Raw genomic sequence first — 72089 nt, 5'->3', positions numbered from 1 at the left:
TTGCGTGATACATTTCATTCCATTGCTGTAATCTGTAACACCTGAGGGTATAATTACATTAATCCTCAGGGGGGTACACGCTTACTTTGTGTACCATGTGTGTGGCAACCACAAGGAACCCTAGCTAATATGGTATTTGCTTATACAACTTTACACATCGGTACCATATTTCTCTAACACAGAATTACACAGCTATCTGATTATTTGACAGAGAAACAAACATTCTTTTTACTACATCAGTGACACATGTTTACGCAATACACAGTTGGGTAACTTCACACTTATGAAACTGTATTTTGTCTGTACTTTGAGAAACGCTCATATTTTTCGGAATCATTGTGATACTATGAGAGCTTTGAATGACGTATTTCGTAAGGGAGCATGATTTTAAAGTACGTTTGAGGTAGATGACACTATTGAAATGAGCAGAGAATTTTTTTAGGCTCAGAAATTATTGGAGGAAGTTACGACGATTTTGAGATTTGACTGAGGTGTTATGATGTTATTATTACGACGACGATGTGTATTATGTTGTTGAGGAATGTTTATTATGCTACGTATTTCTCACGATGAAATATTGAAGAAGTGTCGACGAATATGTATATGTATAATGAGGTAAGGAATAATGAGTAGTGTTTAGGGACTCTGATTTATGAAAAGGATGTTGGAAACCAAGAAACGTACTTTAAGAGTTGTGAAATGTGTGACTGTATCACAATGCTGACGAATATTTTTTTTTTGGACACTTATATTTATAGGATTTTGTTTCTACAGATTTGCAACGCTAATTCTGGACCTGTGAAATATTTTTAAATGAGACTGCAACGGTAGCAGAATCTCCTGTCGTAAATATTTCCGTACGAAAGTTAAGTGACCACCTGCACGTAATGCGTCGCGGGCACCCAGCTGTGTCAGACGCCTGGAGAAAAAGCCATTATTGCGAGCCCTTTTCAGCGGCACAGGTAGAAAAAAAAAAAAGGGGACGTGGGACGTGTCAAACACCTGGAGAACAAGCCATTAGGGTGTGCCTTTCATCGCTAATGCGACACCCTCGTTACTTGAAAACATATGATTACTCGCACTTCGTGCTAATTACTGAAATGCTTATGAATTGATGGGAAATATTCGTACATCTGCACACCTGATTATGACAAGCGTCTTTCTATGAGAGTTGAGAGAATTTCTACTAACTTATGAAATGTCACATGACTACTGAATGATATTTTTATGCTTTGCTTTTCATAGTTGCTTATTTCATTTGATATCTGGTTTCCAGCTGTGTTGCAGCATTGCTTTTATAAAATGAAATGCATTTGCTAATGTGAACACTTTCTGTCAACAGATCTATTAAATAATTATTTTATGATCCACATTCTTTAAAAAAGGAGCACTTGGAATGGAGAGAACAATAAGAAGGGACTAATACCAGTAACTGCATCTATAATTTTCTTTTCAAGTACTTGGTAATTTCTTTTGTAGAATAAGTTGTGATGCATCACTCTAATGTTAAGATGTGACATAGGTATTAGACATGGCCATTTTAGTGTAATATTTTTTCTGCTTGCGCTATGTCATGTTCAGGTATAAGTTGCTGCTGTTTGCCAGGCATAGTGTTATGAATTTGACTTTTGCTCATTTATGCTGCTAGCTTTGCCAATCTGTATTTTTTTGTCATTGCTGCTTGTGTTAATTGTTTTGTGCTGCTGCATTGCCTCGTCCCTTAGTTTAGCATCTGAGCTCAGTAGATTTAAGTTAGCTTAAGAGGGGGTAGACTATGTAAGAAACTGACTATGGAGAATAGGTAAAGAAATGCATTGAGAAAACAGGTTTAGGTAGGATTTTCTTGGAAATAAATGTTGAGGTAAGAAATGTATGAACATATAAATACAGAAAGCATGCTTAGATAGAATTTTTTGGGTGGAAACAAAGGATGAAATAAGAGGAAAGATATATGAAGTTTTGGGTTGGACTGCAGTACCACATGTTACACTGAAAATGAACCCTGTCCTTTCCCTTTTGTGTTATCCCACTATATGTTTGTGTACCCTTGTGTATTTGTTTTCTTCCTGTCTCTGTGTACAGTTTCATAGAATTTTTTTCTCTTTTAATATTAAGCTACATTCACTATGGTGAGGAATACTGTTATCCTCAAATACAATTGGCATTAATAATGTGTTATTTACTTTGTAAAGATGTTTAGACATTGTTTATTGTTTTGTTTTAATGCTCATGTGTAAAGTTGATGTTTCAATAATTATTCTGATCTATGTATGTACTTATGTCATAATTCCTGTAACATTGATGTATATGTTTATTTCTATTCTTTTCTAAAGCCTGTTTTACTACAAATGTTATCTGTATTATTATGTTTTAATAATGTATTTTGTACCTTTGTTATTGTATTCTTACGTCATAAAATTGTAATTGTCACCAGTTCATGATATTATTAACTTGTTAGTTACATTTCACTGCACACGTTTCTGTTGGTCATAGTATATGGACAATACGTGAGAAGTTGGGACTGTTAGTGTTTGCACGTGTGTTACTAATTCAGCAAGGGACTGGATAACAGCATTGCTTGTTCTAAGGACAATTTTAAAAACTTTGTGAGTGCACAAGTGGTGGTTTATGGACTTGCTATATTCTCCGCAAGACTCTTCGATGGTGAATGTGCACCTGCACAATCGCAACAGATGGCTGCTGGTCATCTCTACAAGGACTACAGTGGGTCTGCACCTCTGGTGGCCCACCAATACCATTATCTCTACAAGGACTACAGTGGGTCTGCACCTCTGGTGGCCCACCAATACCATTATCTCTACAAGGACTACAGTGGGTCTGCATCTATGATGACCCACCAATACCATTATCTCTACAAGGACTACAGTGGGTCTGCACCTCTGGTGGCCCACCAATACCACAATCTCTGCCAGGACTAGAGTGGGTCTGCTCTGTGATGACCTACCTACCAATATTCATCAAAACTTCGACTGACTCTGCAGTGGGTTTGCTCTGTTGTGGCCCATTACCTGTCAGCATGTCGAGAGTCAGCACTGTCTTTCCATTGGAAGGACAACACTACTTCTTCAAGACTGCATGGAAATCCACTACTTCCATGTGCATTTCCTTTTACTGCTCAGACTTTGAGACAAACACTGCTATTCTCCTGTTATGTACGATTAGGACTGTCTTTAGGGACTGTGAGAAAATTTGAGCTTTTGACCAACGTTGTATCAATAAGTGTGTGCATTTTATATCTTTGTTACTGTAATTGTGAAAAATTTTTGTCAAATCTGTATTGGCCAGTGCCCAACACCATTTGTAAAAATTTTTTGTGGGGAGCATGGGGGCTATGTAAGTAGGCTGTTTATGTTTTCTTTATGTAAGTAGGCTGTTTATGTTTTCTCTATGTAAGTAGGCTGTTTATAGGCTGTTTATGTTTTCTCTATGTAAGTAGGCTGTTTATGTTTTCTTATTGGCAACGTTACGTAGCGCTCAATATGAAAATCACTGGCTGTGCTGTGTGCAGTCTGTGGCTAGTTTGCATTGTTGTCTGCCATTGTAGTGTTAGGCAGCTGGCTGTGAACAGCGTGTAGCGTTGCGCAGTTGGAGGTGAGCCGCCAGCAGTGGTGGATGTGGGGAGAGAGATGGCGGAGGTTTCTAATTTGTCATGAACTGATATATATATTATGACTTGTGATGATATCAAGGTAAATACATTGTTTGTTCTCTATTAATATCTTTCATTTGCTAACTATCCCTATCAGTAGTTAGTGCCTTCCATAGTTTGAATCTTTTATTTAGCTGGCAGTAGTGGCGCTCGCTGTATTGCAGTAGCTTGAGCAGCGAAGATTTTTGTGAGGTAAGTGATTTGTGAAAGGTATAGTTTAATGTTTGTCAGGGCCATTCTTTAGTAGGGAATTTTGAAAGTCAGATTGCGTTGCGCTAAAAATATTGTGTGTCAGTTTAAGCACAGTCCTGTATAATTGTTGAAAGGGGACGTTTCATCAACGACGCTCTGAGCGTGTTTTTTAGGGAATTAACTAGTTTGAACCTGGGACCTGTTGCTGGTAAGGAGACGCCAGACCACACATGACATGTAGAATTCAGAAGAGTTCAGTGAGACTAGCGATGATATAACCAAATACTTAATGATTTCAGCGTCAGCTCCACTGCACTCCCAGTAAAAGAATCTTAATACTAACTAAATTTAGTGGAAGGGGTTCAAGGCTTTCCTATTATTAGTTAGCTGGTAAAATAACGTCGAAAAAGCAGTTAAGTTTACCATTGGAAATTTTATTCTATTCACAAAACATCGTTTATAAATTGCACTATTGATAAAAGGAAATGTTTTGATACGGGATGGTAAAAACCAACTGCGTTCAACAAAAATGTGAACGAATATTCCCTGAATGGGTTTCCAAGTTCTACAATGGATCGAAGGATGACCTATGCCATATCACATCTATAATCTAGGTTTAAATTCAGTTTCACAAGAGAGAAAACTATCAAAATGGTCTACAGTGATCCTCAATTATCTTTAATTACTTATCTAACTTGTCGTAAATTACAGTGGCTGATGTGGCTTCTCAGTAACTATATAACAGAAAAATCATCGCGTTTCAGATTTTTACTTCAAGTGGCAAATGTGAACACCACGAGCTTTAATTGACGATCGACACTAGTATTACGCAAAAAGGGGATGTAACAGATGAGACTTCTGCAGTTCTGAGTGGAGCCTTATGCGCTCAAAAATGCGGCTTCGCGTGCGTTCATTACCTTGTCGGTGTTTGTCAGGGGGCGGCGGTCAGCACAACTCCGCTCACCTCGCTGTCTCGGAAGCAACTCTCCTCCTAACTTCTCCTTACTACAATTTACCGAAGTTGGCTTAAAAAAAACTATCTGGATGTGTTTTCATCTGACCAATCAGGGTCTCAATGTTAACCTTAAGCTCCGCCTACAAAAATTCTGTCTATCCAATGAGAAACGTTATACTTTTCGTGGTGGGGCAATGTTTTTAAAGTTTGCAACGTAACAGAGACGCGAAAAAGTCTCACGCTAAAACTTGCAGCTGGTGTGGTCCTTTTAACGTTATCGTAAGATCTATACTGTTCTTTTGGAGGGCTCTATCTTTTAACATGGGCTGGGGGGTGGTCTTGACGCAACAGGGACGCGAAAAAGTCTCACGCTAAAACTTGCGGGTGGTGTAGCCCTTTTTGTGTTATCGTAAGATCTATACTGTTCTTCTGGAGTGCTCTAGCTTTTAACATGGGCTGGTGGGTGGTCCTAACGTAACAGAGACGCGGATGTGTCTCACGCTAAAACTTGCGGGTGGTGTGGTCCTAGCGGTTAGCTAGCGACGTGGGTGTCCATCCGTCCCTTATCGTAGGGCCTTCCATCTTAACACGGTTCTGCTCTCGGCTTCTGTTCTCGTTTCTCCCCTCGGAACTGCGTCTGTCCCACGGTGGGAAGGTATGACATGCATTTAGGCATTCTTGTGTTAGTCTGTGGTATTCCATTTGCTCACTCGTTACTCGTATTACTTTGGTTAATTTAATGTCACGATTTATTCGGAGCTATGTGTCATACTACTGGATTTGCTTATCATGTCAGGGTTTTCATGGAAGGTGTTGGATTTGACTGACACCTTACACATATAACAAAATTTTTAAAGGAGAAGGGAATTTCTTCTTCACTCACTTGCCCGTTGCTGTATAAACATCATGAAAGAGACTACCAGAGTTGCCTCACTGAGAACAATCTGATTTTATGTTATTGCTGACGTCTGAATTACTACAACTGTTTAAAGAGAAGCATAATTCATTATTTTTCTGGGAAATCGAATAAACGCGTTCTTGAGCTACTCAATATTTCAAGGTTAGCTACAAAGAAAAAGTGTGTCATTGGTCTGAAATCTAAGTAGGTCAAGAACTGTAATAACCAGCTCTCACTTACTTAGTCGAGGTTGACTATGTGCTGCACCAGCGAACTGACGTTTTGTTCCGGGAAAATTTTGAAAGCTTGGGGTGGGAACACGTACGCTTTCGCATTTGAAATTGTGTAATACGGTTTCCTACAGCGAGCTTATATAATGAGCATTTTTTTCGTGTGCAGGGACCTCCTTACACCGTACATAAAATTTTCTTGTTTAAGACCCCATCGATATCTAAATAACTGCAGACGGAATGGGCAAGTATGGGGGAAGGAATCAGTCATGGCCTTTTTCTAAGAAGTTCTTAACTGATTTCGGGAAATAGCAGGAAACCTAAACAAGCAACGTCAGACTAATATTTGATATCCCCCTCTCCTCTCTCTGTCCTTAGGCATAGAAGGAAAGTGGCGTAACACATGTGCCAGCTTACTTGGTTTTTTTTTTCACATTACCAAGTGACCAGTATGACGAATAAGGATACGAAGGAATTAAAGACATCATGTGCTAGTGGCTACTGATTTACATCGATGGGAAAAGTTGAAAATTTGTGCCGTTCCAGGTCTCCTGCTTACTAAGCAAATACGCCGGCCACTACGCCATCCGGACACAGTGGTCAATACAACTGCACAAACTACCTTAGCACGCCTCCCGTCAGACCGAAATTCTCTACTTATACAACACACTACCGACGTAGTGCCCCCGCTCCTTAGCATCATTACTCGAGGCATCTCGCTGATTCCCATAACAGTTCGAGCTCGTTGTGCGTTGACAATGAATGGATCGTTGGCCGTATAGCCCTAATTATGTAAGTGGTGTCTGTTTTTTCGGACATGTCCGGAAGAATAGACACCGTATATACTCATAAGCCAAAACATTATCACCATCTGGTTAATAGCTCGTTTATCCGTCTTGGGTACGAAATACATCACTGATTCTGCATATCACTGATCCGACATTATGTTGGTAGGTTTGTGAAGGTACGTGGCAGTAGATGTCTACGCACAGGTCATGTAATTCGCGTTAATAGCGGACCGCTGATTGGCGTACGCAGTAGTGGCGCTCGACAGCAATCCAGAATTTACATCAGGCGAACTTGGTTGCCGAGACATCAACTGAGTTCATTATAATGCTTCTCAAACCACTGTATCACTATTATGGCTCCGAGACACAGACAGTTATATTGCTGAAAGATGACATTTCCGGCTGGGTGGACATCAAGCATGAAGGGATGCCGGTGGTTCGCAGGTGTCAGCGTGTCTTAGATTACTACCACAGGTCCCATGCAAACTCATAAGAATGTCTCCCACAGCATAATACTATCCCACTAGGCTGCGTCCATGGCGCGCTGCACGTTTCGAACAGCCGTTCACCTCGATGACAGCGTTTCTAGTGATTCGAAGCCCATGCGAGCGAAGCAGCGGGCACTAAGCTGGTATACCATGATCTAAAACATGCATTACTAAATTGCAATCAAAATAAAACTTACAACCGAGTAACTAGTAACTGCGAGACCCTGCCTTGAGACGGAGTGGAGACATTTCTGTCTCATTACATCGTCTTTAGGAAACTTGAACACATGAACATTGTTTCCTGTTGTGTAATTTCCGTTAGCTTTCGGCGCGCAATAGTCCAAACCGTAATGAAGATGAAACTGCATAACCATTTATTATGTTGCGTTAAACTCTCACAAACACAACTTAGTAACATACAATATGACTTCAGCGTAATTAAAAAACAATCTCGTAACTATCACATATCAAAAAAAAAATTTTTCTGTCCAACACTTGATACAATTCAAGAAAGCTGTTTTCTTTCGTCGCTTCTCGCTGACGTCATAAATTCGAATTGTCGTTGTTATTTGGCCTTTCCATCTAGGTGGTGGTGGTGGTTTTACTCAAGATTCGTATTATTTAAGTTCTCCCTCGACACTTTCTGAGTAGCCAAAGAAGTTATTAATTCGGGGCTGGCTTACTGTCGTGAGATAGTAAAATATTATTAGGATAATTACAAAGTATTCATATTCGTGTGGTATCTCCCTAGGCTGATAACTTGTATTCAGTGTCCCTGGGTTCCTAGGTGCCAAACGTCGACAAACCGCAACCTCCCAAGAATACTAAGGACCTGAAGAATCTAAGAGAACCTCCACAACCCTGCTTTTATCGTTTTCTAGCTCGAGATATTAACTAAACGTTCTGGGTCTTATAGTGGGATGTATAACACTACAAAACAACACTTCGTATTTGTCAGTAAAAGCCGGGTAGGCTCTCGTTCGGCGATTGAATCTCAATACGGCGAAACTGAGATACACAAAAAACTCCCTCGTGCAACCAGTGACAGTATTGGAAAACTGGAAATTGGTGGTAAGAACCTCTGGGACCAAACTGCTGAGGTCATCGGTCCCTAAGCTTACACACCACTTAATCTAACTTAAACTAACGACAACACACACACCCATGCCCGAGAGAGAACTCGAACCTCCGACGGGGGCAGCCGCACGATCCATCACAAGGCGCCTAGACCGCACAACTACCCCGCGGGGCAGTGACAATAATATTGAATGTGTTCACAGGAGAAACGGCGAAGAAATATAATAGTTTCTGAGAATACGAGCTCACAATTCATCATTAATCTGCGAATAACAGTTCATACAAGCTATCCCGTAACTATGCATTAATAACTAAACACAGAAGACACGAAAACATAAAAAGCATAAATCAAAGATCAAGAAACACCAAAACACATACATAACATACTGTGCCTCTCGTGCCTGGCGCGAAATGTTTGACAGGGCAGTGTTTGTAAACACACGCACAAGGCGCGAGCGACACAGCACTCTGTAACGGCAAACAGTCGCTGCATCAGCCCCCTCAGTGGAAGAGGAGCACTTTCCAAAAAGCGGGCCGGAAAATGGACGCGTCGGCCGGATCTTGCAGTGCGTTTTGGTGGCGGGTCTGCTGGTGCTGGAATCGGCGCTGGTGACGTTAATGATGGGGCAGCTGCTGGACGAGGCTGGAAACTTGGAACTTCTGATGGGAATCCTTCCTAAAATATGTATGCCACCCCAACTGCCTCATTTGGGTCGGCAACATCTCGAGCATGATCGATTACACTAAGCTTGCCTCAGCACATCAAATAGACCAGGAATTATGGGAACTACATATAGCAGCGTTAGACCTCCAGCTAATTGAGATTCGCGGAATCGGCTTTAAACTGTATTGCGACATGTTCATCTCTAAACGTCGTCCTTTTCTTCCAGCCATGTTCAGAAGGGGCGCATTCGCGACTTTACATAAATTGTCACCCAGGCTAGACATTTCGATTAACAGGAAACTGACCATGCTTTCCACTCGTCTTGGTGATAGAAGCTGTGTTTTTTTTCCTCCCCTTGAGTGTACACGATGTCGGCCTGGGTATCGAAGCTGTAGAGACTGTTTCATACCCTCCGTGTACAGCATGACATGGGAACAGTTATTGATGTTCTGTTCCAGTGGGGACGGATACGGTCTATGTAGTCTCTGAGTCGATGGACACAGTCGAGCTGGTCTTTATCCGGCGGTGGCAGATTGTTCGAGTGCACAAATTCATCTTGCCTCTCCGTACACCAGCTCAGAGGATGAAGTATCTAAGTCTGGTTTATAAATGTTCCTGAGGTCCAGTAGCACCATGGAATGCGCCTTACTTCTGCCGGCCGCGGTGACCGAGTGGTTCTAGGCGCTTCAGTCTGGAACCGCGCGACTGCTACGGTCGCAGGTTCGAATCCTGCCTCGAGCATGGATATGTGTGACGTTCTTAGGTTAGTTAGGTTTAAGTAGTCCTAAGTTCTAGGGGACTGATGACCTCAGATGTTGATTCCCACAGTGCTCAGAGCCATTTGAACCATTTGAATGCGCCTTAGTCCACTCGGTGTCATAGCACGTCACGGCTGCTTTAAGTGAGCAGTGCCATCTCTCAGTCATCCCGTTGCTGGCTGGATGGTAGCTTGTCATTTTGTGGTGGACTGTGACGAAAAATTTAGCGAGTTTGGCGAACAGATCAAACTCTAATTGCCGCCCACAGTATGTTGTGAAGTGCAGAGGACAGCCGAACCGTGATACCCACTGCGACACAAAAGTAAAGACAGATGTTTCCGCTGAAATACACTCCTGGAAATGGAAAAAAGAACACATTGACACCGGTGTGTCAGACCCACCATACTTGCTCCGAACACTGCGAGAGGGCTGTACAAGCAATGATCACACGCACGGCACAGCGGACACACCAGGAACCGCGGTGTTGGCCGTCGAATGGCGCTAGCTGCGCAGCATTTGTGCACCGCCGCCGTCAGTGTCAGCCAGTTTTCCGTGGCATACGGAGCTCCATCGCAGTCTTTAACACTGGTAGCATGCCGCGACAGCGTGGACGTGAACCGTATGTGCACTTGACGGACTTTGAGCGAGGGCGTATAGTGGGCATGCGCGAGGCCGGGTGGACGTACCGCCGAATTGCTCAACACGTGGGGCGTGAGGTCTCCACAGTACATCGATGTTGTCGCCAGTGGTCGGCGGAAGGTGCACGTGCCCGTCGACCTGGGACCGGACCGCAGCGTCGCACGGATGCACGCCAAGACCGTAGGATCCTACGCAGTGCCGTAGGGGACCGCACCGCCACTTCCCAGCAAATTAGGGACACTGTTGCTCCTGGGGTATCGGCGAGGACCATTCGCAACCGTCTCCATGAAGCTGGGCTACGGTCCCGCACACCGTTAGGCCGTCTTCCGCTCACGCCCCAACATCGTGCAGCCCGCCTCCAGTGGTGTCGCGACAGGCGTGAATGGAGGGACGAATGGAGACGTGTCGTCTTCAGCAATGAGAGTCGCTTCTGCCTTGGTGCCAATGATGGTCGTATGCGTGTTTGGCGCCGTGCAGGTGAGCGCCACAATCAGGACTGCATACGACCGAGGCACACAGGGCCAACACCCGGCATCATGGTGTGGGGAGCGATCTCCTACACTGGCCGTACACCACTGGTGATCGTCGAGGGGACACTGAATAGTGCACGGTACATCCAAACCGTCATCGAACCCATCGTTCTACCATTCCTAGACCGGCAAGGGAACTTGCTGTTCCAACAGGACAATGCACGTCCGCATGTATCCCGTGCCACCCAACGTGCTCTAGAAGGTGTAAGTCAACTACCCTGGCCAGCAAGATCTCCGGATCTGTCCCCCATTGAGCATGTTTGGGACTGGATGAAGCGTCGTCTCACGCGGTCTGCACGTCCAGCACGAACGCTGGTCCAACTGAGGCGCCAGGTGGAAATGGCATGGCAAGCCGTTCCACAGGACTACATCCAGCATCTCTACGATCGTCTCCATGGGAGAATAGCAGCCTGCATTGCTGCGAAAGGTGGATATACACTGTACTAGTGCCGACATTGTGCATGCTCTGTTGCCTGTGTCTATATGCCTGTGGTTCTGTCAGTGTGATCATGTGATGTATCTGACCCCAGGAATGTGTCAATAAAGTTTCCCCTTCCTGGGACAATGAATTCACGGTGTTCTTATTTCAATTTCCAGGAGTGTATCATTATCTACCGGTCCAGCTTCTGGCTAGCTAGTGAAACGGTCCATCATCGTGAGCAGATAGCATTGACCATTGTACGGTGGTAGAGTATCGATGACGTCGATGTAAACATGGGCAAAGCGGCCAGTTGTGTTCGGGAAGTTCCCTATAGATGCGTGCATATGGCAGTGAATCTTGTTGCTCAGTTATTTAATGGAATGGCATTCATAGTATTCTTTTAGCATCTCTGGTCATACATAACGATTTGTCATCAGATGTGTCGTTGATCGAACACCAGGGCGACACAATTCGTATAAAGTTGCGAATACATTTCTTCTGAACATGGCTGGTAGGAAAGGACTAGGGTTTTAGGAGGACATGTAGCAATAACGTTTAACAGCGGTTCCGAGAAACTCAGTTAGCTGGAGGTCTAATGCTGATGATGCTGCTGTTAGTAGTTTCTGTAATCCATGGTCTATTAGCTGTGCTCTGACAAGCTTAGTGTAATCCATCATGCCGGGGATGCTGCCGACCCGAGAGATAGTTGGCCACAACATTGTTAATACCAGAGATGTGTCGAACATGGGTGCAGAACTGTGAGATGAACACGAGCCCGTGGTGTTGCCTTGGCGAATATGGCCTGGTCTGACGAAAGGCATATTTCAGAGATTCGCTTCCAGCTGAGCCCTGAAGTATTTAATGGCCTTGTTCACGGCTAGAAGTTTCCGGTCGTATAAATACATCCATTTCCATTGGGAAGGTGGACAGCTTGCATGGAAAGAACGCACCTTTGCTGGAGTACTGAACCAGTCGCCGGCGAACTGCATCAGTTACCAGTGCCTAGGGCACATTAGGCTCCGGGTGCACGATGAATGCAGTATCCGCGATACTCTTTCTGGCTGCTTCAAATGTCAAAGTCATGCCATCAACCCATGTTATTTGGCGAGTTGTCTGTACCGTATACACATAAACATAATTAAACACATACAATACTCTAATTTTAAAAAAATAATAATAAAAATATTGTAGGTCAAAATAATAATAAAAATATTGTAGGTCAAAGACAAAGTAGTGGAAAGGTTATGTTGGGAACACTACAAAACACTACCACAACACATACATGAAGTACAAATACAAACAGAATACAATGGTGTGCATAAGAGTGTGTTGTGAAAAACATTAGAAATGCATAGCGCTGCAGAACATCTAAAAATTAGACCAAAATTATTAGTATCTAACGCAGAAAAACAACGATGTGCTAGCAAACGGCATTTCCCGATGTAAGCTAGAAATCAACCGAAAATCACCGTAAGTACAAATCAGTTTATTGTTATGATGAATTCTCCTCGGGTTATCAGCCGAGTGGTGGCGTCGTCTTGTCTCAACGTTTCGATGAGTTTCGTACCCATCATCTTTGCCAGAAGAAACGTTGCGACAAGTCGACGCCACCACTCGGCTGATAACCCGAGGAGAATTCATCAGTGGAATACGCCGAGAAAGACTGAATTCGCATACAATTTATTCTTAACGAACTGTTTTTCGATCTGAAAGCAAATCAAAATATAAATAGCTTAATTACAGACCACTGGTGATGCTTTACCTCAATAAAGCGAAACGCGTCTGGTGAAAAAAAATCACGCTTTTTGCAGTTACAACGACAGAACAAAAAACCCTCAAGAATTATAAAGCAACTACGGACACTATGGTCACACAAATGAAGCATTTATTAGCCGCGCGGGATTAGCCGAGCGGTCTCAGGCGCTGCAGTCATGGACTGTCCGGCTGGTTCCGGCGGAGGTTCGCGTCCTCCCTCGGGCATGGGTGTGTGTGTTTGTCCTTAGGATAATTTAGGTTAAGTAGTGTGTCAGCTTAGGGACAGATGACCTTAGCAGTTAATTCCCATCAGATTTCACACACATTCGAACATTTTTTGAAGAATTTATTGAGTTTTAAATATTTTATAAAGTTATGAATTTTCAACCGAGCTCTCGCTCCTACATTGAACAAAACTGTCTACAGAGCTTACAGTAATTATTACTAAATCCGTAAGTTCACTCAGTATTATCAGGTTTTTTCACTTTTGCTCAAGTACAAGCTGGTGACCTTATTATCTCAATAAATGACTTCAGTTTTGCTGAATTTTAATTCAAAACTAATAATATTCTCGTTAACTAATAAAAATCGTTTCACAAAATTATATATTTTTTTAAATTTCCGTCGTTATTAGCGCACTGTATTTCGTTTGGCATAATAACTTTCGGTTGTACACTTATTCACATTTTGTCGGTACAAAATTCCTAGTAATAGATGCGTTTCTTGAAAACTACAGGATATTATTTCATACAAGTCATTTAATTACCAGAGAATGTGCACATGTCAAAGGTGTAGCTTTAAACCATGTGCTTTCTGTGCTTCACTTGTTTTCCTTTCCCCAAGCTCTCAGTAGGTTTCACCACGCGTTCCATGTACATTGAAAAAAAGAAAAAAAAAAAAAGCTGTGTGCCGCGGTGTGGGCATGACTTCGAGAATTAAAGGTAATTTCTGCTTGTTTTTATTAATGTGAATTACAATGTGCTGTAATATGCTAATATCCCCTACACTATCGAATAAATTATTGTTTATTTTCTCACAACAGTACGGCCATACTTTTTTTTCGATATAATACTGAACCTACACTCACGCCTAGGGTAGTAAGGTGGGCTTGGCAGTTAGCAGCACCCATGCTTCCTTAGAGACATGGTTTGTCTGTCGAACCGATTGAGAACGAGCAGACCGTGGAGACGGATACATCCGTGACGTCTGCTTTAAGATTTAAGCTACACAGACACGTCAACAGCTGTTCAAATCCTCACGAACATTGATATCGATGTGGGACTTTCCACAGTCGTCTTGAAACAATACACTGCGAACAACTAGAGATACAGTATTTAACAAAGTGTGTCATCAGGAATGAATGCGAGAACTTGGGTCATTTAAACTGGTTGGCAAGATATAATTGCATCACAAACGATTAGATACTGCTTTACAATATAGTTACTGGCCACTAAATTGGATATGCAGGCAGCTGTTATACGTGAAACATAAAATCACACGTGTTTGAAATCTCTTTGTGTGCCTCTCGCGCTTTCGTCATTTAAGACTTCCTACCGTCTGAAATATTCGTTCCTGTACATCGCTCTCTTATCTCAAAATATTCACTTCAAGATCTCTGCCGTCTACATAGCGTTAACCGTTAAGTTTCCCAACGTTCTGTGTGTTCCCTGTCCACAATGAGTAAAATGTCTGTGTTTCAACGCTGTTTCATTTTCAAGGACACAGTTTAAATGCTTCATTAAACCAAATGCGGCGCTCAATGCGCTTCAATGTTTTGCAACAACTACAACATCGACAATCTTCGAAATATTTCCTACAAGTAGCCGTAATACAGAAATAAGCCTTTCGTTGTCATAGCGGTCTCCCTTTTGACCTGAGGAATGTGTGGACAAATGTATGGTATAATGTCGGTATTTGATTTACTAGAAGAAAGTAGAGTGAAGACACCTTATGTACGAAATGCTTAGTAGATGACGTTACTAAAAGGGCTTTTCGGAAGTGTGTCTGCAGTGAACCATTTTACTGGATGACTGAAGAGTAATCAATGCCAGAAAATATCTCAAGGACAATGTCATTTTATTGATAAGAGAGATGACAGGCTGTCATCATTGTAGGAGTACGAAATTAAACACACACACGTGACAGTAAAGAGTTCGAAAACGGTCACATCAGTATTCAGTGTTATCTCTATCTGGCGCCAACGCCGGGCATATTCACAATGCAAACGACCATAAAGGTCCCCAATGGCATCCAGCGATACACTGTACCAAGCATCTTGCGAACTCGGCAATGATTCTTCCAGGCCTTGGAGAATGATTAAGTTCACAATTCATCATGTCCCATACGTCTCCAACGACCTGCTGATCTTGCTCGCTAGGTTAATTGCTGTAAATTACGTTACGGGGTACACGTTGCCTCACAACAACCTATGTGGACGTGTATTGTCCTAGTAAAAAGAGCATCATTTTTCTTTCTAAGGAATGGCAGCAGCACGGGGATAACAGTGTAACCTCCCAACAGATAAAAAAAATAATATGTATATTTCATTCAGATTTAGTGTAACCTCTCAACAGATAAATTCCGTAAACCCCCCAACAGATAAATTAAATAATAACCTCCCAACAGATAGAAAATATAATTATATAGTTCACATTCAGTGTAACTGCCCAACAGATAAATTTCGTAACCTACCAATAATACAATGTGACTAACCTCTCAATAAAATTGTCGCTCACTTATAACCTTTCAATAATGACTGTGAATTTTAACTGGTAAAGTCGCCGGATAACGCGCATATATCTACTCCTATAAGAAATTTTTATGGTACAGCTCAGTGCAATGCTGGCCGATAGATTTGTCATGTATAAAAAGAAACAACTGATTTTTTTTTCTTACAGTAATCAGGACGACCATGGATTGGAGAAACTAGTAAAATATTTAAATTGTGTTGAATGATTGTCAAAAGTTAATTTTTATAAGAAAGATTATTATTAAGAGATTTTTTTAAAACATTTACATGGGACTTGATATAACAATAATACATATGCGCGACGCTGCTTTTACCTTATACTACAACGCTCAGGCACCGCCATCGGTCCCCACGACCGGCCCAGCCAACACGATACACAAGACTGCTAGCTACTACTTACTGCTACTCCTACAGACACTGCTCTTACTGCATACAACACTGTTCTCTGGTCTCAAATTCTCTTATAGCTTACATATCGCAGGCAGCGCGTGAGCAATCCATCGAAATTACATCTGCTCGAGTGCGCTAGCAACAAATTCTTTAATCATGGACTTCTTACAACAGTCTGTGCAGTATAACAGATACTGGCTACTTTACCCTGTAGAAACACTAAATGTGGCCGCCAATTGTCACTGATGGCTCCCCAGTCTATGAGGCCTGGAACTGGATATGTGTGTCGTGGGCGAATGCTTTCTGGAATAGGAAATTCACCGGATCTACGCTATTCATGTCCATCTTTCGCGTACAGACTGATCATACTCTCATCACTGAAGACAATAAAACTCCATTCCACTCTCCAGTCAACTCTTCGTCTTTGACGACACCAGCGTAGCCGCGTTTGGTGTAGTCGTAGCGTCAGTGATAGCCTGACCAGTGGCAAACATGTTCTTAATCCTGCTGCAGGCACTGATAACGCAGCAGGCGTAGCGTGTCAAAATAGAGGTAGCACAGACAGGCCTCTTGAGCGTCACCTGATCGTCGACCACCGTGAGAAATACACCTCAGTATGCATATATTATACCCTGGTGCCACTGAACACAGTCCGTGACGGTGTTGCATTTTTTTTTTTTTTTTTTTTTTTGTGAGGCTGTGTTATTTGATTATTTGAATGCATGGTGTCTGTTCCTTCGAAAGAACACACACCATGCAGATTCCGCAGCTGTGAAACATTATATGTAAATTTAAGGGGGATCACTGCTATCAGCTGCATCGGGAAATTTAGCGGAATCAGCGGCGCCGAGCTAAAATGTGTGCCGGACCGGAATTAGAACCCGGGATCTCCTGCTTAATAGGCAGGACAGTGACTGCGAATAGATAGCGCTCGGCTGGAGTCTGGATCGGCCGTGAGACGGACCGAGATAGTCCGTACAGTTGCGATAACGCTGTGTCCCGGATAGCGCAGTGAGTACGGCATCTGTCTAGTAGGCAGGAGATCCCGCGTTCGAATCCCGGCCTGGTATACCTTTTCGCTCGTCGCCGCTGATTCCGCTAAATGTACCGTTGCAGCTGGTAACAGTGATACCCCTTAAATTTACATACAATGTAATTTGAGCTAACTGCAAAGAAAAGGCGAAAAAAAATGTTGCTACACCTACGGTGTAGTACACAGAGCAGTCTGAGAGAGTTGCTATTTGCAACGATCATGTAGCGGAACTGCGGAATGTTCGTCATTAGTAACACAACACGCAAACAGTTAAAACACGAAGACGCCAAGAACAAAAATTTGCAGCCTTAGGATGACTGCAGACAGCATCTGTAGTATTAATTTAAATGTTTCTTATACCGCGGATAGGTGATTCATCATAATTAGCGACCACGGACACAAGGGATCGATAGCTAAAGAAAAAGAAGGAAGTAGACGATAGAAGTGTAGGAAGAAAAGTCATATTTCTAGGTATGCCAGTTGGAGTTCCATTTAGCAATGGTAATGACAATAATGTGTGCATTAATACGTCATTTATATTGCTACTCAAAAAAAAAAAAAAAAAAATGGCTCCGAGCACTATGCGACTTAACTTCTGAGGTCATCAGTCCCCTAGAACTTAGAACTAATTAAACCTAACTAACCTAAGGACATCACACACATCCATGCCCGAGGCAGGATTCGAACCTGCGACCGTAGCGGTCGCTCGGTTCCTGACTGCAGAGCCTAGAACCGCACGGCCACTCCGGCCGGCTATACTGCTACTGACTGTCATCCAAGAAATAAGGCAGCAGATGACTCTCTAGCAAATCCGCTGCGTGATGACACATTCTTTACTTTGCTTTTACCAATGTGTAGAGGTATTAAACTGGAATTTCCCTATAGCTAGTGCTAGCCGTCAGTGTAGAGCCCGTGGGACCGCGTCTGCAGCGCCATCTGCTTCCATGAATTACCTGGAACAACTTCATTTGTGGTACAAGAAAACGTAATTTTACATCCAACAAATGTTATTGGACCAGAAAGTATCTCCTGTTGAGAAACAGGGCTTGGTGTCTCATCAAAACTGAACACCGTTTTATAAACTGGAATTCTGCTCCTACTAGTGTATCTCCTACGGCGATACGGCATGGCTGTGTGCTGCGTGCTGCTGCCTGCAGTCGACTGACGCAGAAACAGGAAGCGCGCCGAGCGCTCGATTCACTAGCGTCTTATCGCTACGTCACTTCGGCTGATAAACTTGATTTTAGCCCGCCGCGAGCTAAGTAATACTAGAGCTCGCGGCTGCCTACTGCCTCGCCCAGCGGCTAAGTCCCGCTCAAGGCCACCCGCCTATAAGGCGGCGCACACAGCCATAGAAATGTCAACACACAGTAACTAAGTTGCCTACATCGCTATCTGTTTCAAACCCGTAAACATGACGAGTTTTGAGCCTACGAACTACGATTTGCGGACAGCATTGGTTTTCTGTTATCATTTGAAGAAATCTGCTGCAGACTTGCATCGAATTTTCGTCGAAGCTTACGGCGAACATGCTCTCCGGAAAACGCAGTGTTTCGAGTGGTTCAAAAAATTCAAAAATGGTGATTTTGATTTGGGAAACGGCGAGCTCGGGAATCCACCGAAAAAGTTCGAAATGCAGGCCTTATTGGATGAAGATGATACTCAAACTCAATAGGAGCTCGCGGAACAATTGAATGTGACGCAGAAAGCCGTTTCTATTCGGTTGAAAGCTTTGGGAAAGGTGCAAAAAGTGGGAAAATGGGTTCCGCTTGAACTGAGTGAAAAACAGCAGCAAGTCGAAAGACCACTTGTGAAATGCTGCTCGCCAGATGCAAAAGAAAGTAGTTTCTCCATCGAATGGTGACAGGTGATGAAAAAGGGATATATTTTGAGAATCCTAAGGGTCGTAAATCACGGATGAATCCAGGTAAACCATCGACATCCACGGCAAGACCAAATCGCTTTGGAAAGAAGACAGTGCTGTGTGTTTGGTGGGATCAGAAGGGTGTCATCTATTTAAAGCTGCTAAAACCTGGTGAACCCGTTAACACTGATCGCTAGCAACAGCAAATGATCGATTTAAATCGAGCATAACGTGAAAAACGACCGGACTATGGAAAAAGGCAACAAAAAGTCATATTGCTTCATGATAACGTCATCACACACAGCAAAAGGGATCAGGGAAACGATCGAGGCGTTCACTTGGGAAATACTAGGGCATGCGGCTTATTCTTCAGACTTGGCTCCGTCCGATTATCATCTATTTGCATCACTGGGACGCGCTATCTCTGAATAACGCATCATTTCGTATGAAAATGTACGAAGATGGCTCACTGACTGGTTCGCTACAAAAGAAGAACTGTCTTTTTTTGCGTGGCATTTGTGGCGAAATAAAGAAAAAAAATTTATTGATTTTTTGAAAAGAGGAAAAATTATGGATATGGAACTGTAACTTTAGAATTTTTGAAAGGCTTTTTTTACGGACTGTATTGACCGTCTTGAATGCAGAAAAATTCAGTGCTGCGTGAAATTTTCCTGTAATATAATTTACAATTCCGATTAATTAAATTTTTGAATTCTACGTCATTGTTTATTTAATCAGAGTTCTCACCTTAGACGTAGAATTACTCCTTATGCCACGTCGGTTTACTTCACGAAGACGGTGGAAACCAAGGAATACAATGCTACGTCGCTTTAAATAATTCTAATAAAACTTCGATACTTCTCACTATTTTTTATTCACAAGACAATAAGACTTGCTCTGCTCGTCGCACAAACCATAAATACTAACAAGATGACTACCTTTCCGCACACACCAAAAATTACGTCCATCCTCTACGAGGTAACAATCTAAAGTGTCTCTTAACTCCTACTTGAAATACGAAACAAAAGAGAATCCAATATGAACATTACAGAGATTATATTCTACATCCCTCTCAATTTAATCTTTGGCGCAGCCTTTAAGGTATTGTATGTCTCTGCGTCTGAATGTGTCATTACACATTCATAGCCTGCCGCAGAGGTGGGAGAAATGTACAAATAGCAATAGAGATTGTTTTGAATAATATATTGTTTATCAGACGTGTAATTATTGCAACGAAATTCCGGTCTCATACTTCTGCAGCTGGTATAACCAATTGTATTCGGCTTCCCCCCGTCGGCTCGAGTCCTCCCTCGGGCATGGGTGTGTGTGTGTGTTGTTCTTAGCGTAAGTTAGTTTAAGTTAGATTAAGTAGTGTGTAAGTCTAGGGACCGATGACTTCAGCAGTTTGTCCCATAGGAACTTACCACCACCACCACCACCAATTGCAGGTAAGCGTTATAGCATGCGACTAATCCAGCCCGCCTTAAGTTTCGGCCAGAAATTCCCGATACTACACTGCCAACTCTCGCGCTTTGGAGATGTAAGACTTCGTTGCAAAACGTATGTTACTCTCTGCGTTGGCATCACCTTCTGAAAGCAACCAGGGGCCTCATATCGCGTTGGCCTACCTCACTATTTACGCTCTGTTTCCACCGTGGACCGTTACGCGGCTGAGAATGCGATAAAAGCGAAATGGAACCGCCGCCTTGTCTCCCCAGAGCGAGTCGGCATTACGACACGAGCCTGCCCGCCGTCCAGCCGCTGGATCTGGATGCCACCCACTAGCGCGCTTAACTGCTGCGGGCAATTTCCTTGTCGCGCCATTATCTGCCTAGTGTCTTCTGTTACGCCTTAACTTTTGCTTTTACCTTTTGTAGAGACACCATCTAAACGACTTGGCACTCATTTGCTGTTTCAAACTTTTTTTTTTTTTTCGACAGTCGTTTATACGTTTAGTTTCGCCAACTGCAAGCGATAGAGATGGTTAAAATTTCCATCGCTGCTAACTATTTTTAGTGCTGGAAACTAAACGCCTTATCGCTATCGTCCTTATTGGACACCATTGGATGAATATGTGCTCTTACGGTTGTTGTTATTGTTGTTGTTGGATTTCGAGGTGGTTTCCATTTCTTCTACAATTAATTAGCTTATCAGCTCTGTTGTCAGTATGTCGCTCTTGTGCTCGTCTGGCTTAGATTTTCTATGTGTAATTCTCATTTATTCTTAAGTACCCCCCACACCCTTCGTCCGCAGCTCGTGGTCGTGCGGTAGCGTTCTCGCTTCCCGCGCCCGAGTTCCCGGGTTCGATTCCCGGCGGGGTCAGGGATTTTCTCTGCCTCGTGATGACTGGGTGTTGTGTGATGTCCTTAGGTTACTTAGGTTTAAGTAGTTCTAAGTTCTAGGGGACTGATGACCAAATATGTTAAGTCCCATAGTGCTCAGAGCCATTTGAACCATTTGAACCCCCCCCCCCCCCCCCACTGTTATCCTCATACCGACGAGTGTAGACCGTTGTGGTTCCGACCTGAAGAAGAGCCGGTGGTGGTGTCAAGATAAAAACTGGGTTCTCCACTTGGCACCCGAACAGGATCATCAATCATCCAACCAAGCGTATTTTGTGAAATTCTTTGGAAGCATCCTACATATAAAGGCTCATCCATAGATAAACAGAAACAGGAGAACAGCCAAATACTTGGAGTGATAATTTGGCCACTTAAAAACGCAATCTGCTATTTCGCGTCTTGTACAACAGGTAGTGGTGTAATTTGCTACATCTCGCCAATGTAAAGCCTATAACCAACGAACCCTCCAAGAACGAAGGACATTGCCACGGATGGGTTGCTTGTGTGCCTCAGCGATACAGATGGCCCTAACGTAGGTGCGACCACAACGCAGGGGTATCTGTGAAGAGGGCAGGGAAACCTGTGGTTTACTGAACGGGGACGGCGGTCTTTTCAGTAGTTGCAGGGCAACAGTTTGGATAATTGACTGACCTGGTCTTGTATCATTGGCCAACATGGCCTTACTATGTCGGTAGTGCGAATGACTGAAAGCAAAGGAAACTACAGCCGTTATATTTATAGAGAACTTTGATGGGTTTAGTAATGATGTCAGAGATCAGTTTAATTGCTGCCAGGATTTTTGGATGAGCAAAAGATCCAGTGTAAAAGCAGTTCTCAGAAGTTGTAACATATAGGGATTTTTCAGCCAGTACCAATATGTATTGTATTTTAGATCATTGGTGATTGTGTTACGAACGAGATAATAAACACGAAGTTTGTTACCTGTGACTGACTATTGTAACACACAGCCTTCATTGTCTACATTATAGATCGTAACTAACATTCTGAAAATGTTATTGATGTTAATATACACACATCAAAACTAGTTTTGCATCATCCCGGTTCCCAGAACTCCTGAAGATAGATGTTGACTGTGGATATTGTATCACAGACACAGTCCCTTTGGCTCTTCAGAGATGCCACTAAACCCGCCCAAAGATGTAAACAACCATGCATGAGCAGCGCCTATTAGACGGAGGGGTCCGACAGCCGAACAATTCCAGTCATTCCACTAGGAAGGAGGCACACGGCTCGTGTTGCCTGTAGTTCAACCATGCCTAGACGGTCAATACCGCGGTTCGATCGCGTCCTCATTGTTACTTCGTGCCAGGAAGTGCTCTCAACAAGGGAAGTGTCCAGGCGTCTCGGAGTGAACCAAAGCAATGTTGTTCGGACGTGGAGGAGCTACAGAGCGACAGGAACTGTCGATGACATGCCTCGCTCAGGCCGCCCAAGGGCTACAACTGCAGTGGATGACCGCTACCTAAGGATTATGGCTCGGAGGAACCCTGACAGCACGCCGCCATGTTGAATAATGCTTTTCGTGCAGCCAAAGGACGTCGCGTAACGACTCAAACAATGCGCAGTAGGCTGCATGATGCGCAACTTCACTCGCGATGTCCATGGCGAGGTCCATCTTTGCAACCACGACACGAGGCAACGAGGCAGAGATGGGCCCAACAACATGCCGAATGGACCGCTCAGGATTGGCATTACCTTCTCTTCACCGATTAGTGTCGCATATGCCTTCAACAGATAATCGCCAGAGACGTGTTTGGAGGCAACCCAGTCAGGCTGAACGCCTTAGACACACAGTCCAGCGTCTGTAATAATCTGGAGGTTCCCTGCTGTTTTGGGCTGGCTTTACGTGGAGCCGACGAACGCTGGTTGTCATGGAACGCGCAGTAACGGCTGTACGATACGTGAATGCCATCCTACGACCTATACCGCAACTATGTCGGCAGCATATTGGCGAGGCAATCGTCTTCATGGACGACAATTCGCGCCCCCATCATGCACATCTTGTGAATGACTTCCTTCAGGATAACGACATCGCTCGACTAGAGTGGCCAGCATGTTCTCTAGACATGAACCCTATGGAACATGCCGGGGTTAGATTGAAAAGGACTGTTTACCGGCGACGTGACCCACCAATCACTCTGAGGGATCTACGCCGAAACGCTATTGAGGAGTGGGGCAATCTGGACCAACAGTGTCTCGATGAACTTGTGGATAGTATGACATGTCGAATACAGGCATGCATCAATGCAAGAGGACGTGCTACTGGGTATTATAGGTACCTGTGTGTAGAGCAGTCTCGACCACCTCCTCTGAAGGTCTCGCTGTATGGTGGTGCAACATGCAATTTATAGTAGTCATGAGCAATAAAAAGGGTGGAAATGATGTTTATGTTGATCTCTACCCCATTTTTCTGTACAGGTTCCGGAACTCTTGGAACCGAGGTGATGCAAAACTTTTATTTGATATGTGTACTTATATAATTGTGACGCACATTTTTGGTTGGGATAGAAAAGGATTATATGTAAGCGTAGGCTTCCGCGGCCGTTGTCACTGTCAATAAAATTCTTCTGGGCTGTTGACCGCATTGTCAATATATAAAACTGCCCGACGTTTCGGCCACTATTGCCAGTGGCCTTCCTCAGGGCTTCGTGTTGAGCTGTTGAGCCCACCGCATTGGTCACAGCCGCCCATTGTTGGTGACATATGGTGGTAGTTTTCATGTCTTGTATCCCATAAATAGCGCCTCTTACTAACTTCTGGTATTAAAATTTCGGCGAAATTCGTCGGCATATTGTCTGCTGCCTCACAAAACCATGTACAATCTCGCCTGTGGCTGCCGCTGTCGCACGTGCTACAAGCGAGAAGATTCAAACACGTTTGAATTCAAACGTCGCCAGTTGCAGCGGAAGACAGGCAGCAACACAGATGTCACTCACGCAGGAGGCTTCCGTAACTACATCTGCGGTTGCGTTTTGTCTCCTGAAGGTGTCGAGCGCCGTCGGTGCCTTCTGTCGGTCATGTAGGACGGGACGTTAGACAAGGGCGGGCCGTGGAGTGCCAGGCTTCACGCGGGCAGGGCGTACGGCCCGCGTGTTGGATACGGCATATTTATTTATTTATTGCCAAATTATAGACCTGTACCTGATGTTTAAAACAGGTCGTACATCTTACAATTTTCGTTTTTCATCTTTTTACAGCTTTCTTTCCTCGTGTTTTATCTATAACATTTACAAAGAATGATACTTTTCAAAATAACAATAATTTAAGCTTGAAATATAAATAAAATTTTGTTGTTTTTTAAGAAGAATATAAAAAGAAGATAGGATAGATGAGAGATTTGTTAGTACCATCACCGAGTGTGACTGACTGTGAATACCTCGGAATGCTTTCTTCGAGCCATTGACCGCCAGTCACACACACACACACACACACACACACACACACACACACAAATGGTTATTAGTAGAGAAATAATGTTGCTTATCCTATTTATTACTAATCCTATATATTCACTACCTTAGGTGCCCATCCATGTACAGCATTTGGTGTTTTCTTGGCTAGATTGCCAGCACTTTTGCTTATTTACTGTCACATCTCAGCTTCCTCCTCCTGTTCCTTCTCATTGTCACTATTTTCGTTGTCACTGTGGGTATCGCTGTCCATCCTCTCGAGATTGCTGTTACGCTGCACATAGGCATGTCTGTAATTTCGTGTCCGCATATACTCTTCATGTGTTGTTTTTGAAATACTGTTTGTCAGTGCGTTTAATTGTGCCCATTGTTCTTATTGCTGTGTATATATCTATGTCTGTATCTGTGTAATCTAAGTGTAGTGTATGTCTATTGTTCGCGTATTGCCCGCAGAAAAAGACAATGTGTTCTGGGGAACCTTCTTCCCCGCATGTGCATGTAGGTGTCTGCCTCAGACTCACGCGGTTTAAGTGCGTGGGATAAGGTCCGTGCCCGGTTAAGAAATGTACCATACCGCGGCTGGGATCGATATGTCTCACTCTCAACCGCTCCCTTATGTCAGGGAGGAAGTCGTGCAGTCTACGTCCCTTATCACTTACATCCCACTCACCTTGCCATGTATCCAAACGCCAACTTTTAAGGTGACGTATCGTCTCTATGGGCACACCGGTTATTGTGCGTACCTTATCTAGTCTCCCCACCTTTAACCAGTACCTTGCAGCTCTGTATTTGATCGTGATATCTATGGGGCATATTCCGAGCACCACACACAGTGCATCCGCTGAGGTGGTACCGAAGGCTCCAGATAGCCAAAGTAGGACACTTCTCTGCCCTCGTCTGACGCATGCTTTGTTGGTGACCACGTTCACTCTATGTTCCCACGTGCTAGCTGCGAAGCTGAGTACTGATTCGAAGAGCGCACAGTGGTGTGTACGTATGACTGGTAGAGGTAGTCTGCACTGTTCTGAATGTAGCCTCACCAGTTTGTGTAGTAGGGCCTGGATCGGATTTGCTCGTTCCTTCTCTGGAGTACCTGCTACAGCGAGATATTTCATTTAGTATTGCGTTGTGGTATTTTTCGGCCGGCACCACTTTATTCAGTTTGGCAGGATTGTGGTGCTGGTGCTATTTGTTCATTGTGCGAAGGGCATTTATAGGTTCATTGGCTTTTTGCACAAAACGAGGCACTTCTATAGTGACAAGTCTTTGAAAATGAATGGGAACGACAGAAAAGAGGGATGAGAATTCTCAATATTTATTATGCAGCCGCATAAGCAATGAGTACTGCAAATGCTCTATGAAACGAAATTACAGTACCATGCAGAAAGAATTTAAAGATTTAGTTGTCAATTAAAGAACAAAAGATTGCAAAGAACGACAGACAGTATTTACTGTTCAGTTTATTAAGAGGCACTTGGTTCTAAATTTTCAGACACGCAGCACGTGAAGAAACTGGTGGTATGAATAGCAAAATTTATGAAGTCACATGCATTATTCCACTGTCATTTGCAACGTTTTTCAATGGAAATGACCGAAGAGTACGGTGCCTTTACATATTGCTGCAAAGTGCGTTGGTTAAATCGAGGCACATGTTCACAACGATTTTTCGATTTGAAACTCACTATTGTTGAATGTATGAAGGAAAGAGGAGGGCGGGAACGAAAATTGTAACATCCGGAATGGATCGCAGACCTCACGTTTTAAGTGGACTTGACTGCCCACTGCCCAAAAAAATGGTTCAAATGGCTCTGAGCACTATGGGACTTAACTAACCTAAGGACATCACACACATACATGCCCGAGGCAGGATTCGAACCTGCGACCGGAGCAGTCGCGCAGGTCCGAACTGAGCGCCTAGAACCGCGAGACCACCGCGGCCGGCCCCACTGCCCACAATAAGACACTGCAAGCTGAGAAACAACTTACTGATTTGATGGGGACGCATTTAAAAACAAAATAGCGTTATAGGAGGGTCACATTCAAAAAAATGGTTCAAATGGCTCTGAGCACTGTGGGACTTAACATCTGTGGTCATCAGTCCCCTAGAACTTAGAACTACTTAAACCTAACTAACCTAAGGACATCACACACATCCATGCCCGAGGCAGGATTCGAACCTGCGACCGTAGCAGTCGCGCGGTTCCGGACTGAGCGCCTAGAACCGCTCGGCCACCGCGGCCGGCGGGGGTGACATTCTTACAAATGCAGTCCAGTTCTCTGAGCTCACTGCCATTAAAGAAAAATCGAGATTCGAAGAATTTGTTGTCGTCTTGAGAGAATTACAAGGATAGTTTCCCAAAGGTTTTGAGGATGTGTCAATCTCACATCTGTTTTCGAGACCGTATGCTGTTTCACTTGAAAGTGGCCCTGTGCATGTGCGCAAAGTAATTCCAGCTTTAATGACCTTTTTTTTACGTTAAACCTGTCCAGGGCGTCTACATTGCTTTCCTCGGGTAGAATCTCCTCACGTCCATAATGAGGTTGCAAAAGTGCTACAAGATTTCGTTCTACATGTGTGAAGGACGTTTTTTTTTTGCTTATGAAACTAAAGAAATTACAATTAAGTAGCAACTTGAGTGCAAAAGTCAGTGCAGTTGTCTGCGTCTGTCACATACTGACTGTTTGTGCCAGATCTCGTTTCATTAGTCGTTTTACTCATTACTGAGTGTCGTGACCTCATTTCCTGTACCAGATAAAAACTATATTATGTATTCAGCGCGCCAAAAATAATTAAATTATACTGAAAATGTTCCGTTTGTGATGTATGTTGTTGCCAAATATGAAATATAAAACTATTATACAGTGCGACTACACTGCCATTTAAATGTGGTGCATTCGCAGTATTCCCCACTTCCCCCTACTCGCGCTCAGTCAGCCTGCCGAGGCGGTGAGGGGAATGTGCAGCGAGGCTGAGTGCTTTGGCAGGTAGGCACGGGCAAGGCCCACAAGCCGACATCTTGGCAGCCTCTGCATTAGGCAGTGGCTCTACCGCTATCAGGGGGTCGTGGAACTATGTGCATGTTGATTAAGACACTAGGATATTCAAAGATGTGCTCAAGATGGAGGGGAAGAGTGGGGGGGGGGGGGGGGAGTTTAAGGATAGTGGATTCTCTTTGTGGGACACATTTTTAAGGTCATAAGAGATTAATTTATTTAGTGAAAACGTAGCTATTAACACAGGACAAGAGCTGTTACCAATCTCTATATGTATGTAAAAGGAAATGTCCCGAGTGATTCACTGACTCATCGTCTCCCAGCATATACCGCTAAGGATTGAAACTTGAAATTTGGAGAGGTTGTTGAACTCGCACTCTAGACATTTTTTATGGAGGGATTTTTCGGAACTGAACAGAAGACCACAACAACAACAACAACAGCTTCAAAATTGCCTTAATAATATCGTATATTCAAAAATCTTTTCATCCCCTATTTCACTCCATTAGGAGATTTTTGAATATATGACACTATTAAGGCAATTTTGAAGCTGTTGTTGTTGTTGTTGTTGTGGTGGTCTTGTGATCAGAGACTGGCTTGATGCAGCTCTCCATACTACTCTATCCTGTGCAAGCTTCATCTCCCAGTACCTACTGCAGCCTACATCCTTCTGAATCTGTTTAGTGTATTCATCTCTTGGTCTCCCTCTACGATTTTTACCCTCCATGCTGCCCTCCAATACTAAATTGGTGATCCCTTGATGCCTCAGAATATGCCCCCCAACCGATCCCTTCTTCTAGTCAAGTTGTGCCATAAATTTCTCTTCTCTCCAGTTCTATTCAATACCTCCTCATTACTTATGTGATCTACCCATCTAATCTTCAGCATTCTTCTGTAGCTTCTATTCTCTTCTTGTCTGCACTATTTATAGTCCACGTTTCACTTCCATACATGGCTACACTCCATACAAATACTTTCAGGAACAACTTCCTGACACTTAATCTATACTCGATGTTAACAAATTTCTCTTCTTCAGAAACGCTTTCTGTTGTGGATTGGCAGGAGCCAACCCACGGAGTTTGGAGGAAACCGAAAGGCACGCGTTTAAGCTCACGCAGGCTGGCGTGAGGTCTGGAACAGGACAAGGAATTTAGACTTCAGATAAAAGGTGGTACTTGGTGGAATACTTAACTTTAATCCATTAATGTTGAACGTAGCTCTTGTCTGTACATTCTTTACAATATCAATAGCAACTGATAATGGCGCCTTGCTAGGTCGTAGCAAATGACGTAGCTGAAGGCTATGCTAACTATCGTCTCGGCAAATGAGAACGTATTTTGTCAGTGAACCACCGCTAGCAAAGTCGATTGTACAACTGGGGCGAGTGCTAGGAAGTCTCTCTAGACCTGCCGTGTGGCGGCGCTCGGTCTGCAATCACTGATAGTGGCGACACGCGGGTCCGACGTATACTACCGGACCGCGGCCGATTTAAAGGCTACCACCTAGCAAGTGTGGTGTCTGGCGGCGACACCACATTTTCCTTGGCATTGCCAGGCCACATTTTATACCCTCTCTACTTCGACCATCGTCAGTTATTTTGCTCCCCAAATAGCAAAACTCATTTACTACTTTAAGCGTCTCATTTCCTAACCTAATTCCCGCAGCATCACCCGATTTAATTAGACTACATTCCATTATCCTCGTTTTGCTTTCGTTGAGGTTCATCTTATCCTCCTTTCAAGACACTGTCCATTCCGTTCAGCTGCTCTTCCAGGTCCTTTACTGTCTCTGACAGAATTACAATGTCATCGGCGAACCTCAAAGTTTTCATTTCTTCTCCATGGATTTTAATTCGTATCCCAATTTTCTTTTCTTTCCTTTCCTGCTTGCTCAATATACAAATTGAATAACATCGGGGAGAGGCTACAACCCTGTCTCACTCCCTTCCCAACCACTGCTCCCCTTTGATGTCCCTCGACTCTTATAACTGCCATCTGGTTTCTGTACAAATTGTGAATAGCCTTTCGCTCCCTGTATTTTACCCCTACCACCTTCAGAATTTGAAAGAGAGTATTCCAATCAACATTGTCAAGAGCTTTCTCTAAGTCTACAAATGCTAGAAACGTAGGTTAGCCTTTCCTTAATCTTTCTTCTAAGATAAGTCGTAGTGTCAGTATTGCCTCACGTGTTCCAACATTTCTACGGAATCCAAACTGATCTTCCCCGAGATCGGCTTCTACCAGTTTTTTCCATTCATCTGTAAAGAATTCGTGTTAGTGTTTTGCAGCCGTGGCTTATTAAACTGATAGTTCGGTAATTTTCACATCTGTCAACACCTGCTTTCTTCGGGATTGGAATTATTATATTCTTCTTGAAGTTTGAGGGTATTCCGCCTGTCTCATACATCTTGCTCATTAGATGGTAAAGTTTTGTTAGACCTGGCTCTCCCAAGGCTGTCAGTAGTTCTAATGGAATGTTCTCTACTCCCGGGGCCTTGTTTCGATTCAGGTCTTTCAGTGCTCTGTCAAACTCTTCACGCAGTATCATATCTCCTATTTCATCTTCATCTACATTCTCTTCCATTTCTATAATATTGTCCTCAAGAACATCGCCCTTGTATAGACCCTGTATATACTCCTTCCACCTTTCTACTTTCCCTTCTTTGCTTAGAACTGGGTTTCCATCTGAGCTCTTGATATTCATGCAAGTGGTTTTCTTTTCTCCAAAGGTCTAATTTTCCTGTAGGCAGTATCTATCATACCCCCAGTGATATATGCCTCTACATCCTTGCATTTGTCCTCTAGCCATCCCTTCTTAGCCACTTTGCACTTCCTGTCGATCTCATTTTTGAGACGTTTGTATTCCTTTTTGCCTGCTTCATCCACTGTATTTTTATATTTTCTCCTTTCATCAAATAAATTCAATATCTCTTCTGTTATCCAAGGATTTCTATTATCCCTCGTCTTTTTACCTACTTGATCCTCTGCTACCTTCACTATTTCATCTCTCAAAAATCTTCTCCTTCTACTGTATTTCTTTCGCCCATTCTTGTCAATTTTTCCCTAATGCTCTCCCTGAATCTCTCTACAACCTCTGGTTCTTTTAGTTTATCCAGGTCCCATCTCCTCAAATTCCCCCCTTTTTGCAGTTTCTTCAGTTTTAATCTACAGTTCATAACTGCCCCTGGAAATGTTTTACAATTTAAAACCTGGTTCCTGAGTCTCTGTCTTATTATTACATAATCTATCTGAGGCCTTCCAGTATCTCCAGGCTTCTTCCATGTATACAACCTTCTTTTATGATTCTTGAACCAAGTGTTAGCTATGATTAAGTTATGCTCTGTACAAAATTCTACCAGGCGGCTTCCTCTTTCATTCCCTACCCCTATTCCATATTCACCTACTACGTTTCCTTCTCTTCCTTTTCCTACTGTCGAATTCCTTGATTTGTCCGTCAAAAATGTTTTTGGAAATTCAACTCCTAAGGGGATGAAATAATGGGTGAAAGGCAGCAAATACATGTATGTCTGTTTTAATCTTAGGTGCTTTGTAATAAAAAGCTTACTCATCATGCCAACCCATGGATTGGCCCCTCACCCCTGACGATCCCTTATTGGCTTCTCTCGCCTGCAAAATAAGATTTGATTTTGTTTTTTTTTACAGTTGTTATATTGTGGATGAAATTTGTATGGAAAGACCATCAAAAGACCCCAAAATGCAGTATTAAAATAGTCTCCAACTCCAGTTACGAAAATCGCATTTTGGTCAGAAGTACATTCGGAAAACACCATGCTTCTATAGCCTTGATTAGAGTAAAACATTTAGAAGGTGTTGTAATTTGTGTACTAAATCGAAGAAAGCTATTGAACAGTCACTTGTTCGCCACTGGTCATTTTATTTCACTGGTCCAAATTTTTTTCCCAGTACTTTTTTTTTCAAAACTGATGAGCTATTTTTCTGTTTTCTTTTTCTATCTCGCTTGCGTTGTACACTATTGGTTTGATGACGGCCTGATATATTCTTGTTTTTGCCTGTCTGGAAAGTAACTTAGATCTTATGACGTTATATATAGCTCGTGGACATCTTCCCCCGGCTTGAATTCTCGTTACAATCTATTGCTCTATAATGGTTTGTTAGATGATGTTGACACCGAGGTAATTGAATGTGTTCCTCTTCTGTATTGTCGTCCGCAGCTTGTGGTCGTGTGGTAGCGTTCTCGCTTCCCGCGCCCGGGTTCCCGGGTTCGATTCTCGGCGGGGTCAGGGATTTTCTCTGCCTCGTGATGACTGGGCGTTGTGTGCTGTCCTTAGGTTAGTTAGATTTAAGTAGTTCTAAGTTCTGGGGGACTGATGACCATAGATGTTAATTCCACAGTGCTCAGAGCCATTTGAACCAATTTTTTCTGTATTGTTAGGATCGTGATTGTTAGATGATTTGGTCCTAACTGAGTTCTTCTTCGTATTGCCCTGAACTTCGTTTTATTTTCATTTACACTTAGACCTACTTTTTAACTTCTTCAGTGAGTACTGTTCGCATTTTCTCCAGGTCTTCCATGCTCTTTCCTATCACCAGAATATCATTCGCAAAAGCCAGACCATTAATTTTTTTCTCTATGGTGACTCCTGCAGATCCTCAGGATGTTGTTGAGGGCTAAATTGAACAGGATTGGTGATATAGTATCTGCCTGTCTCACTCCTCTTTTTACCTCAAATGTTTCTGAGAACACCCCGCGTACTTTCACTCTACACTTTGATTTCATCACACACATTTTACTTAGCTTTATCAACTTCTCCGGTATCCTACACTCTGCCATTATCCTCATCTCCTCTCTCACTATGCTGACAAATGCTTTGTTGAAGACTATAACGTTACAGAAAGTATGCTGTTTCTTCTCCGAGTACTTATATAGTATTTGTCTTAGTGTGAATATTTGCTCGGTTGTTGACTTACCCTTTCTGAATCCAGCTCGTGCTGTGTCTAATATTTCTTCAGTGTATGGGTTGAGCCTGACCTGTATATTCTTATGTTATTTTATGGCACATGCGTAGGAGAAATAACCCTGTATAGTTCGGTATCAACAATTTGTCTCCGTTCTTGTGTATTGGACAACTGAGTGTATTAAATGTTAAAAAAGACAGTCCTTCACCGACGTGAAAGAACAGAACCGTGAAAAATCAATAACAAGACGTAAGTACTAACAAAAACAAGAGTTTTATTGCAACATTTCGATATCATACATATCCTTTAAACCTTGGTAATGTCCGTAAGAAATCCCTTGGTACGTGTCCAGTCGCACACACACTAACCGCCGGAGGCGCTGCCGCAGATGATTGGAGAGAAAAGGAGAGAAGTAGACAGATGAAGGCTCAGCCGTGATAGGGGTAGGGGTGCGGAGCGGGCGCCGGCGGGGGCGGCAGCGTGGGCGGCTGCGGGGGCGGCGGCGCGGGGTGTCCCAGGCGCTTGACCTCTGCGCGGAAGCCGTTGTGCGGGTCGGCGGTGTACTCGACGATGCGCGTCGTGCCGTCGGCGTCGACGAGCGAGTAGGCGCCTCGGACGGTGTCGCCGTCGCGGTGCTCCCACTGCGTCTTGGCGTCGCCCGTGTGGCCGTCGCGCACCGCGTAGTCGAACCGGTAGCTGGCCGGCGCCACGTAGTCGTAGATGATCTCGTGCTGCGGGGGCGGCGGCGGCGGCGGGGGCGGCGCGTGGGGCAGCAGCCCGGCGTGGGCGGCGGCCAGCAGGCACGCCAGGGCGACTACGGTGGCTCTCATGGTGGTGCGCGCTGCAGTCTGTGGTGGCTGCTGGCCGAGCGCCCGCAACTTATATACGCGGCTCGAGCAGAGAAAGTAATGGCCGCCGCCGCACGCTATGGTTATGACCGCTGCGGCAGTCACGACAGTCGGCAGCGAATTTCTTAGGGAGGTCGCAACTGCGCACCAGTACACTTCCTCATATCGACGGCCACCTACTCCGTTTTTCTTAATGACCTCCGAGGTGAGTACGTGCGAGCAAAGCTGGTTCGTTGTGCGAATCTGCAGAAGGGTTGTGATCAAGTGCTGAGTCTTCGTGTTCGACTACAAAAAGCCTTTATGCCGGGACTAAGAAATTACTTGCGCATTCTGAAAACTTTGCGACACAACAAAGAAAGAAGATATTTTTCTTCAAATTTATTTATTTATTTATTTTACAGCATAATCTCATTGTAAGTCTCTACACTTCAGCCAGCCATCTCTTTAACCGCCGCGTGGGATTAGCCGAGCGGTCTCAGGCGCTGTAGTCATGGACTGTGCGGCTGATCCCGGCGGAGGTTCGAGTCCTCCCTCGGGTATGGGTGTGTGTGTTTATCCTTAGGATAATTTAGGTTAAGTAGGGTGTACTCTTAGGGACTGCTAAGTTAAGTCCCATAATATTTTACACACATTTGAACATTTTTTCTCTTCAACCCCTCCGAATAATGGTGTCTTTCTTTGCAAAATACGACGAAAAACAGTCGCAACATCAAAAAAATGTTTATTGTAGACTAATGAAATTTTGTGAATTGTCTAGGTAACATATTTATCTGATTCACAATGCAAGAACACAGGTTAACGCAAGTGCGAGATAAGCCATTATAAATGTGAAATGCTGGTGTGTTAATAACCGGTGTAACCTCCAGAATGTTGAATGCAAGCACGCATACGCGCAATCATTGTGTTTTAAAGGTGGCGGATGTCACTTTGTGGGGTGGAGTTCAATGCCTGTGTAAATAGGCTGTTTAGGCTTTTATGTTGGTAACGCCACGTAGCGCTCTGTATGAAAATCACTGACTGTGCTGTGTGCAGTCTGTGGCTGATTTGCATTGTTGGAATATTTGCTGTTGTAGTGTTGGGCAGTTGGATGTGAACAGCGCTTAGCGTTGCGCAGTTGGAGGTGAGCCGCCAGCAGTGGTGGATGTGGGGAGAGTGACAGCAGTGGTGGATGTGGGGAGAGAGATGGCAGAATTTTGAGAGCGGTCGACCTGGACGTGTGTCCGTCAGAAAAAGGAAATTTGTAACACTGGATCTCATGAACTGATATATATATATATATATATATATATATATATATATATATATATATATATATATAATGACTTTTGAAGACAATTAAAGTAAATACATTGTTTGTTCTCTACCAAAACCTTTCATTTGCTATGCCTATCAGTAGTTAGTGCCTTCAGTAGTTAGAATCTTTTATTTAGCTGGCAGTATTGGCGCTCGCTGTATTGCAGTAGTTCGAGTAACGAAGATTTTTGTGAGATAGGTTATTGTTAGTCAGGGCCATTCTTTTGTGGGGATTATTGGAAGTCAGATTGCGTTGCGCTAAAAGTAATGTGTGTCAGTTTAGTGTCGATCAGAATAAGTAAAGAGAGAAATGTTTGATACGTTCAATTTTGCTCAGCTGTTTAAAAATCAAATAACGCAAGAGGTTTTATCAGCACAGTCATTCTTAATTTTTCAAAGGGGACGTTTCACCTGTTGCGCTTGGTCGGTCAACACGGGGACGGTTAAAGCCTGTTTGTGGATGAAGCAGGAGCTGTCGTGCAATGATGCTCGATTGGAGACCGATCTGCTGATCGAGATGGCCAAGCGTTATCCTGCTGGTAAACAAACCGTTGTATGCTGTTCATGAATACCTTCACAGCAGATCGAATCACCAGACTGACGTACAAATTTACAGTCAGGGGGAGTCGGACAACCACTAGAGTGCTCCTGCTGTCACACGAAATCGCACCCCACACCATTACTCAAGGTGTAGGTCCAGTGTGTCTAGACGCAGACTGGTTGGTTGCAGGCCCTCAACTGGCTTCCTGATAGCCGTGGCCATCAGTGGTGAGCAGTGTTGCCAACTCTAAAAAACCCGTGTCGCTAGATTCAATATCAAAAGTCGCTAAAACTGGTTTTACTAGGGGTGTGCTGAAACTTTCGTGCTGTGAATGGTGCAATAAGCCAGAGGGGAGGGGGGGGGGGGGGGTTAATAAAATATTAATAAAAATTCTCATACGTAATTGCTATATTGTCTTAATTAAATGACGCATCGCTTGCAACAACATACATATAAAATACGCTAACGTTTAATTAAACATGTTATCATAATTGGCGCAACACCTAAATTGTTGTTTCAATCACGTTAGACAAATATACTAGAAATATACAACTATATTTGTAACAAAAAAAAAGCAAGAACTCAAATTAAGTTACAAAATACACTCCTGGAAATGGAAAAAAGAACACATTGACACCGGTGTGTCAGACCCACCATACTTGCTCCGGACACTGCGAGAGGGCTGTACAAGCAATGATCACACGCACGGCACAGCGGACACACCAGGAACCGCGGTGTTGGCCGTCGAATGGCGCTAGCTGCGCAGCATTTGTGCACCGCCGCCGTCAGTGTCAGCCAGTTTGCCGTGGCATACGGAGCTCCATCGCAGTCTTTAACACTGGTAGCATGCCGCGACAGCGTGGACGTGAACCGTATGTGCAGTTGACGGACTTTGAGCGAGGGCGTATAGTGGGCATGCGGGAGGCCGGGTGGACGTACCGCCGAATTGCTCAACACGTGGGGCGTGAGGTCTCCACAGTACATCGATGTTGTCGCCAGTGGTCGGCGGAAGGTGCACGTGCCCGTCGACCTGGGACCGGACCGCAGCGACGCACGGATGCACGCCAAGACCGTAGGATCCTACGCAGTGCCGTAGGGGACCGCACCGCCACTTCCGAGCAAATTAGGGACACTGTTGCTCCTGGGGTATCGGCGAGGACCATTCGCAACCGTCTCCATGAAGCTGGGCTACGGTCCCGCACACCGTTAGGCCGTCTTCCGCTCACGCCCCAACATCGTGCAGCCCGCCTCCAGTGGTGTCGCGACAGGCGTGTATGGAGGGACGAATGGAGACGTGTCGTCTTCAGCGATGAGAGTCGCTTCTGCCTTGGTGCCAATGATGGTCGTATGCGTGTTTGGCGCCGTGCAGGTGAGCGCCACAATCAGGACTGCATACGACCGAGGCACACAGGGCCAACACCCGGCATCATGGTGTGGGGAGCGATCTCCTACACTGGCCGTACACCACTGGTGATCGTCGAGGGGACACTGAATAGTGCACGGTACATCCAAACCGTCATCGAATCCATCGTTCTACCATTCCTAGACCGGCAAGGGAACTTGCTGTTCCAACAGGACAATGCACGTCCGCATGTATCCCGTGCCACCCAACGTGCTCTAGAAGGTGTAAGTCAACTACCCTGGCCAGCAAGATCTCCGGATCTGTCCCCCATTGAGCATGTTTGGGACTGGATGAAGCGTCGTCTCACGCGGTCTGCACGTCCAGCACGAACGCTGGTCCAACTGAGGCGCCAGGTGGAAATGGCATGGCAAGCCGTTCCACAGGACTACATCCAGCATCTCGACGATCGTCTCCATGGGAGAATAGCAGCCTGCATTGCTGCGAAAGGTGGATATACACTGTACTAGTGCCGACATTGTGCATGCTCTGTTGCCTGTGTCTGTGTGCCTGTGGTTCTGTCAGTGTGATCATGTGATGTATCTGACCCCAGGAATGTGTCAATAAAGTTTCCCCTTCCTGGGACAATGAATTCACGGTGTTCTTATTTCAATTTCCAGGAGTGTATATACATCCCGGTATGTGTGCTATTCATCGACGTCACTCAGAAGATCGAATGACTCTTCTGTTTCATGCTCTGACAGAACTGTAGTTCATGTAGAGGGTTGAACGTTGCTCAAAAGATGATGTTGCAGTTCGACTAGTTTTGTCGCAAAAGAATAACTTTTGTTCGTTCCAATAAGCTCCAATACGTCTGACGGTATGTCAAAAGATGCACAATCTTTATTTTGTTTCTTCAGCTGGTCTCTCAATATGATCAAAGCATTAATTGTCTTTAACGATAATCTGTTACGTTATTTAGTTTTTATAATGTTCATAGAACTTAATATTCTTTCCACTTCGGCATTTGAATGCGGTAGGCATAGAACAGTCATTGCTAGCTGTGAAATCATAGAAAAAGGATTCTCCCCTGCGGCATTTTTATACTGCACAACCTCACTCCAAAATCGAACAGTGTTAGTAGAGTTATTCCACCTAATGGAGTTGATATTATGCCATTCTTGCAGCATACCGTCTATGAAATCGCCACTAAAACCCAATTCTTTGGCTTCGTCCGCTACAGCATTATTTTTATTCACTTTTAGTGTTTCTTCAACATTCAGCATTGACATTTTTTTCAGGATCGTAACGTTACTTGGAAGTCTTGTTGAATTTCTTTTATGAGTTTCAGACTAAACTGGATGCATCTCTTCTTCAAATAAACTTTATTTTCTTCAGAAAAACTTGACTCAGACAGTTTCTGTTCAAACATAAAGCCAAGGTTCGGATTTGCGTACGTACATTCGCCTGGAACTGGTGTTGTCAACAAATCAACAGTTGCAAAAACTATGTTTTGCCCGAGTGACTGCATGAGAAATAAAAGTGTATCTAGTAATTTAGTGGGGTCATTGTCTTCTCCTTCAAAAGCTTTTATTGCTATTTGTACGTCTTTTAAAGCATGTTTAAGGTAAATTATGTTAAGATGATTTGAGTCGTCACAATACATCTTGTACGAAAGATCGGCCGAGTAACAATTGTCTTGAACCATGGCAAGTGACAAATGTAGTTTTAGTTCTTCCCACTGCTCCAGAATTCTTCGTATTGCTGATTCAATTGAAAGCCAACATGTTGCGCAGACCTTCAAAATTTTTAGTGGCTGTTTTCCACAATTTATTGCCTCATAAACCTTTTTATATTCCTCTTGTCTTTTGGGTGAAATGGAGAACCAATTGTAGGTTTCCCGTACAAGAAACTATGTTTCTAGGTATGGTATTCACTGAGGCGTGCGAAACTGCAAGCTGAAGAGTGACAAATGCAACGGATCAATACCAAATGCTTCAAATCGTATTCTCCCTTGAGTTGTTCGAAAAGCCCATTGTTTATTCCAACCATTGCAGAAGCATTATCTGTGCCAAATCCTACCATATTAGCGATTGGAAGTTTGAGATCTTTCAAAGAATTCACAAGAACAGCAACCAGATTTCTTGCATCTGCAGTTTCTACTACAGCGAGTTTGAGGAATGCTGATCTAATGGTTTGGTTGTTTACACTATAGTACTGTATAACGATACCTAGAATTTTAGATATTGATGCATCTGTGGATTCATCTATTAGTACACTGTATTTTTGGTCACCTATATCTTCAACCAATAATCGTGTAAAATATGGAGCCAAAACTTAAGTTATACTGTTAGTGCACTTTGTACGATGTAATTGCATTTTTTTAGCGCCCTCATCAGCGGCAAATACCTTCTTGCACAGTATTCCTAAATTATCTGCAGCTAAAATAGAACAATTTTCAGCAATAAATAAAGATGGGTGTCTACCGCTCTGCTTGCTATTCTAACTGTAGTTTTAGGAACAATTTTCACAGGTAGGGTGGTTTGTGTTTCTTTTTAAATCAATTTTTTGTTTATGCTTAATAGTTTTCGAATGCTTTCTAATATCACACAATTTAGCGTAAAAAACTGTTGCACATACTTGACATCTTGCCTTGGATAAGTCTCCAACGACTGGTTTCAGCCATCCATTGAATTCAGGTTCTGCTTCCCACGCATCCCGATATTTTTGAGCGTACTGCTTCTTCTTCTGCGGTAAATGCATTATGTAAGCCACCACAACATAAGTTTCACCAATTTATAATCACTAAAATACATTAAAACGCAGGCGAACTAGAGGTCAAGAAACTATCTACCCACTCGGTAACTCGATATCAGTCCTATTGTTCATTGTTTGAAACGTAATAATGTCTGAAATACCCCCACCTAATTATTCTTGCGTTACCACTGTGCTTGTGGTAATAATTTGACTGCGAGTTAACATTTCCAAAAATTAGAGGTTGCTGGTATGAAATGTATTTTATTGTACTCAATATTACGTGTCTTTTTTGTCAATTCGAAAAATAAGGGGAGTTCAAAAGTTGAAGAATTATAGATCGATACGCTATCGACGAAAACAGGCTAGTGGATAATAAATAATGAATTGTTCTATAGTCAAGGTTTTCTTACTCTGTGGGCAATTCCCACATTCAGGTTTACAAAATACTGAACAATGCTACATGATCTGTTAAGAACTTAATTTAACTTAGCAAATATAGAACAAAGTCAGTGTAGTACCTATTCTATCATTAAAATCTTAGTTTTGTTAATGAAAATACTGGCCCAAAATAGTTTTGATTTGTGCTTCAAAAGCCGTCAGTACTCCAAAAGTCGCCAGATTAGTCGCTAAATAATTTTTGTCGCTAAAAAGTTTTTTTTGTCGCTAAGACGACGGCAAAAGTCGCCATTTCTAGCGACAAAGTCGCTATATTGGCAACACTGCTGGTGAATTGGTGCGTTCCTGGCGCCAGTTTCCGTCGATCGTCATTTTGATCTTTGAGTCGACTTCGATGCTTATTTGTCTTCTGCTCATCTTTGGCGGCGCGGATTTAACGGCAGCGCGTGCGCTGTGCTGAGGAGGTGTGTCGGGATCGGCGGTGAGCGCGAGACACGTCGGACTGTGTATGTAGGCAGGATGGCAAGAGGACGAGTCAGACCAACACCACCTGGAGTACAGGCCTGCGCGCACTCCAGTGACGTCACATACTGATGGCCGGGTCTGTATCGGAACGCTCGTGTTAAGCACTCTGCAGCTACACGAACTTTACGAGCTTTAGAGCTGAGACCGCATAGGGATTCTCGTGCTTTCTTTCCTCTTCTACGTGGCCTTCTAATGAAAGTATGGAAATTTATATCATTGCGTAAAGTAAATGAACAAAACTGCCCTATGTTATTTCATGATGTAAAATTGTTTTGACGATTTGCCTTAAATACGCGTTTCTAGGCTTGAATACAAACTGTAATTTTAAATTCTGTCTTTTACCTACGTTTTATTGCAGTAAAAAATCGGCAATCTGCAATAACAAGCAGACGTTTTCGGTTTTAAATAAAGCAGCTGGAGCTCCTACGGAATTTAAGAATTTGTTTCCCTGATTATTTTCGTTAATTTTCCTCTCCACTTCAAAATTTGCTGACCTCAAACGTAACTCAAATCATTCGACGAAATGGAGCACCTCCTGACAATGTTCAATAAATCAAAAAACACGAAAAAATATTTTATTTCCCTGTTTCTCCAGAACTTTAGAACCTTAAACATGAAAAGACTGTTTCTCCTATATCCTTGACTGTAATTCGTGTCACAGAGTGCTGTTAATTTAATCACAATGCACTTACATCGAAATTCTGCTTTATGCACTGCTTAATCTGTCGAACACTGAAAATCAATTATCTGAGGTAGTTTACTCAAATTGAAATTATTTCCGAATAGCTGTATATGTAAAACTGAACAAAATCATTCTGTAGCTCTTCCAAATAAAAGTACTGGAAGCTCAATAACCTGGTAGGAATGATAACGAATACTAAACATTTTCGAGCCACGCTAATTAATATAACTATTCTGTGTGACAGTAGTTGCTTCGTATTAACCTCGCAGCAATTGTCCAGAATTAAGAAACAAATTATACTGGTACATGATACATAAGTGCTTTTAAAAACAATTGGTAAATGTAGTGCAATGGAAACAAATAACACGCTATAAATTTTTTGTCATTTGCTTACCCTTGAATGATGCACAGACACAAATTCCTGTCTGGGAATAGCTGCAATCCAGCGATTTCTCAACTTCACACATTTGGGAAATCGAAACATGTGGACTTTCATGCCTTCTTGGGATTTATAATTTCCCTGGAAAAAGGGAACGCAACAATTGTATCCCATACTTCGAAGAGCTGTAGGCGAATATTGTATGAAATATGTATCACTTTCACGTGGCACACACTTTCAACACAACATACAAGCGAACATGATTGCCGACTATAGATAAGATGGCCAACAGTTTGTGACGTCACGTGCCAATATGGCCGCTGTGCATAGGCGTTCTATAGAGAAGGCTTTGGTCGGACAAGACTGGAGCGGGGCCAGCGGTTAAGGCGTGTTGAGCCGTGAGTGCAGATCCATCGCCCATGGTGATTTGGTTTTCCTAGAGTTCGGAAGGACAAGCTCCTTCGAGTCTGTTATAAGCTACACCGGCGGATTGAATTGGAATCGCCGAGTTGCTTCGGTGGGTTGCGTGCGGCTTAATTGAATATACCAGTGTACTAAAAATCCTTTGGAATTGTTTTAGTTGTTTATCACTTACCTCGGTGTCGTGACTATATTGACGGCAGTTGAGGAAGTGTGGCTACGCCCAACCTACCGACATGAAGTGTGGTTAAAGACGCAGCTGAGTAGTGAGTAAGTCCGTCTCTGACGTTTCAAGACACGCCGAGATACGTCCTCTATTCTACCTTGTAATTCATTTGGTAGTTTGGCGTGTAAATGTGCACCGACATAATTCTTGTCATCTTAACTTTAGGGCATGATTTTTAGCGAACTTATTAATCAAAGTGTAAGGGCTGGCACCGGCCAAGTTATTCACGGAGATTAATTTGTTTCTATTCAGTTGTATTGATCACCTGATCTCTAGATAAGATTGTATAGTTTATGTCTTAGAATGTTGTCTGCCGTTCATGTGTGTTGTGTTACCGATGATTGGCAGCGGTCGACGCGAGCATACTGGGAGCGGAGAGATATTTAAGGCCCTGTCCTCTCCTTTACATCTAGGGTTATGTGGTCACTGTTGCGTGATTACATCTTTCCGGTGGGGAATTATAGCATCTGAAGTTCAATTGCAGTGCAAAGCTGAGTACATTTCTATGTCATTTTCTCTCTCGTGGATCTCTCGTAGTGATTTGAATCCTTGCTCTGGTCGCGTCTATAGCTAATTCACACGCAATATTGAAGCAATCTCATTTTAGGGGTATCGTCATATGATTGGTTTGGTTAAAATTAAAGCACCTCCTTCATTGTTTTAGTCATTTGTATATAGTTTTGTTTAGGAAAGTTGGCTAGCCAAACCTTAAAAGATCTGTGTTATTACCCTTAATGTGTTCCTCAGCTGATTGGTAGTAATGAGAGTTGTGATGGAAATTGTATGAACATTTGTACTATTTAAGTAAAGCTTTACCTGAGTATATCTACATAGTCTATTCAGATTTCATGTTTTATAGGCCTTGTTCCGGCTAAAGAAATTTATTTGTTATTTGTCCAAGTGATCTGGCCTTGTAAGGCAGTCTCCTGTATTATTTATTATTGTGATTGTGATATTATAAATCATTTGATTGTAATAAAATATGTAGCAACTCCAACGGCTTGCTATTATGATTTTGGTGTGTCACAACCATTAAACATTTCAACTGGCACCAAGTCAGAACCAGCTTTCATCAGAAAACACAACGGAACTCCACCCTACCCTCCATCGAGCTCTCGCTTGACACCACTGAAGTCCCAAATGGCGGAGGTGGGGTCAGTGGAAAGCACGTTACAGGGCGTTTGGCTCGGAGCTATCCTTCTGCCGACTGCTCCTCAGATTGCTGCTGCAGTTGCAGTACCCGACGAGCCATAACCATACGCCGAACACGATGGTCTTCCCCCTTGGTAAAGATACGTGGCCGTCCGGAGCCCGGTCTTCTTTCGAACTTACATTGTCGTCATCATCGCTGCCAGCAATCATGTACAGTGGCTACATTCCTGCCAAGTCTTTCTTTTTAATACTGCAGAAGAAACATGCCCAGCTCCTCATAGCCCTGTTTCACGATCTCGGTCAAACTCACAAGGGGAGGCCGCCAATTGTGAAATTCAGATTCGATTCATACTGCGCATAATAGAAGCTCATGGCCAGAGGTGTAATGTGGCAAAGCACCAAGATGCACTTCTCAGCCGTTGTCGAGAAAATCGACAGTTAAAAGAAACCGTTGCGGGGAAATACTCTCTACGATTAATAACTTTCTACAGCATCGTGGCGCAGCGGTAAGCGCTCTGGTTCGTAATCCGAAGGTCGCCGGATCGAAACTCGCGCCATGCAATTTTTTTTTTTTTAGTATTTGTTTTTTGTAATTCAAATATATATATAATTCCCGGCAATCAATTGCAACAATTATGCATATAATATGTTGTTGAAAGTCGTTTGTCGTGGAAAAACTGGCGACTTCGAACATCATTATGTTTTCCGCAAACAAAGTAGTATTTCACAAATGTTATTAATATCTTCATACTGTTATCCACGTATAGTTAACGGAAGACGTAGAAACGATATTCCGAAACGAATACGTATAGCGTTAAGTCAAACGTTCGAATTAGAATAGACACACCACGAACACAAATTTGCTGTGGCAGGTATGAAATATAAACTCCGTTACTCGCTCGTTACACTTGAAGGACAGATGTTGAATGGGCCGAAACGAGCCGCCGCATAACAGCGTAGTTGCGTGCTAACTTCGAAAGAAGGTAGATGCGGTCCCTAGCGCAACTTACAACATCGTCGAAAATCAGTGCGGACGGGAGAGCTTTGGTACACCCTGTTAAAAAAAAGGGAAAAATGGAGGCGGTACAATTGGAGAGCGATCCGCCTTCACCAACATGCATAAGCAATTCATATATATATAACGTATCAAAAATGATATCGACAGGAAGTGCAAAATGGCTAAGCAGGGATGGCTAGAGGACAAATGCAAGGATGTAGAGGCTTGTCTCACTAGGGGTAAGATAGATACTGCCTACAGGAAAATTAAAGAGACCTTTGGAGAGAAGGGAACCACTTGTATGAATATCAAGAGCTCAGATGGCAACCCAGTTCTGAGCAAAGAAGGAAAGGCAGAAAGGTGGAAGGAGTATATAGAGGGTTTATACAAGGTCGATGTACTTGAGGACAATATTATGGAAATGGAAGAGGATGTAGATGAAGACGAAATGGGAGATAAGATACTGCGTGAAGAGTTTGACAGAGCACTGAAAGACCTGAGTCGAAACAAGGCCCCGGGAGTAGACAACATTCCATTAGAACTACTGATGGCCTCGGGAGAGCAAGTCATGACAAAACTCTACCATCTGGTGAGCACGATGTATGAGACAGGGGAAATACCCTCAGACTTCAAGAAGAATATAATAATTCCAATCCCAAAGAAAGCAGATGTTGACAGATGTGAAAATTACCGAACTATCAGTTTAATAAGTCACAGCTGCAAAATACTAACGCGAATTCTTTACAGACGAATGGTAAAACTGGTAGAAGCCGACCTCGGGGAAGATCAGTTTGGATTCCGTAGAAATGTTGGAACATGTGAGGCAATACTGACCTTACGACTTATCTTAGAAGAAAGATTAAGAAAAGGCAAACCTACGTTTCTAGCATTTGTAGACTTAGAGAAAGCTTTTGACAATGTTAACTGGAATACTCTCTTTCAAATTCTGAAGGTGGCAGGGGTAAAATACAGGGAGCGAAAGGCTGTTTACAATTTTTACAGAAACCAGATGGCAGTTATAAGAGTCGAGGGGCATGAAAGGGGAGCTGTGGTTGGTAAAGGAGTGAGACAGGGTTGTAGCCTTTCCCCGATGTAATTCAATCTGTATATTGAGCAAGCAGTAAAGGAAACAAAAGAAAAATTCGGAGTAGGTATTAAAATTCATGGAGAAGAAGTAAAAACTTTGATGTTCGCCGATGACATTGTAATTCTATCAGAGACAGCAAAGGACTTGGAAGAGCAGTTGAACGGAATGGACAGTGTCTTGAAAGGAGGATATAAGATGAACATCAACAAAAGCAAAACGAGGATAATAGAATGTAGTCAAATTAAGTCGGGTGATTCTGAGGGAATTAGATTAGGAAATGAGACACTTAAAGCAGTAAAGGAGTTTTGCTATTTAGAAAGTAAAATAACCGATGATGGTCGAAGTAGAGAGGATATAAAATGTAGACTGGCAATGGGAAGGAAAGTGTTTCTCGAGAAGAGAAATTTGTTAACATCGAGTATAGATTTAAGTGTCAGGAAGTCGTTTCTGAAAGTATTCGTATGGAGTGTAGCCATGTATGGAAGTGAAACATGGACGATAACTAGTTTGGACAAGAAGAGAATAGAAGCTTTCGAAATGTGATGCTACAGAAGGATGCTGAAGATAAGGTGGGTAGATCACGTAACTAATGAGGAGGTATTGAATAGGATTGGGGAGAAGAGAAGTTTGTGGCACAACTTGACTAGAAGAAGGGATCGGTTGGTAGGACAGGTTTTGAGGCATCGAGGGATCACAAATTTAGCATTGGAGGGCACCGTGGAGGGTAAAAATCGTAGAGGGAGACCAAGAGATGAATACACTAAGCAGATTCAGAAGGATGTAGGTTGCAGTAGGTACTGGGAGATGAAGAAGCTTGCATAGGATAGAGTAGCATGGAGAGCTGCATCAAACCAGTCTCAGGACTGAAGACCACAACAACAACAACATGAATTACAAAAAACTAATAATAAAAAAAAAGTTGCATGGCGCGAGATTCGATCCGACGACCTTCTGATTACGAACCAGAGCGCTTACCGCTGCGCCACGACGCTGTAGAAAATTATTAATCGTATAGAATATTTCACCGCAACGGTTTCTTTTAACTGTCGACTTTATCGACAACGGCTGAGAAATGCATCTTGGTGCTTTGCCACATTACACCTCTGGCCATGAGCTTTTATTATGCGCAGTATGAATCGAATCTGAATTTCACAATTGGCGGCCTCCCCTTGTCAGTGAAGTATTGCTAATGGCGTCCTTGTCGCCTTAAAAACATTGAGTCACATCAACCCACCACGTCGAATGTCAAAGGCAACTAACGCTCACTACGATTATGGTGTGTATTTAAAGCAAACCTGATTTGCGCCCTCATAGTGGCCCTACTAGCGCCAATCTTATGCGACCGGCGCGAAATTTGGATAGGCGTCATCTTCCAGATGCGCAAACACTCCTACAAACTTTCATTTCTGTCGCACAACTTCTTCTTCGTGCTGCGATATTTTTCCCCTTCAGTGTAGCCGTTAACGAAGGTGACAGTGTCTTCATTTGACGAAATTTCTGTCCTTTTGAGCTCACCTTTTAACCGAGGAACAAAAAAGATTAGCTTAGTGCTAGATATGGTAAGGACGGTGGTCAATCTGTTGAAACCGCAATTCGCGAATTTTCGCGATGGTAACCGCTGAGGTATGACATAGCGCGTTGTCTTGCTGAAACAGTTACTTTTCCTTTTGCAAATGGAAGCGTTTTTCCTCAATTTCCGCTTTCAGCGTTTCAAGCAGTGTCGTGTAATGTGGTCCTGTAATATCTTTTTCCTTTTTCTCTAGCACTATTTCGTGAACTTGAGCAATTTTGTTGTCAGTGGTTGCATTTTTGGCCGTCCCGAACATTCAACGTCACCCAAACAGGTACCGCCATACTTAAAATCAGCTGCCCAGAACTTCTCGCTGATAAATGATGGTGCAGAGTCCCCCTCCACAGCATCCAATTCGTGTTTAATTTGCATAGGCGTACTGCCTTTCAAAAACAAAAATCTAATGACAGCTCGATACTAGACTTTGTCCATTTTCCAAAAACACTCGCATCGACTCACCGAAACGACTGTTAAACATCAGCTATGCATCCAAAATGGCTGAAATTTTGGTTAGTGCCTTAGTAAGCATTCGCAAACAAATTCCCCAACTTTTGTTGACAAGCGCTGGTATCTTTATGCTGAGTTACAAGGAATAATTCGCTATTTTCAGCATGGACTACTGAGTCCAATTATGGCAAAGGCGGCATTTCTGAGCATAGTCACGAAACGTTTTAGGCAGGTTTATATTAATCTGAAGTTGAGTGATGACGTACTGGAGGAATTTTATTGGTGGATATGACATCACGTTATGGAGATTTCATTTTGATACACTTAAGTGGCTTTATGTGATATATTTTTAAACTATACGTTGAGGATGTATAGGAAAATGCGAATATGGTTAGGTAATTGTGATTTGCTTACTATGCACGCTTCGTAATCTTTCAGGTTAATAATTTTTTGTTTTTCTGAGAAAGGGATTTCGTATGCATTGAGAAAGGAACTTGTTGATAAGATTGTGGAGAGGATGCTGCATTTGATTTGTCATGATGTTCCAAACAATTTTTTTTGTCTGTAGATTACAGTTAGTTCATTCTGGTTATGAGAGATTCCTAATTTTACAGTTGCTTTTCTCAGTAGGTCAATACCACTTTGCTTCACATGATTTCTAGTTATTGCATGATGTTTGGCAGTTATATTTGTACACCAGCTCTTTATTGTGTATCCTCTGCATGCCATATATTTGGAGTACATTAAACAGGTACTACTTAGATCAGTTGATAAGATTTCTTCGTCAGTACATACGTAGATTAGATACCGTTGTGGCCACAAACTTTCCTTATGTTGTGTTTGACAGGCTGACGACTGACTCCATAATAATATATTTCTTTCAACAGGAACAAATGGCATGCTGTGCTCAACAAAATGAGTCATTTTCCTCCTTTTTCAACCACTTTCCTTACCAGTAGTTAGGCGAACTGGCACTGGAGAAAGTAGTAGTTCTTAGATCAATTATTACAGATTTGTTTGACAGTATGTAAGATAGTTTTAAGCAGAAAAACGTTAATTCAGAAAACATTAATTCATGACTGTATGAGGCAGATACATTTTTTTTTGTAATTGAGATTTGTCACATGCTTTTTTTCGCTGATAATATCATTGAACGTCAATGCTTATTTACTTGGACTATTATGGAACGAACTTACATTTTTTCTGTGTACTGCTTGTGGGATATATCATTTGTTTCGCCTTAGGATTTGTGAAACTCTGACTAAGCACTGTTGACTGTTTCTGAACTTTTATGTTTGCCCACATATGTAATATGTTACAACATTTACGTCTATGTAATTCTTTGGCTGCAGATATGATAAAGCTTTATGCTTGGACACATTTAAGTTTTCACAACAGAGACAGCATAGCTCTCTACAATTGCACTGAAAAAATAAAAATACTTTTGTCTCAAACATGGAATTTTACGCTCAGTGGCCTGTTTGTGAGATATATTTTGCTTTGAGTTGTCAGCGGAGAATTGTAATAGACCGATACAATTTCCTCTGAGTCTGCTCCTAGCCTACTCATACATGAACTAATCTGCCTGTGCTACGGTTGTCGATGTCAGTGGAATGAAAACAATTTGTATGTGACACTTAGTCTTCGACGATGATCACTTCAAGAAACAATTCTACAAGACTTTGGTGCAGCAAAGTCATGATACTGCCGAATTCTACTGCATGTATTTTACCGACGACAGTACTCTTCACTCAAGACACTACAAAAACTAGTGCAGTGCAAAACTAGTTTCTAGCAAGAAATTTCACAGACTATGTGTAGTGTGTTTTTCTTGCAGCTCCTAGTGTTATGAAAACAAAGAACTTATAACAAGAAAAGATAAAAGGCTAACCGTGGCATTTCTATGTCGCAAAGACTTTCACATTTGTTAAATTGTATTTTATGGACACAAGTTTACGACTATGTTGATGCGTCTGTGCACAATGATATCTTCCTTTTGTAATCACTATTGTTATTGTATTATTTGGACTTACGTACTTTCTCCATCGTAACTGTAGTACTTAGAATATTTTAACTCGTTAACGAATTTTGCAGATTAACCTTTGTCAATTACAAATCTCACTGTGCAAAATTCTGGCCGGAGAGGCCGAGTGTTTGTGATACGGGGCTGTAGATAATTGTTGCAGTTTGGGGAAGCGCATTATTTGAAATGAGTAAAGAGATTCAAACATTTTGAGAAGAATATTTCGTTATTTTTATGAGTAATAGAAGAGGATTTAATTCCAGGTAATTGATTTCAGATTTTGTACTTCATTGCAGCAACTTGTAATTACGCATTCTTGGTTCAGACATCCAGAGACTTGAATGTTGGGAAAGATACAGAGCCATGAGCCGCGTGGCTCGATCAGCGATATTCCCGCCGCCTGTATGAGTCATCTATAATCCTCCCCCTGTAAACTCCGCGGGCTTTCGTATCATATACTTCAACAAAGGCGACGTAAGTACTACACAGAAGCGCAATATTAAATCAAACAAAATATGTGCATCCCAATCCATAACTGTGTTCTCACAGGTGCAGTCGATTATAGATATTATCTAAATACGGTTAGTACTCACAAACAGTGTTATTTCTTAAGCATTAAGGAGAAAACCAATGCATTTATCAGACTTAAGCCATTCCCTAGAGTGTTCTGTAGAAGAGTGGACCCATGTCACATATATCACCTTTAATAGATGGGGGAAAGGGGGGTGTACTCGAGAGACGTGGTGTTAGGACGATTTGCCATATTAGTCTACACATGAGCAAAACTGACATAAGGCCAGAACTTCTTCGTGCAAGAGGAATGCTGCCAGAGCTGTGGTGATGCTACTGTAAACAGCAATAAGACTGTTACACCTTCTCTGGCTACTGATCGTGGCGCTTACTCCCTTGTAAGGAGTTTCTTCTTGTGCATTTTCCTGCAGCAGAGCGTGGGAGGTACCTCAGGGTATCAACTATCGAAAATATTCATGTCGGTTTTTGCTCGCTCTATTTCCTAGTGAGACATAGCCGCTTCTGTCAAACCCTATACTACTACTACTACTAACGATAAGCACGACTGATGCAGGAAGTGTGATTGAGGGTGCGTACGTTTCCGACTTAAAAAGATGTAAAATATCCATTAATTTCCAAAGAGACAGAACGACAGTCTCCTGACTTCGTTTTAGTTGGTTTACAGGCAGTTCGAGCGGCGGATATACACTGACGATGCCTTCCTAGGACACCAGATGTAGAAGGAAGTAGTTTTATCATTTTAAAGTTTGTCACCATAGTGATTGAAGTAGGCAACTTGCGCGTTGGTTGTGCGTCTGATGTTGGACAAATACATCATACTTTAGAGTATTAAGAGCATTGCATTCTGACTACTAATAAATACTTCGCAAACCGTATGGCTTTAACAATACAGAATTTGTAGGTACAGATCCGTGTAACCATGGTAGTGCGTGTTTATGCTCTACAATCATTTCTCTCATGGTGGTACCTTCCTGATACTGACTCCGGTCAGTGGAATAATACTTCAGAGTTGATAGCAAGGTTGATTAACGTGAAATGTTTCAGATTCCATCCGTTTAGAGCTCCACCACTTATAAACCACACGTTTCTTCTTAACCGTCTATTATATCACTGCAACACTCTCATATCTACTATACACGGACAAGAGGTGCTACCCTCCTCGACACGCACATACCTGGAGAGATCTTGTGCGTTTGGATGGATGCCGTGGGTGACTGGTGTTGCAGGGAGTGTTATTCAAGGACAATGTGGGAGGGATCGGTCAATTAACGAGTTTATCCTATGAATGGGAGAATATTATCTGACGCCCTTCCACTCAGGGGAAGATGGTCAGACGTAATCGTAAATTCTGCACTATGCTCAGTGTCTTAGAAATATATAGATAACCTAATTGCTCAGACATAAAACGTCGTCTGGTATACTTTGGTGTCTCTGTTGAGTTCCCTGGAATTTTGCTGTTATTCCAGGGGGTCCAGTGGTTCCGAGATATACATTTAATAGATTTCATGAAGCGTCCTCTACTTTCCTTTCGTCTATCTGTGACTGATTTCTGCAGACTGGAGACAGTAGATCAATGCCGCTAGATGGGTCTCTTTAAGAACCACCAGCGGCAAATAGATAAGGCTTCTATCCCTTCATACGGGGAGGAGAGGTAGGGATGAGGAGTGGTAGGGGAGGGTAAGACAGCCTCTAAGATGATTAGTTTGTAATCACCCATCGAGGAGGGCATAGCTGCAAATACAGCTCCCTCTGCAATCTTTTGGATCGACAATTTTCCCCAGTACATTTGTTGCATTACGACTCGTTGACAACGAGATTTTAACGACAATTTCGATGTGTAATTAGAACAGTGAAGTATTTTCCATTAGTTGTGGTAGTGTGTATTGGCTTCAATTATTCGGGCTGCAGGGTGATTGTCAAGCAGGCACCTGTAGCGAACTCTGACATCAAAAAGCGACAGACGGAGCCCTCAGCTGTATGGTTACAGGTAATACACTTATTAAATTCCTCTCTGTCCAGCATTTCCTCAGTTGAATTCAATTACCGCCAAACAAAAATAAAGATATTACCTCCCACCCTATCCATTTTTCCCGCCAGCTTGTAGGTGAAGGTTGGAGTCCGAGTACATCTGCTAGTTACGAGTTGTACTGTGAAATTTTTCCCCAGCAGGATAACACCATTTGCATGGTATCGTCAGTTTTTGAGCTGTATTGCGATTTTAGACTCTCCTTGCGTAACGCTAGCATATAGTTGTGTAATTGGGACCTTCTGTTTCGCAACTAAAATAAATAAAGTACACTAAAATGAAATTTTCACTCTACAGCGGAGTGTGTGCTGATATGAAACTTCCTGGCCCTGGCAGATTAAAACTGTGTGCCGGACCGAGACTCGAACTCGGGACACAGTGTTAATCTGCCAGGAAGTTTCAAAGTACACTAACGTAAAGCAACCTTCATCTCCTGCATCGAGGCAGTTTCCATGTGTTGGGAGGTGCACTTGGGCTCTCCATCGAGAAGAACCAGGGTTCGGGTTCCGGAAAGGACACCACCATTTTTAATTTGCCGCCATTTCCCAGGTGATGTCATCATAGTTCTGGGACAAAGAAATTCCCACCAAAATTCGAAATTCCCACCAAAATAATCAATTCCCGCCAATAGGGTAGGAGGTGAGGGGGAAATGGTGGTGGTGGAAGGGGGAGGGGGTGAGATGGGGACTCATGTGAAGGTTGAGGAAAACGCATGACATCATCTGGGCTTGGGAGTGGCGGTTGGGGTGGGGGTAATTAATTGAACAATTTAATTAATTTGCGTATCAATTTGATATCAATTTCATACCAAAATTGCGCTGATGCCCTCCCCCTTACCCTACTAGTGCCAATAGCAACCTACTCACATTGTTATTTGGCCTGATGGGATTGGTTTAGGCATAAATATGGAATACTACAGTATGCGAAATCTAAATTTGACAATAGTTTGAAAGACGATTAGTATTGTGGTTGGTGTGCCAAATGCTACACCTGAACAAACACAAGATTTACGTAACATAATTATGAAAAATAAAAACGTGTTTTCGAATAAACTGGGGCTTGTTAATGGATATCAATGCAAATTATGTAATCCCCCATGTCCCGTTCTTTCAACGATTGCACGTGGTACCAGTGTCCAAAAAAGGAGGCTGTACAACAAAAACCAGATCGAATGCTGGAATGGAATGTTATAGAGAGGAGTACCAGTCTCTATAACAAATCCCTGATCATAGTAGGAAAAAGTGAAAGTAGTGTAGCCGGCCGCGGTGGTCTCGCGGTTCTAGGCGCGCAGTCCGGAACCGTGCGACTGCTACGGTCGCAGGTTCGAATCCTGCCTCGGGCATGGATGTGTGTGATGTCCTTAGGTTAGTTAGGTTTAAGTAGTTCTAAGTTCTAGGGGACTGATGACCTCAGATGTTAAGTCCCATAGTGCTCAGAGCCATTTGAACCATTTTTTTGAAAGTAGTGTCAGAATTGTGATAGATGCACGTACGCTGAATAAAGTTAGTCAACGTGAAACGGACAGACCAGACTTTATTAATCTGTTGCTACGAAAATGAAATAATGAGCTGTTGTGGAATTGCTTTTCAGTTGATACTGAGAAATCACATTTTCCATTATTGTTTTGAGATTTTAATGTACGGCTATTGCAGCCCTCGTTCAACTTTATTTGTTAAAATTATTGTAGAGCGTTATTCTAAAGTAGTTACCTAAAAGTAGCAGTAAATAAATTCGAATCCATTGACTGATTTATCCCTGGGAACTCTTCAAACCTCGCACCGTGTTCTCAAGTTTCAGGACTGCGCCTCCAGGTGTCATTCCAGTCGCCCGTTAATGCAAAAACAGTGGGTGATGGCATTAACAAAGGAGATGTATGGCGGTCCGGCACGTGCTAAGAGCTGCTTGTGGCACCACAAAACGTAATCACTAATACACTACTGGCCATTAAAATTGCTACACCAAGAAGAAATGCAGATGATAAACGGGTATTCATTGGATAAATATATTATACTAGAACTGACATGTGATTACATGTTCACGCAATTTGGGCGCATAGATCCTGAGAAATCAGTACCCAGAACAACCACCTCTGGCCATAATAACGGCCTTGATACGCCTGGGCATTGAGTCAAACAGAGCTTGGATGGCGTGTTCAGGTAGTGACTGGCGTATTGTGACGAGCCCGTTGCTCGGCCACCATTGACCAGACGTTTTCAGTTGGTGAGACATGTGGAGAATGTGATGGCCAGGGCAGCAGTCGAACATTTTCTGTATCCAGAAAGGCCCGTACAGGACCTGCAACATGCGGTCGTGCATTATCTTGTTGCAGGTCGCAACACATCTGAAATGTAACGTCCACTGTTCAAAGTGCCGTCAATGCGAACAAGAGGTGACCGAGACGCGTTGTAACCTCCCCACAAAAATTATTTCCCATTTAATCTCCCCACAAAATTCTTTTCCGTAACCTCCCAACAAAATTTTATTCACATTAAGTCTCCCCACAAAATTCATTCACATTTAGTGTAACCTCAAAACAGAAAAATTCCTAAACCTCTCAACAGTAAATAATTATAATTATGTAGTTCACATCCAGTGTAACGTCCCAACAAAAATAATTTCCGTAACCTGGTAATAATACAATGTAACTAACCTCTCAATTAAATTGTCGCTCACTCATAACTTTTCAATAATTGACTGTGAATTTAACCTGGTAGATTTTAGACGTCAGCAGTGCTGCGTCATTGCCCTGAAAGATCATTCTGAATAAAAAAGGAAAAAAATTCTTACCTCAATGAAATCGCCGGATAACGCATATATATCTGCTCTTACAATAAATTTTTCTGGCACAGCCTTGTGCAATGCTGGCCGATAGATTTGTCATTTATGAAAGGAAGCAACTGATTTTTCTTTTGCAGTAATCGGGATGATCATGGATTGGAGAAATTAGTAAATTATTTAAATTGAAATGAATGATTGTTAAAAGTTACTTTTTTATGAGAAAGATTATTATTACGAGATTTTTAAAACATTTGCATGGGAGTTGAGATAACATTACTACATATGGGCGAGGCTGCTTTTTACCTTATACAATAATACTCAGGCTCCGGCATCGCTGCACCGCGACCGGTCCAGCCAACGCGATACACCAGACCAGACCAGAGCAGACTGTTCACTAGCAACAACTTACTGCTACAGCTACACAGTTCCTACTGCAGTCAACACTGCTCTCTGGTCAGAGATTCTCTTATACCTTGCATATCGCAGGCAGCGCATGAGCAATACATCGAAATTACATCTGCTCGGACCTCTTACGTAACCCTCCACTGAGGGGGCAAAAATTTGGCAGCGATGGAGAGTCATTTGGACTTGCCATGAGCAACAAATTTTTCTATAATCTACTTAATTAACTAAGTCTACAGTCACAGAGTGTATACATATATATAAGTGCAGAACATGAAATAAAATAGAGTGCACATGCACTGAGTACAGAACATATTAAGAAATGACAAAATGTATACGCAATGAGTACAAAACATATTAACAAATGACATAAAGTGCACACGCACTGTATATATTTTTACCATTTTACAAGAACTATTAAGGGAAAGGGAAGGATTGCATCATGGTTGTAGCACAGTGGGTTGCACGTAACTGCACTGAAAGTCCATGTCTTTCTACAGAAGCACAACACTGAGTGAGACAATCTGAAGTTCTCTTCCCTGAAGTATTAATCAGTGTAGCCAAGACAATGAAATGTTGTATTAATATTCAATGTTATCATTTTGGTAGTACATTAGGTACACCAAACAGTAGGACCATAATAACATCTCCATCGTTCAAGGTGGTGGACAGCATGATGTGTCACCAGCACATTCTTGTAGAATCCATACTCTTTCATCAAAGTAGAATTAGTGCAAAAACCAAATATAGTGCTCCATGATCATGAGGATGGACAGGACAAACGGATACTGCAGTAATTTCTGGTAATTAGGTCAGAAGGTGAAGGACATTAAGTCTTATGCTAGTCATAATTGAGAATTACACTAGTCTATCAACCAATTTGAGTAATTGTTGGCACTCATTGCCTAGTTACTAAACATTTCTGTACTATGTATGGAGTATTACAGAACATTATTCATAAGTCATCTGATTACAGTAAATATTGGCACTCATTGGCCAGTTACAAACCATTTTTATGCATTATTCAGAAGTGATCATTCAAGTTAATTAATGGCATAGCATTTACATAATTCATCTAACTATAGTAATCATTGGCACTCATTGGCCAGTTACTAAACATATAGCAAGTACTGAATATTACAAAACATTTTTCATAACTCATCTGATTGCGGTAATTATTGGCACTCATTGGTCAGTTACAAAGTATTCATCTCGTTTTATAAAACATTATTCAGTATTATTCAGAAGTCATCATTCAAAATGAGAGTTAATTATTGGCATAGCATTTATAGAGTATAACAAAAATATTATTTACAGAAATTATTGGCATAGCATTTATGCAGTATTACGAAACATCATTCAGTATTACTCAGAACTCATCATTCAAGTGACATAGGACATGTTTAAAATGTAACACACTGTAACTATTACTCAAGGTCTGTGGTCCAATAATACATAGATATAATGGATTCAATAATCTGAGAAATTTGCATTATATTTAGAACTAGAAATATCTCTTAAACTGGTAGCATTATTTGGGACTGGTAATACAATTTTTTTATGCTAGCAATGCATTGCGTTGAGATCGATAATTAATTGCTGGGGCATGAAAATATTTCCTTTTGACTTATTACTGGAAATAAGGATTAATAACGTCATTCGCCATGAGTCAGCTGTAGCAAGGTTATGAAACAAGTAGAGTATATGTGATCACATTCATGAATGACACACACAAATGGGTAAAAAAATGCAAGTACTAGAACAGGTTTAATGACTAACTGCTTGTAGCACATTAATTTCATGAATAGCTTCTCCTGGAAAATGGATTATTGAGCTGAAAGGAGAAACGCATATTATGCTGAAAAGTAGTGAACTCCGAATTAACAGGTAATGAAACGTGTACTCAATATGTATGTACTCCAGCTGTCCTTTCCAAAACATTCAGTCATTATACTATGCGACATAAGACATACTGTCAAAACGAACTGCAACAAATACTTAAATAACTACATAGCATCTCTTAACTAATAGTAAATATATAAACTTCATCATTATCCTCATCTGTAATGAAAAACTTCATTATTCATATTAGCATAACTTCATTACTATCATCACCTGTAAAGAAAAACATCATTATCATATTAGCATATTCTTCATATAACTATTCATCATCATTCATCATCATCTGCAAAAAAGATACTTTATTATTCATTTTTCATATTACCATTTACTTCATACAACTATTCATAGTATAGAGTTTCTTATTTCTATCATACTTCATCACTAAAACTAAGATGTGTAGTTCTATCTAACAGCTTGCATCAATCGCCTCGTATTCTGAAAGAAAAATAATTAGTTAAGACTGCTATCATACGATGTGTATAGTATATTCTTGTTAATGCTTGTTAATTCTGATCCATTTACTCTTCATGACAAGGTATTGCATTTTCTTTCGTTCATTCCGAAAGTGAAATTCCGATTTCATAGTAATCCACTGTGGTTTGTTTACGTTATTTCTTTTACACGTTATTGCTTTCTGAAAATGATGAATAAGGATTAATATCTTGCATTTAAATCATATACTCATCAAATAAAAATTTGTTTCTAGTGATACAATTAAGCATACAGCATAGCATGACAGAAAACGTATTATGTCAAAAATATAGACAGTTTTCAATTGCAAAAAATGTACACACAGTATCATAATGTAGTGGCATAAGGAAAAATATCAAAGTCAGCTGGTGTTTGTTATATCTTAAAGATTTCGTAGTGCATACAAACAAAACAGGAAAACAATCATACATACACGAAAAATGGAAAATGTGCACGGTCTGATATATAACGACAAGAAAAGCGACCTGTTAACCTTACCTTGCCGGGCACTTGCCAGGAAAAAATATGATAATCATCAGTAAGTGTTCATATAAATATAATTCCATAAGTGGTCATATAAAAATCAGGAAATGGCTTTACAGTGTGATAAATCATAAAGTATGTTCATTCAATAAAGGGGTTTAATATTGGAAATATGGTGATAGCCCTTGGTTTTTCTGGTTCTCAAAGTTTTGACGTGTACTACATTGGGGTGAGGAATGCTGCGAATTCGATATGGACCTGTGTATAGAAGCTCAAATTTACTGCATCTACTCTTTCCTCTGTTGGATAAATAGTGTGTGCGTACTAATATCTTCTGTCCAACGTGAAAGTCACGGCGTATACAAACCTGTTTTTGCTGTCTTCTCCGGCGCTCTGCGGCACGTTTGATGTTGTTGGGTGCAATGTCAATTATTTCATGGTGGGGTAGTCGACGAGATGTAGGAAAGGATACTAATTCTTTAATTTTGTTAGGTAGTTCAACATTTTTCAATACAACAGTCGGAGATAGCATAGTAGATTCATTTGGTATCGAGTTAATTACATCCTGGAATGATAGTATGTGTGTATCCCAATCAATATGTCTTTTATGGCAGTATATTCTACACAGTTTACCCATTTCTTTCATTAGTCGTTCACAAGGGTTCGAAGAAGCGTGATACCTGGATATATAGATCGGAGAAATGTTTCTTGCTCGTAACATACGTGTCCATATAGCAGATCGAAATTGTGGTCCATTGTCGGAAATTACTTTCAATACATGCCCTACATGAAATAGAAAATGTTTTACAAATGCATTCGAAACAGATTTAGCAGTAGCTTTGCATAACGGAGTGAAGGTAACAAATTTTGAAGTGAGTTCAACAGCGACAAAGATGTAGCAAAAACCTGTATTAGTTGCGGGAATCGGACCAAAAATGTCTACAGCGGCCATATGTCTCAATTCAACAGGTACAATGGGATGTAACGGAGGAATATGTGAAGTCGTGTCTGACTTAGCTTTCTGGCAAATTTTACATGACGCTAAAACTCGTCGAATACTCCGTTTCTCCATGTTGGCAAAATAACAGTTCTGCTCAGTATAAGAAAACATTTTTTGGCTCCGTAATGTGCGTAACGTAAATGAGTATACCAAATTAATTTGTTAACAAGCTCGTTAGGAATGCATAGTAACCAATTGTTGCTGTCAGGGTGAGAGCGGCGAAACAGAATATTATTGCGTACAGTGTAATAGTTTCTGATGGTAACATTATTCCTATCTTGCCAAAGGTATTTAATTCCTTTCCATACGTTGTCTTTACTCTGCTCTTGTGCTATATATCTCGTAATGACGACGAAATGAAATTTTCAAATGCAACTTGTTGAATATACATGACGCTAAAATTTACTTGGCAGAAGTTGGTTGCGATGTCTTGCTGATTGTTGCTGAGAGAACGGGATAGTGCGTCTGCTACAATATTTTGCGTACCGGGAATATGAACAATTGTAAAATTAAATTCCTGTAAATAAAATTTCCATCTGCTTAACCTGTCGTGTGTAAAGTTTGCGGAAAGTAAAAACTGGATAGCTCTATGATCTGTGTAAACGGTCGTATGTCTTCCATAAAGAAAATGCCGAAATCTCGTAAACGCCCATACAACACATAATGTTTCAAGTTCTGTAACAGAATAATTGCGTTCAGCAGGTGGCAGAATGCGACTCGCAAAGGCGATGTTTTTAATTACTGTAGAACCGTCTTCTTCAATTTCCTGAAAAATGTGTACGCCTAAAGCGGTGTTAGAACTGTCGGTGGCAATGGAAAAATTTCTAGTAAGATCTGGGTGTGATAAAAGAGGTGCATTCAACAAGGCATGTTTCAAATTAACAAATTCAGAATGTGCTTGGCTATCCCAGGACCAAATAGTGTTTTTACCTGTCAATTGACATAATCTAGGGGTGTCTAAAGCAGAGTAATGAATAAATTTACGAAAAAAGTTAATTAATCCCAGAAAGCTGCGTAATTGTTTCTTCGTCGTAGGAACAGTAATGTCACATAAAGCTTGAAGTTTTTCCGGGTCAGGCGCAATGCCTTCTGCTGAAATTACATGTCCAAGAAATTTTATAGACGTTTTGCCAAAGTGTGATTTGCTAAGATTAACTGTGAGTCCTTGTGCACGAAAAGTTTGCAACAGTTGTTCAAGAATCAGATTGTGTTCAGACCAGTTAGCTTCTGCAATAAGAATGTCGTCTACATACGTTGTGATTCTGTCTTTTAGTTCTGTAGGAAGTATAGTATTTAAACCGCGAATAAACGCTGCTGAAGAAATTGTTAAACCAAACGGTAATTTACAAAATTGATAACACTCACCAAAACAGAGAAAAGCTGTGTACTTTCTGCAGTTCGGATGGAGCTGAATTTGCCAAAATCCCGATTTCAAATCTAACGTGGAATAAACAGCAGTACCATGAAATTTCTGTAGAAGTTTTTCTAGTGTCTGTGGGCGATCTGTTTCATTAATAATGATGTCATTAATGTGACGCCAATCAAGTACGAGGCGAAGTGAACAATTCTTTTTCTTAACAATATGGAGCGGGTTTATATACGGACTAACTGCCGGTTCAATAATTCCTTGGTCAAGCATAGCTTGCAATTCTATCTTAACTTGATCTCTGTGAATGTATGGAATAGGATAATGTTTGGCTTTAAATGTATCGTGTTGATTAACTTGAAATTCATACATAAAACCGGACATAGTACCAGGGATGTTGTCAAAAACTGGAGCTTGCTGTAAAAGAATTTTGCGTAGCTCTGAACGTTCATCGTCTGTATTTGCACTGCTCTGTTTAACTTTATCAGAAATCATTTGCATAACGTCATAGTCGGCTTCGTCTGGAGTACTATAGTTGTGTACGTACGTATCTGTGAACAATGTGGAATGCCAGTCCGTGTTACGTGATGCAGAAATGACCTCTGTCCGATTAGTTGTTTGTTCTTCTGCAGATAAAGAGTGCTGAAATTCTAAAGCCAATTGTACATTTTCGTCCTTTAACATTAAAAAGGAATTTTGAAAGTCAATAACTGCGTCATGTTGTACCAAAAAATTCGTACCTAAAATAACGTCTGTTGTCAATAAGGGAACAATCCAAAAATTTGAGTGAAACGTATGACCTGCAATACAAAATGATAAGTGTGTCTGTAACTCTACATCTACTCCTTTACCAGATATTGCTCCTTTTACTTTAGTTTTTCCTAATGGTAACGTAGGATAGGTATTCTCTTCGTTACATTCGTTGAAAGTTTCTTCATTTATAACTGACATAGGTGATCCTGAATCGATTACTGCTGAAAATTTGGATGATCCAATCTTTACTTCAATGACAGGGTGGGAAATGGTTTTTTGAATAACTGGTTTTTCATGCAAAAGAGTGTCTCGGTTATCGTCAAAAGTAATAACATTTTCGTGAACATGATTCTCTGTGTCAAAAGTATTGCTTGCGTTGCTGGAAGATTCATTCTGCACTGTATCTGGTCAAATTCTTTCTGACGTGCTTTTATTTTCGGGAGGATGCTGTGGCATTTCGACTATTTGTACTGTTCTGTTATTTCGTCCTGACGTATTACGTTCGGGATGATATCTACTGTCTGGTTCATTCATGATAATCTGTTGTTGCGGATGATTCTGCTGCTGGTAAGACCGACTGTTATTAAACGTACGCTGAAAATTGTGCTCAATATTTTTACGTCTATCATGATACTCATTGCTATATGGCGCGTTGCGATAGGAATTGAAATGATGTGTTTTCTGTACGTACTGGTTTCCTTGTTGCGTTGCGTTACTATTTGGTGGAGCCGACGCTATACGTGTAGGCGGCGAAACATTAAAGCTTGGTTGACCTTGCACATTACGTTGTTGGTTAGGTATGCTAACCGGCTGGTTTTGTTGCTGTTGTTGGGAAAACCTCTATTGTTACCAAAATGTGGTTCCTGTTGCTGATAATTTTGACGATACTGATAATTAAAATTTTGTCTCATTTTAAAATTACGCTGACAGTTCTTGTCATTTCAGGAGTGTCTAATGAAAACTGTCACTTTCGGTAAAACTTGTCATCTCAGGTTTTCTTTACTCATTCTTAATCCTAGATAGATCGATAGTTGAAGAGATGTTTAGATAGATATAAAGGATAGTAAAAGAGAAGGCAGCAGTGCAGAAAACTAAAGATGTAATAGCACTACTACGGCTCGGGGCCCTGTGCACGCTACGGCACATATTCATCGAGGTGTAATGAATCCCCTGAGGTCATTTACGCTCTGCAAATAAAATTTAGTTTCTGCGTTACAGGCAATGCAGATGAAAATTCAAAAGCAAGTTGTTGTATCCAATCCAAAGTGTGACTCCGTGTTCTGTCATTTTTAAATACCTTAAATTTTCTCACGGATAGAAAATGCTTGTAATCAAAATTATCGTCTCTGTATGTCTGAGCAGGTTCAGGATTGTATAATAATCTATTTGTCTGTGACTGTTCGGAATCTAAGTCACGTACTCTCTGTAAATTACCTAAATTACACTGGCTGTGTGAGTCTGACAAATGTTCGGAAAGTGGCGTATGCTGCGATGTGTTAAAGGCTGAAATATTTTCATCTCCGTCACTTCTTGCTGTAAAGATGAGAATTTTCTACGTAATGTATTATTGGACGAACCTATCTCACTGATCGTCTGCTGTAAATTTTGGAATTCGGGTGTTTGATTAAACGAAACAGGTGACGTATCGTCTGATTTGGTGTCATTATTACTTTCGATAACGTCAATACGACTGGCCAATTCATCATATTTTTCAGTCAGTGTTTTTACGTGATCGTCGTTTTTAGTGTCACAAGCATTAATTTGTTTTTGTATTTTACGTGTGGTTTTGTTCAATTTCTTAATGTCTGCTTTAATGGCATCGGGATCCGGTATTAATTCCAACTTTTCAAGTCTGTTGGTCATTGTCTGAAAGTCTAATGTGTGTGTGTCTGTTTTTGTTTTGAGATCGGAGATTTCATCATGCAATTCGGTGTTCAACTGTTTGATTTCGTCCGATACTGTAGCAATATTGTTGTCTGCGTATGTTTTTGCTTTCGTAAGCAATTTACGCTAATCTTCCTGTCTCTGTGCAGTAATTGTTTCCATGTCTTGTTACTTTACTTTATTCTGTTCCTGTATAAATTTACGGTAACGCGTTTCACTGTTTTGTAGGTGTTGATTAAAACGTTCGTCAATCTGGCTGTTCTGCTGGTCAAATTTCGCGTCTACTTTCGCATCCAGCGTGCGTGAAAGTTCTGCTGACATTGATTTAAACTCGTCGCGTAACTGTGTTGCGTTTTCAGAGCATTGTTTAGCGACTGCACTGATTTCATCTCTAAGTAATTTAGTTGTGGCTGCATGTGTATTACTTAATTCTTGTGTCACAGATGTAATTTCTTCACAACTGTTCCTAGCACAAGCCTTAATTTCCTCACGTAATTGTTATTTAGTATCATGACATTGCGCGGCAACGGCTGTAATCTGTTCACTAAGTTGTTTGAAATTGTTGTCTTGTTTTTCATTAATTTGTTGTTTGAGAGTTTCATTATTTTCATTAAGTTGTTGTTTGAGACTTTCATTAAATTGTTGCTTGAGATTTTCATTAAGTTGTTTGTTTGATTCATTAAGTCGTTTGTAATTGTCGTCTTGTTCTTTCTTCGACTGTTTGGAATTGTTGTCTATTTTTTCATTACGTTGTAGCAATACTGCCATAACTTGAACCATGCTAAAAGTAGTGAATCTATTTTCTATGCTGTGTGTTGGTGTATCCGCATTTGACACGTTTTGAATAACCATTTAGTCATTGTCTGATTCACGAAAAGGTTCGCTAATCGGACGTGCACTGTTGGCCACTACATCGGATTCAAATAAATCTGACGTGTTTTGTGTATATTGGCCACCTTCGTTAGAAACAAATATCTGTTCGCTACGTAAATTTTGCAAATCAGGCGTGTCAAATTGGACAGCATTCATTGTAACGGAACGTACCGCGTCATCAATTGTTACATTTACTGTGGACGTAATTGAATTTGTTTGTTCATCGTTAGGATCAAAATCATTACTAGTGATCGGTAGGCACTGATTATCTGTAATTAGGGGATTATCATTATTACACTGAGTGTCACAAGTATAATCGGTCGAATTATTCGAGTCGGCTATTTCACTCATTGCACATCGCGATGTACTGTTAACAGTTTTTCGCGGCATTTTTCACAAATCAAAATTAAGCACAAAATGAAACAAAGACGAAGCAAAAATGGAACAAACACAATTACAACAAAGAGCAATAAATTGCCGATGATCTGTGAAAGAAAGAGTGACAAATTAGTAAATGCGTTGCGCCAGATTTAAGTAAATAAGAGCAGATATATGACTACTTTTCAGAAATTCACAAAGAAAATACGATCCTGGCCGGTTTTTGCCTAGTGTAACCTCCCCACAAAAATTATTTCTCATTTAACCTCCCCACAAAATTCTTTTCCGTAACCTCCCAACAAAATTTTATTCACATTAAGTCTCCCCACAAAATTCATTCACATTTAGTGTAACCTCAAAACAGAAAACTTCCTAAACCTCTCAACAGTAAATAATTATAATTATGTCGTTCACATCCAGTGTAACGTCCCAACAAAAATAATTTCCGTAAACTGGTAATAATACAATGTAACTAACCTCTCAATTAAATTGTCGCTCACTCATAACTTTTCAATAATTGACTGTGAATTTAACCTGGTAGATTTTGGACGTCAGCAGTGCTGCGTCATGACCCTGAAAGATCATTCTGAATAAAAAAGGAGAAAAATTCTTACCTCAATGAAATCGCCGGATAACGCATATATATCTGCTCTTACAATAAATTTTTCTGGCACAGCCTTGTGCAATGCTGGCCGATAGATTTGTCATTTATGAAAGGAAGCAACTGATTTTTCTTTTGCAATAATCGGGATGATCATGGATTGGAGAAATTAGTAAATTCTTTAAATTGAAATGAATGATTGTTAAAAGTTACTTTTTTATGAGAAAGATTATTATTACGAGATTTTTAAAACATTTACATGGGAGTTGAGATAACATTACCACATATGGGCGAGGCTGCTTTTTACCTTATACAATAATACTCAGGCTCCGGCATCGCTGCACCGCGACCGGTCCAGCCAACGCGATACACCAGACCAGACCAGAGCAGACTGTTCACTAGCAACAACTTACTGCTACAGCTACACAGTTCCTACTGCAGTCAACACTGCTCTCTGGTCAGAGATTCTCTTATACCTTGCATATCGCAGGCAGCGCATGAGCAATACATCGAAATTACATCTGCTCGGACCTCTTACAGTGTAACCAATGGCACCCCATACCATCACGCCGGGTGACATGCCAGTATGATGATGACGAATACACGCTTCCAATGTGCGTTCACCGCGATGTCGTCAAACACGGATGCGACCATCATGATGCTGTAAACAGAACCTGGATTCATCCGAAAAAATGAGGTTTTGCCATTCGTGCACCCAGGTTCGTCGTTTACACCATCGCAGGCGCTCCTGTCTGTGATGCAGCGTCAAGGGTAACCGCAACCATGGTCTCCGAGCTGATAGTCCATGCTGCTGCAAACGTCGTCAATCTGTTCGTGCAGATGGTTGTTGTCTTGCAAACGTCCCCATCTGTTGACTCAGGGATCGAGACGTGGCTGCACGATCCGTTACAGTCATGCGGATAAGATGCCTGTCATCTCGACTGCTAGTGATACGAGGCCGTTGGGATCCAGCACGGCGTTCCGTATTACCCTCCTGAACCCACCTATTCCATATTCTGCTAACAGTCATTGGATCTCGACCAACGCGAGCAGCAATGTCGCGATACGATAAACCGCAATCGCGATAGGCTAAAATCCGATCTTTATCTAAGTCGGAAACGTGATGGTACGCATTTCTCCTCCTTACACGAGGCATCACAACAACGTTTCACCAGGCAACGCTGGTGAACTGCTGTTTGTGTATGAGAAATCGGTTGGAAACTTTCATCATGTCAGCACGTTGTAGGTGTCGCCACCGGCGCAAACCTTGTGTGCATGCCCTGAAAAGCTAATCATTTGCATATCACAGCATCTTCTTCCTGTCGGTTAAATTTCGTGTCTGTAACACGTCATCTTCGTGGTGTAACAATTTTAATGGCCAGTAGTATAATTGTTGTATGAAGACGCTTCAGAACGGTATATCACAAAGGTCTACTAAGTCAAAGACTGAAAAAACACTGTACGATCGGTTTGTGAAAACAGGTTAAGTGGCGTATCGAGAGAAAGGTCGAGGTCGCCCATCAATAGCGAGCTCTCGCGTATCTGTGAAGAAATTTCGTACCGATGGGATATCTGCTGTGTCACAAGAGGAAGTCACATGGAACATTTGTAGAAAGAAACGTGATGCTCTGTAAATTTCAGAACTCCGAATAAACTACATCGAGGAAATAAATCTCCTTCATTTCTTAATGTTACTTTTAGGTAACTATATTGAAAGCACAAATACGAAATTAAATATTTCATGAAACTGAATGTAGACAGTGTCAAGAAGAAGTGTAATTGTTTCCAGATATAGATTTGTAGTGATTTTGAACATCTTTTTTTATTATCCTGCAGAAAAACATCGGCAGAGATGCTGAAAGTGTTCTCCGTCATTTAACCAGCATAAGCTATAGAGTGTGATCTTATTAAAATGCCGATCGACGTAGTTCTCTATATACGAAGCACAGGATCAAAAATTAATGCTTCCAGTGTTACAAAAATTTTATAATGGACATACAGCGATCAAAGCCTGAAATGTCCTCTACACAACACTACCCTTCAATACAGCATTTGCACACCTTGTGGCATCGATGAACTCAGATATCAAAACCAATTTGGAGAAATTCAGGATATTGCTTCTTGATACATGATTTTTAAAGATGTTTTAACGTCGTCCGACCAGAAAGTGTATGGGGCGCTGTAACGGACATTAGAAATGTGCAGCGCTGGGTGCAGACGTTTGGTAACGGAGTTACGTACAACGGAAACATAAATCGCGCAACGATCGGCCTCCAGCATCTGTCACAGTTGCCAATCGAACACGTGTTCATGAAGGGATTGTAGGAGACAGACGCGTTAGACTTCACAATCAACAGCAAAACCTGGATTTTTAAAATCATGGATCGAGAAGCAAAATCCTGATTTTGATGCTTGTGTTCGATGGAGGCTTAAATGTATACAAATCCATAGTGACTGCATTGAATGCTGGTGTTATATAGAAGGCGGTTTAGGCTATGACATGTACAACTCCGATGTTATACATTCAATATTAAATTGTTTTGACACAAGAGGCATACTTTTTTATGCACCCTGGTATATGCACCAAATCATATCTGAACAACCAAGTAAATTAATTTAGAAGTTGTAATCAATTAAAAGGAAACAGCTACGAAAAAAAGTAGTCGACGGCTATTACTTTTCAGTGTCAACGTTATTCTTCTGTTTATAGAGTTCTTTGGAAGAGGAAATCTGCAGTGTGACATACAGTACGTAAAAATGCAACTGCAATATTTAATACGAACAGTTTTATCCTCATTGATGCAAGAGAGACCTGAATAACAATTTTAATGAATTACACGCCAAAATATGATACAGGGAGTTTATAACTAGTCATACAAAAGTGACGCTTATTGTGAAAAAAGATAAATAACTTTCAGAAATGTTTGGTACAACACTGAATGCAGTATATTCTTACGAATGTTCAGTGTGGTTAGCTTTTGTAACACAACAAACCTCGCATCTGCAATCAGTTTCCTGCCAAATCCTGTTGATGAATGGTGACAACTGCTTATTTTATCCGTTGTCAAAGCTCGATGACGTTTCCCGTAACCTGAGGATCAAACACTCTGTCTTTAATGTAACCCCACACACAGACTATTGGAGTTATTTCAGGAGATCTTGGTAGGCAGGATATTGTTCCACCACGTGCAATCCAGGCTGGCACTTCCCTATGTAGATGCGCGACAACATTACGATGATAATATGGTGGCTGGAAAATAAATTCTGCGCCCATATCCTGTCGTAATTGAGGTATTAGAAAATGTTCAAGCGTCTCCAGGTACGATATGACAGTTACAGTTGACTCGGCAAAGAAGAAAGGATCGTAAATCTTGTTACAGCTTAAAGCGAAAAAAACATTTACGTTAGGCGAGTCCCGTACACAAAGCTCAGCTCATTTTTCGTTGTCACTTTCTCTTAAGGCTTGTAACAACTCCAATTTGTAGTGTCTGAATGACGGCCGTTTCCGTAATTCCTTCCACACTGCAACACTAGGCATATTCAGTTCTAAGCTGGCACGTCTCGTCGATTTACGCAGACTAGGAGTGCGAGACTGCCGAACTTGTAAATTGCTGCGTCAGAGAGTGCTGGCCAACCCTGACACAGCGTCATGCATGTTACACAGCCAGTTTCGGTGAAACGACAACAATTAATAACAGTTTCTCTTTGAGATGGTGGCTTGTGATATCTGAGCGGTAGTAGTGAATTTGGATTAATGGAACCAAAAACAATAGTGTGCTCGCTCTGCAACGTTATACGACTTCTCGATGACTGTTGGAGTAACTCATTAGCGCATGTCACCTAGCGAGAAGTTACGGAACTGACAGTGACACGCGGGAATAAAACTTAAAGATATACTGCATTCAGTGTGTATAATGTTTCCTGGTAACACATGCTTTATAACTATACAATTACAATTTTATTTGTATATAGGCACTGATTACGTCTGTGGACTCTGAATAATAATAGAATAGAGACAATTATGTTATATTTTGTATTTGTAAAGGATTACGTACTGGATTTGTGAGACAATATCTGTGTCGGCGAGTTCTGAAACCGCCATAGAAAAGAATTAGTAAAGGAAAACACAGAGATTTCATGATAGTCAGCCATTGTATAAATAGAAGTGTAAGAATAATAATGTCGTTGTCGTCTTCTTGGAGTCACGTAGAGAGGAGGAACCTGTGACGCTATGTTTAACGCATAGGTAGCTTTCATTTGTCAAGATTGTAAGCAGGACGCCATTAAGCGGTGATTATAAAGAAAGGTGTGTCAAGCTATTATTCGTGTTTTAAATATAGTTATTTAATGAGAACTTGCTTGCTGTTATTAGAAAGCTTGCCCGGTATTTTATTTATTTTAGACATTTTCAGCTTTTTAAGTTGTGTTCGTGGTGCAGAGCTGCGACGGCGGAACGAGCAGCCGCTGCGGCAGATTCAAATCTGATAATAAGGGCAATCACAACGCAATAAGCGATCAGGTAAAAACTGAATGTCAAATTGTTTCTTACAGCAGTTCGAGATCGGACAACAAAGCAGCAGATTTTATGTTGTGTTTCACAGGCGGACGCAGGCTGCTAATATTGTAAACTTTAACAGTGTCAAAGTTAAAATACTTTCATGTTTCAAAAGGAAATCTTGCTGTGCAAAATTCTGGACTGGTAAAAGATACAGAAAAATCATTTTCTGGTTAATAATGATAGTCTCATGCTCTAGTGTTATCCGTGGTACTAATTAATAATTAATGTTGACGAAAAATCCACTGCAAGGTTTGAGGTTCTTTAAGCATTGCGTGCGGTAACTTCGTTATTTTTGATAACAGAAATAATTTCAGAACATTTTTACGATAGTTGTAGCAGAGGTGTTAATGTTGTGCATTCTATTGAGTTATAGTAACAAAACAGTGTCCATTTAATAAGTCAGTTCCAGTGTTATAATAATTAATCTCATTTGTTCGCTAAAAACATTTTTCAGCACATACAATTAACCAAAGTAAACCAGTGTACAGAAAAAATATTGGAGCGTGAAATGTTGTGTCATAAAATTTTTGTAAGTTATTTACCTTTTCCACAATTAAAGGTTATCCTTGTATAAATAATTGTCCAGTATGATAATCCCTAAACAAGGGCGCCACACTTTCATTGTACGTCGTTTGTTGAGCAACTAGTGGTATTACGACGTAGAACTATGGCGGCCAATACTTTGGCGGATTGTTGATATTGATACATTACAGCTGGACAGTACGTAAAAGAGTGAGTGCGTAATACTACAAATCATGAGAGAAAATATTTCTGTTGTTATTTCCTCGATATAGTTTTACAAGTACATCAGTTTCATTGATGGGTAAAAGTAATCTGCACAAAAAGACACTGTAAGCTGTGCGAAATTTAAGTAATGTATGAAATTGGTATAATCTCCCTTTCTTTGAGTTGATAAAGGCTACATTAACGTGAAGCATGTAGGAACAGAAGTAGTAGATAAAAGAGGACATTTTTACAGTAAATACTTTATTTTACGATGCAGATCGTTTGAGCAACAAATAGATGAACAGTTGATGGTAATGTATCGGCAACTGTAATGGCAGATGAGGGAGACTGCAGTTGTCGTTGATGGACGTGTGTGTATACTTGCGATTTCAGGGTTCATTGCCAAGCCTGTGTCGAATCTTAGGGTCTGTCTACCCGTGGTGAGATGGGTGTGCAGGTTCCTGTGCTGGTGCCGGGTAAGCATATGCGTGGGCGGCGGGAACGGGGGCGGCCAGGACAGCTGCGTGGGCGGCGGGAGCGGGAGCAGGGGCGGCGTGCACTGGCGCATGGGCGACAGGGGCGGCGTACACCGCGGTGTGGGCGACGGGAGCGGGGGCGTACACTGGACTGTGGGCGGCGGGCGCCGGAGCAGGGGCGGCCACGACCACGGCCCTGGGCGGCGCCGGCGTCGGGTGTCCGACGCGCTTCACGACCGCCTGGAAGCCGTTGTGGTCGTCGGCCGTGTACTCGACGATGCGGGTCGTGCCGTCGGCGTCGATGAGGCTGTAGGCGCCGGTCACGCGGTCGCCGTCGCGGTGCTCGAACTGCGTCTTGGCGTCGCCCGTGTGCGAGTCGGCCACGGCGTAGTCGAACCTGTAGCTGGGCGGCGCGTAGTGGTCGTAGACGACGGCGTGGGCCGGCGCCGGCGCTGGAGCCGCGGGGAGGTGGGCCGGCGCTACGATCCCGGCGTGGGCGGCGGCCAGCAGGCAGGCGAGGGCGGCGACACTCTGCATCTCGGGCGACTGCTGTAGCTGTCCTGGCAACGGGGGAGGTGGGTGTGGTGTGGCTGTGTGGTCGCTGCTCCTGCTTAAGTACGTGTCTAATGTCCGGCACAGAAAGGGGAAAGCATTCTACGTCGCCTCGCCTTCATAGCTGACGCCAGCGTCCCAGGAGAATGTAAAGCCTGTCAAGGTGAACCTGCCGAAGGTACCAGGAAGGCCATTTGACAGGGATTTGGATACTCATCTGAATCTTAAACAAATTCTAGATATATCCGACTATGAAATACAGCCTTGTTGCCGAGAAGGATATAACTGTTACTCGGTATATCTGTAAATTAAACTTCTGTGATAGCTGCGGTAATTTGCTTTAGCAGCATTCTATACGTTTAAAGTCGCTCACAGAAGCCTTCATAAGCTCTGCATCTTTTCCAAAGAGCTTGGGGATAATTCTGGAGAGAGTACACAACTATATACTAGAAGATGTCAGCGTCACTTCATTCAGCTACAGAAATGAAAAAAACTCGTGGAGTCACTACGCTCCCCATATTTGATTATGGTGATCCAGTTACCCAAGGAATGTTTATTTTTTACTTATTTACGCGTCAAGTTCCGTAGGACCAAGTTGAGGAGCAAGTCTCTAAGGTCATGGAACGTGTCAGTACATGAAATTACAACATAAAAGTAGTAATAGATAAAAATAAATGTTCATGAACCCGAAAAAAGTCAGTCCACAAGTTTAAGTAATCGCAATCAACAATACAATAAGAATCAGCTTAATTTTTCAAGGAATTCCTCGACAGAACAGAAGGAGTGACTCATGAAGAAACTCTTCAGTTTCGATTTGAAAGCGCGTCGATTACTGCTAAGAT

At 41.9% G+C, this 72089-nt stretch overlaps 1 protein-coding gene across 1 annotated transcript; it reads right to left on the bottom strand.

Moving 5' to 3' along the window:
- Window positions 1-31460: 31460 nt before the first annotated feature.
- LOC126455810 (angiomotin-like) lies at window positions 31461-71269 on the bottom strand. The gene is made up of 4 exons (XM_050091571.1): window positions 70655-71269; window positions 33588-33777; window positions 33292-33536; window positions 31461-31494 (listed from the first exon to the last, which is right to left on the bottom strand). Exons 1-4 carry the CDS (start codon window positions 71230-71232, stop codon window positions 31461-31463), a joined length of 1047 nt encoding a protein of 348 aa, XP_049947528.1. The 5' UTR covers window positions 71233-71269.
- Between the last annotated feature and the right edge of the window lie 820 nt (window positions 71270-72089).

This window comes from Schistocerca serialis, chromosome 2, assembly GCF_023864345.2.
Source record: "Schistocerca serialis cubense isolate TAMUIC-IGC-003099 chromosome 2, iqSchSeri2.2, whole genome shotgun sequence".
Classification (NCBI taxonomy): Eukaryota; Metazoa; Arthropoda; class Insecta; order Orthoptera; family Acrididae; genus Schistocerca; species Schistocerca serialis.
This window is presented reverse-complemented; position numbering and strand designations above follow the sequence as displayed.

What these genes read in the sequence shown, in the direction of transcription:
- LOC126455810 (XM_050091571.1), bottom strand. Translation starts at nt 71,232, where the DNA reads ATGCAGAGTGTCGCCGCCCTCGCCTGCCTGCTGGCCGCCGCCCACGCC. An exon ending in GCACACCCATCTCACCACGG is followed by an intron (nt 33,778 to 70,654) that starts GTAGACAGACCC and finishes GACCTCCCTAAG; the next exon opens with AAATTCGCTGCCGACTGTCG. An exon ending in GCGCCGCCGCCCCCGCAGCC is followed by an intron (nt 31,495 to 33,291) that starts GCCCACGCTGCC and finishes CTTATTTTGCAG; the next exon opens with GCGAGAGAAGCCAATAAGGG.